Raw genomic sequence first — 72,089 nt, forward strand, 5'->3', positions numbered from 1 at the left:
GATTCATAACAGTAGCAACATTAGAGTTATGAAATAGCAACAAAAATAATTTTATGGTTGGGTCACAACATGAGGAACTGTATTTAAAGGGCCATAAGGTTGAGAACCACTCTAGGTAATCCATTTTTGCTATTAAAAATTTTCCCAGCACATTTTTTTGCTTCTTTTTAAAATTTTTTGATATTTTTAAACTTTCTTTATTGATTGAGGTATAACATATGCGTCCTTATCCCCTCATTATCCCCCCATCCCCCCCTACTCATGCCCTCAGACCCCTGTTGTCTGTGTCCATTGGTTAGGCTTATATGAATGCATACAAGTCCTTTGGTTGATCTCTCCCCTTACCCCCACCCTCCCCTACCTTCCCTCTGAGGTTTGATGGTCTGATCACTCATGTATGGAATATAATGAACAACATAAACTGATGAACAAAAACAGATCCAGAGACAGAGAAGCATAGATCAGCACATTTAAAATATATATATATTTCTTTATTGATTTCAGAGAGGAAGGGAGAAGGAGAGAGATAGAAACATCAATGATAAGACAGAATCATTGATTGGCTGCCTCCTACACACCCCACACTGGGAATGGAGCCCGAAACCCTGGCCTGCGCCCTTGGCCGGAATCAAACCGGGGACCCTCCAGTCCACAGACCAATGTTCTATCCACTGAGCCAAGCCGACTAGGGCAATCAGCACATTTTTTTAAAATCTTCACCCAAGGATATGTTTTTCATTGATTATAAAGAGAGAAGAAGGAAGAGGGGAAGGAAGAGAGAGAAACATCAATGTGAGAGTGAAACACAGATTGTTTGCCTTTCCTATACATCCCAATTGGAGATTGAACCCACAACCTGGGTATGTGATCTGACCGGAAATTGAAACCCAGAGTCTTCTGTTCTCAGATGATACTCTAACTAACTGAGCCACATCAGACGGGGCCCATTCCATTTAAGATGTAAATAAATTCTATGCAATCCCCATTCCAAATTTTTATTTTATTTGTGATAAACCTAAAAAATGCTCTAATGCTCTAAAATATTTAATAAATATAAGCATGTACACACAGAAAACCTGATCAACTTTTTAAAATAATATAACAGTAAGACGTAGTACAGTATAAGTCATATGTTTTTAATTTTGGCATGATAGAGAACACAGATAAACCAACTGGAAGAATGGAAAGCTTGAAACAGACCATGCATATGTCAGCATTTAATCTATGATAAAGTGTTACAATAAATCATTGAGGAAAGATGGAGAGATTAAGTAGATTACATCAGGAAATCTCACTTTCATATAGAGAACAAGGAACTTAATTGAACATGACATATAAAACAAACACTAGATGGACTGAATATTTAATCCTGAAGGTTAACCTGTAAAGTTAATAAAGGAAAATTAAAAAAAAAAACTTTATTGTGTCCTAGGGGCAAAAATAAACTTTTTGGGTAAATTTTTTATAGAGCAAATGACAAGGCAAGAATGTATAAATTTAGGTACATTAAAATTAAAGATTCCTTTTTATGAAGGATATTTTGTCATTTACAATTGTATTCACTATTGATACAGAATGCAAAATACATTTAAGAAAAGTAATACCACTTATACAAACAAAAACATGCAGTTGAATATGTACTAGAACTTTATGTAAGGATAAACCCAATATTTTAAAGATTTTTCCTTTCCAACTGATCTCTAGGTTCATTTCTATCATTCACAATTTTGTGAGGAGGGGTCAAAAAGCCCTTTCTGAAGAAATTGTACCCAAGCATACAAAAGTACTCTACTTAAGAAGAAAACTAAAGATGGAGAATTGTCCCAACATTTATTAATATTGTAATAAAGCTAAAGTTGTTAAGACAGTATATGTTGGGACAGATAGTAAAAGTGACTAATGCAATAGAGTGGAGGTCCTAGATATTTTCCAATATACATACAGAAATTTGATTAATGAGGACAATGAGAGGGATCAGAACTTGAATGGAAAGAATTATTATAATTTTTTAAATGTATGCTGTTTTTTATAGTACACATCAACTTATGAAACCATCTTATTTAGTAATTGGTAGATATAGCTGAGCAAAAATTCAATAACAAATGCAACTTGTTTGTGGCTCATCGTTACTGTCTAATTATTAAATTGCTCTTATATCTCTGTCAACTGAGATACAAAATCTGTTTAAAGCTTGTTCTTTTAAATAGCCTTGAAAAATTGAGGACAAGATTCAAGGTAGAGCTGATGAACTCTTGCACTATTTGGTTCTTCATTCAGATGAAAAACAAAGCTTTATCTACCATTTTTAATGTGGGTCATGGACACAAACATTTGCAGGCTACTCTTGTTTGTGTGTGGGCGTGTGTGTGTGTGTGCGTGCCTATCGCTAAATGAATCTTCTTTAGAAAATAAACCTTTTTGTAGTCAGACAAGTGACCCTTATACATAGTTGATAAATATGATGTATTAAGATTACATATTCCAGATCTCAAGAAGAGAACTGGAGGGCAAAGTACAGAGTCCATGAAGAATTTAATTGCAGCAGCAGCAGCCACCACCAAGAGTGAGAGGTGCCTTCTTAGAAAGATGCCATTGGAACAAAATTCATGTCCGGTAAGACATAAGCCAAGAATGTGAACATTAGGGTATTCTGCAATAAAAGGACCCTCAGAAATGGCATGTGTAACATTAACAAAATGTGGACCATTCACATGAGTGGCAACAGGAATCCTGGAAAATACACATTATTCAGTGTGGATACTTACTTAAAACAATGCACTGACTTGTCCAGTGTGCACACTTGGATTATGTGTGAAGCTTTGGATTATTAAGGAAACACATAAGGCTATGGAATCATAAAAAAAGACCTATGAAAGGAGAGTTAAGGATTCTGCTTCCAAGCAGATGTTATCTCCAGAGAAATATTTAAAATGCGTTGAAAGTAATTTTAATTTTAAAATAGTTGCAAAGTGAAGAGGCATGCATCCAAGTTGTCCGTAAAAGAACTATTAATAAAAAAGCAGCAAGGCTGTGGTTCTTCATAAGATCTCTTCTTGAAAAAGACCACTAACATGTTTAAAAACATTCAGGGGGATACTGACAACTGAGATGTAAGTGCAATGCAGTTATATTACTGAAAGGGGATGTATATGATTGGCAGCAACTATATTCACCTAGAAACCTGTGAGAAATGATTATAACTTTAAAATTGAAATCAAATACATTGTAATTGTCTCAGAAGGCACACCTGTTTTAGCAAATGTATTTTGGTGTGTGTGTGTGTGTGTGTGTGTATACAGACATGCATGTGGTTCTAGTCAAAATCATTTCTAACCAAGTGTGTTCATGGACTAATGGCATTGACATCATGGGGAGCTTATTATAAATGCAGAATTTCAGGCCCCAAGAACCACTGAATCTGAAGCTACATTTTATTAGAATCCACAGATGATTTATATGCTTAAAGTTTGAGAAGTACTATCTGTTATGCCCAGATTCCAAGATCCCCAAAGACCAGACTGGGAGCCAGTTCAATGCAAGAGCAGAAGGTCCTTTTATTGTGGGCTAGCCAACCCGACTCCACTTCAGGCCAGGCCAGGGACCCGGAGCAGAGTGCCCCCACGTGGGAAAAACCGGCTTTAATAGGGAGGTGGCGCGAGGGGATTGTGGGTCCTGCTGATTGGCCAGGCGTAAGCCGGGTCTTGTTACACAGGATGTGGTCATATCTATGGCGCGCACTTCCCTTGATTGTCATTGGTTAGTTTAAAATCTCGGGAGTGGCCAGCAGAGGCCTGGGCTTCCGGGAAGAAGGCCGCGCGTGGCCCCAACATGGAAGATACAGGCAAGATGGAGGGCATAGCCCTCGCCCTTTCACTATCTAAATATTTTTTTCAGGGACACACAGACATCACCTACTACATGCATGCCCATTAAATTAGCTCTGTATAAAAGCCCATTTATCTAGTATTAAGGGGAGAATCAAAGACAGTCCTATATAATAAAAGAGAAACATGTAAATTGACCATCCCTCATCTAAGCTCACCAGCCAATCAGGGGTGAGTATGCAAATTAACCCAACAAAGAGCAGAGCGGGAGAGCCGGCAGCTTGGGGGGACGTGGCTCCCTCAGTTGCTCCCCCAAGCCGCTGGAGCGGAGAGCAGAGCGAGAGAGCCAGCAGAGAGTGGAGTGGCTTGGGGAACTTGGCTCCCCAACCTGCCAGATGGAGAGCAGAGAGGGAGAGCTGGTGGCTTGGAGGACTTGGCAGAGTGGGAGGTCATGGGATGGAGACAGAGCAGGAAGGGAAAACCTAGAGCACAGGGAGCATCAGGAATTCTGGGAATAGTAGTTCTGGTGGCAGCCCCAGGACCTGAAGCAGAAGCCCAGAGCGCAGGGAGCACCAGGAATGCTGGGAATCATAGTTCTGGTGGCAGACAGATCTCTTAGACACTAGAGCAAAGTGAGCCTGGAGCAAGTTACTGTTGTGGTGGGGGATGGAGGCAAAGCAAAGGTGAGAGACATAAGTAAAGTCAGAGTGTCTAGGAAAAATTAAAGGGGAAGATATCCTAAAACTTCCAGGAAATCTCCACCAATGAAGCAAAGAAAAAAAAAATGACTCTATTATTCTGTGAGCAACAAACCAAACTGAGTTGGGGTTCAGACAATTCACTCATATGATTGCAAAGACAGTCAGAAACTCATGGATTGGAAAGGGCTCCCCTGAGGGCTCCCAGATTGGAAAGGGTGCAGGTCGGGCTGAGGGCCCCTCTCCCAGTGCATGAATCTTTGTGCACTGGGCCCCTAGTAGGTAAATATATATATATATATATATATATATATATATATATATATATATATAGATTTAGTAGTGGCCAGAGCCATTTTAGTAGTGTGTAAACCCTATTTGTTATTCAATACATATTAATTTATCACAAGGTTGCTGAAACAATAGAAAGCAGTATAAATAAAATTGTTTTGTAAATTGTGATTGAAACAGAAACTATAAGCAGATTCAGCATCCCAAGGACATACGTCCAAATCATTCTCTGTTCCTCACTCTCATATTATTTTATAATAAATTCACTGATTCTGAAAAAAGACATGAGGATTTTTATCCCTGAAATGTTTTGTCCATCTATTCCTTTTTATCTTTGATCATTACTATGACTGCTTAAAGTTAATCCCATTATATTTTATAGGATATTTCTAATGTTTCTCCTCTGATTCATGAGCAATGTTGTCTTTGGTTCCCTTCCTAGAAATGGAATAGTCATTTAACTCATTGAAATATAATGCCCTGCTGTCTTTTCCTTGCCCATAGGATGAAGTTCCTATGATTGGCCTTACAAGGTCCTTGAGGATATAATCAGTTTACCTTTTAATCCTTATTTGCTGCAGCCATCCTTTTCGTTCTCCACTCCAGCCACACCTATGCCCACTTCATCACTCTTTTTTTTTTTTTTTAACTTCAGTAAGTTAACAAGCCCATGTGTATTTGTTTGTTGGGTAGAGTGGTTGTTAGAAGTGAGTCAATAAGTACTGCTCACCCTTAAAGGACAGAAGATTCCACAAGGCCATGAGGATCATTGGGGGTCATTTTAGAGGCTGCTTCCTGCAGTAAGAAAAGAAATAGTGATAAGGCCTAAGTAATGCAGAGGAGATAAGTTTAAGTTGAAATTTTTAGGTAGGATGAGAAAGTTGAACTGACAATGACTTTGGGAAAATTAGGGGAGGAGGAGTGACAAATGTGAATATATAAGGCAAGACCATTCCAGCCTGAGAAAATGGCAAATAAAGTGATCATGACATGTAAAACAATTAGTAACAAGAAAATTAAAATTGGCACATGCTGAGAAAGTTAAAACTGGCCCTCCTATTCATTAGGCTAGGCTGCTAGGGTATCAGACAAGATCGGCTCAAACATAAAATGGTGTATCACTGAGGATATGCTGCTGCTTGAAAGCATCAAACAACCCCCTTCTTTAGTGACTACTGAACACCTAATCACTAAAATACTTTGTCACCTGAAAGTCATGCCATCAGAAACTTGGTGGTTTGCTAGCATATTACTAAGAATAAAACATGCCACAGCTACCTATGTACGTAAGTCATTTTGATACAGAACAGCAGCATCAAGTTTTGTAGTTTCCATGGAAACAGGGTTCTGGATCCACTTTCCAATTCAGACCTCATAGTGGAAACCCCTTTACACAAAGCCCCACATTGTTTTCAGCCTATCAAAACCTTGCTTCATTTAGATTTCTCCTAAATGCCACTTGTCCCAAATCCTATAATACTTTTCCTTTGTGGAGACTTCTCATAGTTCCTCCTGTGTACAGTCTTTCTCTCTGAGATAGGTCCATAAACCTGGCTTTTTTGGGACTACAGTCTTGTCCCTATTGACTTTACATGGATTGGGCTGGAAAATAAGGCGTGTCCAGAGAATGAATGGGAGGCAGTGGTAGTGTAGGACAGAGATATGCATTTTCCCTCCTTCAGAATAATAAAGGAGCTACTCAAATGGAGGGTACTGGTATATTGCTGACGTTACATAGCTAATGTCACTTAATATAATTGGAGTCAATGGTCAAGCTAACTGAAGAGTGTGGTTGGAGATATTTAGATGGGTAACAGGACAGGAAGTAAATTGTCTGCTTTGGATACAGGGTGGGATTGATAATAAATTAATGTGCTATTTTCTTTCTCAGGGAAGATTCTACACTGACCCTTTTGGGAACCTAAGAGTAGGATAACCGAGATAGACTTATGTTCTTTTTTTCCAAAGAGGATAACTAAACTTTGGATGACCCAAATTTGTAACCAGTAGGTAAAAGAATCCAGTGCTGAGTATAGATGAGGCATAAATATTCAATAGGAGTCATATTTTTGATAGCTCATCTTTGCTCTGGTTTCTGGATTGGGTGGATCTAATCTATTACTGACTAAGCAGATCACGAACCCCACATGCTCTCTATTGGAATCAAGCAACAGTTTGGATAAGGGTGTCTATAGAGGAAATAAGACTTTTCCTCAAGAGCTCTGTTGCAAAGTTTAATCTTTTTGTGGATGAAATGGGGCAGAGCATTTTAGCAAGTCCATTTGGAAGCATACTTTACCCACATCCTCCAACCAAAAATCAATAGTGCCATGTTTCATAATTATTATTCCATGTATTTGGCTCCTGTTTCTACCTCTAAATTATTTTGAATTTATGTGGGAAGCATATTATGGATTGACACTGTAAATCCCCAACAGTATGCTCTAGCTACTCTCTGATTTTTCTGTTACCCATCTTATCTAAACATCTGGAAAATGTTATCTAAGTTCACAACTTCCACTTTCCCATTTCACTAGCAATACATACCAATCTAGTTTTTATTACAAATCTCTACTGAATTTAAGTTTGCAATTATCTTCATGTTGCTAAACTTTCTCACCCAAACTGTCAGCATCTGAAAACATTGGCCATTGTCTTCATCTTCTGCTTTCTTTTCTTAGCTTCTATACACCTCACCAACATATCTGTTTCTTTTATTAATGTTTTACCTTTACCCAGCCTCTAAAATCTAAAAACCAGTAACCTACCCTGGCCAGATAGTTCAGTTGGTGGGAGTGTTTTCTGGTATACCAAAAGGTTGCAGGTTCAATTCCTGGTCAAGGTACCTACCTAAGCTGTGGGGTCGATCCCCTGTGGAGATGTATAAAGGAAACAACCTATCGATATTTCTCTCTCCCATTGATGTTTCTCTCTCTCTTCCAAATCAATAAAAACATATCCTCAGGTAAGGATAAAAAATATGAAGTAAAATTTGGTGACTTGAGGTTTGGTTCTCAGTCTTTGTTTTCTTCTGTACTCCCCAGATAGCCTCATCTAGTCTTATGATCTAAATCTTAAAAGTAATTTACACACACACACACACACACACACACACACACACACGCACACACACACACACATGCACACACACACACACTCCCTAAGATTGTTTATCCAGACATAATGTTTCATAAACTCCATCAGACCTAAAGTCAATTAAACATCTACTTGCTACTTTTGTCTAGACAACTAACAAGTAGCTCAGGTTTATGATTTTCAAAATTAACTATCTTCACCCTCCCCAAAGCTGTTCATATTTCAGTGTTCCCTTTCATATTACATGTTATCCACTCAGACCTTCCATTCCAACCTTAAGAGTCATTCTTTGTTTCTTGCCCTAATGACTCACCACCCTGACACACACCTAATCCATGTGCAGATATTCTATAAATTCCTTTCAAACTGCCATCATCTCTGCCTTGAAAAATGCAACAAACACCTGTCAGAGTTCTCTCCAATGATTCTTATTTCCTTCCAGACATTTCTACTCATTAAACTAAAATTTTCTGATCTAACATGATCATATTTATATTCAGATGCTAACTCTTTAAGGTTCCCCTTTTACCTTGTAATCAATTTTTTTCATAAATTAAAGTTATATTTTTAAAAAGGGAAGTAAGTCTTGCCATTCTCTTCCTAAAATCATCCCATAACTTCTAATTAATGGATATTTAATGATAATTTTATCATTGGATTTACAGTTCTTCAAAATAGGACCCAACTTACTCCATCCTCAGTTTTATCCAATACTCAGTTTCTAACCTATGCTTCAGCAACTACTTTCCATTGCTACCAATAAGCTGGGTCTTTTCTAATACTGTTTCTGAGAATCTCTGTTCCCCTACCTTAATAAGGAAAATACATAAGCCAAGAACCTCAAGACCTAACTCAAAAGAAAACTCTTTAGTAAAGCCTTTCTTTTCCTTGGTTTTTTTTTTTTTTTTTTTTTAGTGTAAAATTTTATATTTATTTATTTATTTCTGAAAAAAGTAAAGTTTAATTTTAAAAAAATCATACACACAAAAACAACTTGTGGTTCATTTTAAACTCTCCTGCTGGGTCTTTCACAGCTTCTCATTGAGTCCAGACCAGGTAGAGAAGCACCCCAGTGGACAGAGAGCCAGCCCCTCCTGAAGAGGACAACAGCAACTGCAACTCGGACTTGAACAACTCTCTATGACCTGAGTGGCTGAGCAGCAAGGTTGGCTTCCCAGGTGGTTCAGAAGGTCAGTTTCTTCATCAGCATATAAACTCTGGAATCCACTTCAAATCCATGCAGGTTGTTGGCATCGCCCTGCAGCCTCATGAGCAGGGCCTCATAGGACACGTGGGCAGAGACGTGTTGCTGCTTCAGTAGAAGCTTTGCCTCCCTCAGTCCTGTACACTTTCCCATATATTACATACTCAGATTGGTCAGCCCTGGAAGGTCTATCATCTGTGGGGTTATATTCACCATCATCCAAGGTACCATCTTCCTACAAGGTACTGGCTATGACCAGCTGGAACTTGTCACCCAAATCTACAGGGTAAATCTGAATGTTTACATCAAAGATAAGGTCCATCTTGAAATATTCGCTCTCACAATGCAGTGGGGACACTCGGTCAAACTTCTTGCCCTCTGGGTCAATGTCTTTCACATCAAAAATATCCTCAAACAGAATGCCGGCCATGCTAAAAGGGCAACGAGAGTAGCACAGGGGGACTGAGCACGCAACCACTACTAGGAGTGCGCACACCACTTCGGGTGGAGAAAACGAGGGAGCGGGGGAAAAGGTCGGAAAACTTTATATTTAGAAATAGCCATCTGGCATCTGGACTCAGTTTAGATGATCCCAATTCTGTTGATCATAGTCTGGAGCCAAACATATGCCCTCTTCTCTCCATCAGGCCTAATTAGGGTGTTGACCTTGGTCACATCAACATCATAGAGCTTCTTCACAGCTAGTTTGATCTGGTGCTTGTTGGCCTTGGCATCCACAGTGAACACGTGTGTGCTGTTGTCTTCTGTCCTCTTCATGGCTGACTTGGCAGTCAGAGAGAACTTAAGGATGGTATAGTGGTCATGCTTGCGTCTCCTGAGGATATTGAGGCTGCCTTCAGAGTCGCATTACCTTCTGTGTGGGAAGGTGAGTGATGTGTGGATATTCTTTATTTTTAATGGCTGAGGACACCTTTCTTCACTTTCCTTGCCTTCAAAACCTTTTCTGTAGCTTCGACTTGGGAAGGGGCAGGGGCTTCCTTCTTTGTTTTCATTGCCATCTTCATGGGCAAAATAACAAGTCTTCCTTTCTCCTTAGGTCTTTTATCATTTTTTGTTGTGGTTGATGTTGTTGTTGTTACCTTTCATAGCTCATACAATTTATAAACAGCTGAGTTTGTATGTGCCTTTGCTATTTATTTTGGACCCCTAACATTTTAATACTGATCAATCTACATATCCCCAGGTCCTAGCAAAGTGACTGGTCAAAGGTGAGTATTTTAGAATTATTGATTAAATCACATCGAGATAATACTGATTATCAACTAATACGTGGGTAATTTATTCTTGAGATTTTGTGCTCATTGAATGCTATTGTCAACTCTTTTTTTTCATTTTTACTTTTGGGGGTTTATATAGTAATACAAATATTTTATCCAACACAAGTTAGACAACAACTATGATATTATTTTTCACAATGATTTTAGAATATATCCAATAACATAGCTATCACTAGTATAAAGAACATTTGAAATAGTGCTTTTTATATCCTTTATAGGCCAAATATGCTGAAATTTTGGAATTAGTCTCTTCTGCTTAGTACCATGACAAACATTACCAGGGAAGCCAAGCTATCTATGAATATGGCACATATTACTCAGAATTCATGAAGCAAGCACATGCTATTGTTAATATTAATATCATTATTATTAGTACCAATACAATTTCCAAACATGTCACTTAGCCTGCAGCATATAGCTGGATAAACAGGCCTGGCATACTTTCCTTCCACTGACCACAAATGTTCCTAGTTCTGTATAGCATATACAGAAACTGCACATCTCTAACTCATTACCTAAATAAACTGGCTTTATTTAAGAAACTGAGAGGAATATCTCCATAACACATGGCTGGTTAGCATTCATAGGTTGCATAGTCATGACTATGGTAATGAAATGAAACAAAATAAGAAAAACAAATAAATTATGCATTTACACCTTTTAAAAGTTTAATCATGGATATTTGATGCTCTAGGGTGAGTCAAAAGAAAAGAGAAAATATGTACAGTTAGAAAGGTAAGATTTCCCCATGCATTTAAATGGCCTGAGGGCTGTACTTACAATACGTCCCTTAACTAGTCAGTCACCCCTAAAGTGCCTTACTGCTTAATCGTGTAATGGTCTCAGTCTGTGTGGCACACGGCCTATTGCCAAACAACTCAGGTTTTACTTTTACTTTCTAACTCTCATTGTTTCCTTTTTTTCTTATTCTCTCTTATTTTTAATACTAGAGGCCCGGTGCACAAAAATTTGTGCACTCGGGGGGAGGGGGGTCCCCCAGCCCAACCTGTGCCCTCTCACAGTCTGGGACCCCTCGGGAGATAACGACCTGCTGGCTTAGGCCTGCTCCTGGGTGGCAGAGGGCAGGCCCAATCCCTAGGTGCAGCCCCTGGTCAGGCTCAGAGCAGGGCCGATTGGGGAGTTGGGGCGCCGCCCCGTCATGCACAGAGCAGGGCGGATCGGGAGGTTGCGATGCCACCCTCAGTCACGCTCAGGGTAGACTGATTGGGGGGTTGGGGCACAGCCCCCTGTTACACTCAAAGCAGGGTCAATGGGGAGGTTGCGGCGCCACCCCCTGTCACGCACAGAGCAGGGCCAATCAGGGGGTTGGGGCGCTGCCCCCTGTCACTAACAGAGCAGGGTCCATCAGGGGGTTGAGGAGCTCCCTGCTGTCACTCACAGAGTAGGGCCGATAGGGGAGTTGGGGCACCGCCCCCTGTCACACACAGAGCAGGGCGGATCAGGGGGTTGGGGAGCTTCACCCTGTCACACTCAGGGCAGGGCCAATGGGGAGGTTATGGCTCTACCCTGTCACACACAGAGCAAGGCCCGTGGAGGGGGGTTGGGGCGCCACCCTCTATTACCCACAGAACAGGGCCGATCAGGGGGTTGGGGCGCCACCACTGTCACACTCGGGGCAGGGCCGATGGAGTGGTTATGGCTCTACCCTGTCACACACAGAGCAGGGCCGATCAGGGGGTTGGTGTGCTGCACCCTGTCACACACAGAGCCGCAGGGCGATCGGGGGATTGGGGAGCTCCCCCCTATCAGGCACAGAGCAGGGCTGATCAGGAGGTTTGGGCGCTGCCCCCTGTCATGCTGATCCCGGTGCCGGGAGCCTCGCTGCTCTGCTGATCCCGGTGCCGGGAGGCATATTACCCTTTTACTATATAGAATAGAGGCCTGGTGCACAGGTGGGGGCCAGCTGGTTTGCCCTGAAGGGTGTCCTGGATCAGGGTGGGGGTCCCCACTGGGGTGCCTGGCCAGTCTGGGTGAGGGGCTGAGGGCTGTTTTCCCGCTGGCAGTTGACTAAAAGCTCCCAACCGCTCCTTGCTTTCTTTCTTTTTTTTTAATTCTGGGCCAGCTTTAGCTCTGAGGCCTCGCTGCTGAAAACATGGATACAATGTTGCGGTCCGGGGCTGACTGAAAGCCCGTTTTGTTTAGCTTCTTATTTGCAACATAGTAATAGTTGCTTAGAGTTGCAGTTGAGAGGCCGGAAAGTGAGGCGGGGAACGTTGGAGTCTGCAGTCCCTGGAGGAAGCAAACCTCCCTGTTCGCTTCAGTGCATGGCTGCCGGCCGCCATCTTGGCTGACAGTTAATTTGCATAAGGATACGCTGATTAGCCAATGGGAAGGGTAGCAGTCGTACGCCAATTACCATGTTTCTCTTTTGTTAGTGTAGATGTGTGACTTTACCCCTCCCCCCTAAAATACACACATAATTCCCCCAAAGTGATTCTCTATAAGGCTTGGACAAATATAATTTGTGAGAGATATTTTGAATATATTTTATGACATTTAGCTGAATTCTGAGAAAGAAAGTTAGAAAACTCTCCTCCACAAGGATTTCATTCAGCCCACTTTTAAACTTGATCCATAATTTGATCGAATGCTCTTGGGCACTATTAAATAGTAATAATGAACTTCACCTAAAGCCCTTAGTAATTTTGTTCCACATTTCCTTCTCTAATTATCCACTATTCCCTATTTATTATTACTTCATTCTCTGCCTTGAGGCTGCCTAAAAATACTAAGAATGATAAATTAAACAATACATTTGGTACCAAGTTAACCTGTGGGGAGGGTTATAATTTAATAGATTGTCTTCTGAATTAATTATTTCTGAATTATTTAATTGCAGTTTCTAAACAAATTTCTTAGAATATGTGACAGAACTTTTAGGATATTTCTAATAAAATTATTATAACAATCACAGTTCCATCATTATTTTAGCTAAATTTTGCATTAATTTTATTATAAGTCTACAGATTTATTGATTATATTTTTACTAACAAGCATTGTCTTCTATAGCATTTAACAATATTTTCTTTAGCATCCCACCAGTGCAGACATTAAATCACTGTCATTTTGAAGCCAGTGCCTTTTCCCCCTTAAGTAACAATAGTCATTGACTTTTATATTAAAGTCTTAAGAGTCTCACTATAAATACAGTGTTTAGATCAATGACTACTTCAGAGAACATGATGGTTCTTCTTACACTAATTACTTACCCCATCAGTCTCATTAAAGTTCTGTGACAACCAATTTCTGTTTCTTTGAGCTAAAAATATCCTCATTTTATATGTCATTTAGAAGAATTCACATTGTAAGATGGCCTGCATGCTATTTGTGGAATGAAATTTAACCCATTTTGCACAATGATTTTTAGTTTTTCTGTTGGAGAGGCAGAAGTCTTATGGAAGTCTCTTACAATGCCGAAAAAAAAAACAAAAACTTGTCACCCATTTATCAGCAGCAGCAGGACCAGAAAACCTGGAACAGCTCATCTGGTCTTAACCTCTGGAATTTTCCCAAATTAATTACCTACTACATCCAGCCCACAAAAGCCTTCTCTGATTTCATGTATGAATGGCTTCGGTGGTGATCCAAAGCTCTTTACAACCTCCTTTAATACCTTGAACTGCTGGACAGCTGCTTTATAATGCTGTGAAAAGCTCAGTGGTAGAAAGGACATTTTCACTGAGTGTTAGGATATTATTCAGCTGCAAAGTCTTAATTTCAAAAGTATATTGAGTCTTCATATCTGATATTCTTTTGCATGTTGTTTAATCTTAACAACAGCAGTAGACTAAGTTTATTATGTGCAATTAGTCATGGACTAGTTTTACTATTACACCCAGAATAATGTATAGCTCCTATATAACTCAAAATGCTGACAATTGCTGCAGAAAAAAAAAAATATTTAGGAAGGTAAATACATTTCAAAAGGAAAGTGAAATTCTCATGTAGTACAGATAGGGAGTATAAACTGCTATAAGGACTTTAAAATACTATCTGAGATTATCTATCACATTTAATCAGGCACGCACCCAAGTGACCTAGCAATTCTATAAATGTGTATGGTGGTTACACAAATGTGTTTACCCTGCTTCTTCAGTTGTACATTTGTGATGTGTGCACTCTTCTTGATGCCCATATTGCTTCAATTAAAACAGCAAAACACTTTAAGTTGACATATTATAAACATATCCATGAAATGTTAATATCTATTTTTTTAATTCTTTATTGTTTGAAGTATTACATGAGTTTCCTTTTTCCTCCATTGACCTCTCCCAGGCAGCCCCTACCACCCAGCACATGTCCTCACCAGCCCCTACTGTCTGTGTCCATTGATTATACTCATATGCACGCATACAAGTCCTTTGGTTGATCTCTATCTATTTTAATTGACCATTAGCACCATCATTCCCTCAGTTATATACCTTACAGACTTCAATTTGATTCATCTCTTTCCTGATACAAAAATACAAAATGCCATAAGTTATTTAAATTTTGGTTTTGAAATATGTTTTACAATTTTCTTAATATGACTCAATTTGATCTTTGTGACCATTACTATTTTCCTAATGGAGAGTCTCCCCAACTCAAGCTTAAACAATTGAACTTCTTCAGATTGATCTTACTACATAAATTACTAGTGTCTGTCTTAGAGAGTTTTCCTAAGTCAGTATTTTAAGAATTTGACATTTATGATCAAGTAGTTCCTTTAGGTACTTTGATCACCTGTAAGAAAATTATTAAACTACTAGAGGCCCAGTACATGAGATTTGTGCACTTGGAGGAGGGGTCCCTCAGCCCAGCCTGCGGCCTCTCGCAGTCCAGGACCCCTCAGGGGATGTCCAGCTGCTGGCTTAGGCCCTATCCCGGAGTGTCTAAGCAGGCAGTTAGACATCCCTCTCGCAATCCAGGACTTTCCCAGTCCAGGATGCCTAGCTCCTTACCACCTGCCTGCAGTAGAGGTGGGAGAGGCTCTTGCCACTGCTGCTGCACTCGCCAGCCATGAGCCTGGCATCTGGCTGAGCAGTGCTCCCCCTGTGGGAGAGCACTGACCATCATGGGGCAGCTCCTGTGTTGAGCTTCTGCCCCCTGGTGGTAAGTGTGCATCATAATGATCGGTCATTCCGTAGTTTGGTTGATTTGCATATTAAGGTTTTATTATATAGATTTTGCCTTTATAGGCCATACATTTTCTGACCCTTATGATTTTGTTATTATTTATTCAGGTTTTCTTCAGAAAGACTTCCAACCTTCATACTTTATAGAAGATATATTCTCATGGCAGTTTCTTATTCTAAATGTTATTTTCTTTTCTCCCCTGTATTTATCTAAACTTCAACTATTCTACACTGGATCAACTGATCTCACCTTCTTTTATAGTACTTACTCCATTTTTACAGGACACAGAGAACATGATTAATTACATGCTCATTTATTTGTAGTCTAGCAATATTATGTGCCAGATTCTGAACACAATAGTAGATATGCAGAGATGTGTAGAAAAGTTCTATGCCCTGTTCTCCAGAATATAGGTAAAAGTGAGGATATAAATAAAAGTAAGAAAGCATACCTACAGCATACTAGAGTGCTAAACCTTGTAATATTTTTGAATATTACTGGATAATATTGAAAGTGAATATTATTATTTCATATTAGCTATATGAAATTTCCTAGAAAGAGCATTGTGGGGTTCACAGAAGGGGCTATAGACAGAGTTATTAAGTAAGCAAGGATAAGAAGTTTTCCATTTAGGGGGTGAGGGATGGACTTTGAAGTAACAGAAGTTAGTATGTGCTAATATTATTTTCACATGTATTTGGTAAGGTTTTTGTGATTATAGATTATTTTTACGTCATCATTTTTTTAAAAATATATTTTACTGATTTTTCACAGAGAGGAAGAGAGAGGGATAGAGAGTTAGAAACACTGATGAGAGAGAAACATCGATCAGCTGCCTCTTGCACACCTCCCACTGGGGATGTGCCCTCAACCAAGGTACATGCCCTTGGCTGGAATCGAACCTGGGACCTTTCAGTCTGCCGGCTGACGCTCTATCAACTGAGCCAAACCGGTCAGGGCACGTCATCATTTTTTAATCTCTCACAATGTCTGGGGACATTTTCAATCATAGTGGGTACTAGACAGTTTTTTTAAAAGGATTATATAGGTTGTAGTGGTAATGAATGCAAATTTAGGAGTCAGGCAACGTATATTGATGGTTTTCTAGCTCCATCCCCTGAAATTCCCTTAAATGGATTAATACGATTATATTCCAGAATATACACACAAATGCTGTTTTTTAGTAGTCATATTAATATATTATTTAACATTTCATTATATATGTAAATATAAATAAGTATGTGCAAAAATATAATTGTCCTTAATTTGATCCAACTAAATGAGAAATTCTATGTCAAGTAATTAACACTGAACCTAACAAGTAGCAAGTTCTCCCCAAATTATCATTGTTAATATTTTTATGATTGTTTTGGCAATACATTTATTCTATGTTCTGTCTAAATTAGTGGTAAACTCTAATTTTAGGATATAGTACAATACAGAAAGTGACATTAGGATTCAAAACTTTAACCATTTTCTCTTTCCATTGTTCTGCCTAAACATTTATTTTTTAAAACTGAAGGAAAGATTTGCTAGTCCTTAAGCCTTAGCACAATTAGTGGGGTTAATGGATGACAATGAGTGGTTGATACCAGTCAGAATAAACAGCATATGCTTTTAAATGGTATGTGAGCAAGGCAAGTGTATATGCCCCAAAAGTAGGTGAATTCTTTTTAAAGAATGTTTTACTTTTTGTAAATTAGTAATCCACACATGTAACTTATATGTTCATGTTGACTAATGTCACCCTAATAAAATTTTTTTAAAAATTCATATATTAAAAACCTCAGAATGTGACTAAAAAATAAATAAATAAATAATGTTTGAAGATGAGGTATAAACTGCCTTTAAAATGTAGGAAAAAAATTAGCAATGGAGAAAAGTAAGAGATAGATATCCTATTTTTATCTAAAATATGTAATATTTATTCCCCTGGGAGGAAAAGAGTAATTATTCAAATAAGTTTTTATATTTTGTTTATGTTTCATTGAAATATACACGGAGTAGCCAGATTATTGTGATCACCTGATGTTTGTAGGCAAATTAGTGTACACTGCATCGTATGGGATATGGAAGCTGAAGGCCTGTCCAAACACCTTTGTGTCTGCAGTTACCAAGATAAAACGTCTCCAATTCGCACAGGAACACAGGATTGGACAGCTGAGCACTGGAAAAAAATCATGTGGTCCGATGAATCACGTTTCCAGTTGCATCATGCAGATGGCAGAGTGAGAATTTGGCGGAAACAGCATGAAAGCATGCACCCCACACGCATGAGTACAGCCCTTCAAGCTGGTGGGGCAGTGTTATGGTTTGGGGCATGTTATCCTGGCATGATTTGGGCCCTTTAATTCGTGTGGAACAACGTCTGAATAGCACAACATACCTAAGTATCATTGCTGATCAAGTTCATTCTATCATATTGATGGCGTAGCCCAATGGAGATGGCTTCTTCCAACAAGACAATGCTCCATGACACGGTGCTCGTATTGTGCAGGAGTGGTTTCAAGAACATGAGGGAGATGTCACCTTGCTTAGGTGGCCCCCACAATCACCAGATCTCAATCCAATTGAGCATTTGTGGGATGAAGTGAAAAGAGCCATCAGGCAGCTGGTTCCACAACCATCAAATCTCACAGAACTGGACAGTGCTATTCATCAGGCATGGTGTCAGATTCCTCGCATCACCTTTCAACATCTTGTGGAGTCAATGCCAAGAAGAATTGCCACAGTATTGAAGGCAAAAGGTGGCCCAACAAAGTACTGATGGGGTGGTCATAATAATCTGGCCACTCAGTGTATATTGGAAATAGTAATGTCCTATTTTTTTCTTAATTAAATTTATTGGGGTGACATTGGTTAATAGGATAATATAGGTTTCATGTGTGGATGTCAATGCTACAAGATATGTATATTGCAATGTGTGACCACCATACAAAGTCAAATCTTCTTTTGTCACCTTATATTAGGCCCCTATGTTTTAAACATAACAATTTTTATTGTGCTTATTAAATTTACCAATGTACTGAACATATTTTATTTTTTGTGTGTGAAACCCAAATTTATTTCTATTTAAAAATGCTCAAGAAATACTGAACATATTTTAAATAGCCATAAAATATTTTATAAAACACATATATCACAAGAATATATTGAATTGATTTGAAAAATTGAAAAAAACTCACTTTCAACAGAACTTAACTAAGGGGTTTGAGTTTCTTTAAATGACTATGGTATTTGGGATTGCTAAGATAAATTTTTGAGTGAAAAATATAAAAAATGAGTCTCAGGGGGAAGGTGAGGGTGGGTGGGAAAAGATTAACCTCTGGCCATAGACAATAATGTGGTGAAAGCCTGGGGTTAGAAGGGGTCAGTGGAGGTCAGGGGGGACATTTGTAATACTTTCAACAATAAAAATACTTGTTTAAAATCTGTTTCAACTGTGTATTTATTTTTACCAAAATGTAACAAACTGATGACACTTCTATACAAAAATGAAAAAACTATCAAATTAAGTAAATGTATAAAAACAACCCCCAGGTGATAGAAATTTCAAAATGTCCATGCATTTTAGCATAGCACAATTTAAATTGGTTTTTTACTAACAAAATAGGAAAATAGCAGTGTGACATTTGCAGATAACTATGGCTGAGTTGCTGAATTAATTTTGAAAAGATATTGATAATTATTTTATGTTAATTGTGTTTTAAATAGCATCCGTAAATATGATAGTTTTGTATGTATTTATTATATAATAATCTAAAATTATTTTCATTCAAAGCCACCTAGCATGTAAATAGTGCCCTAAAATTTAAATCCATAGAAACAAATAATATTTCTACCTCTTTATTCATTTTTAAGTAGCATCAAGTCTACAAGAATAATAAAATTTGCAAGTTTTCCCTCAAAGTTAAGTCAATTAACTTAAGTCAATTTAGTTTTTTTAGCAGTTGTTCTGATATATTATTTTGCATTCTATTTAAGAAGAATATAAATATATATTTTTTCTTTAATTCATTTCCCTAAGTAGCAATAAAAATATTTTATTACCATCAAATCAACTGAAAAGAATATAGTTTATAAATGTGTTGTTAGGCACATAGAGAAATAATAAAACACAGCTTTCTTATACATTTAGTTCATTATATTAGAATTCTCTCTTTTTTTAAGCAAACAATGGGATTTCATTTCATTTAGAGGTCAGAAAATAAAACCTACTGCATTTTCTTACTCAAGTTCTGTGTTTTCACTCATGTGTCAATTACCTGATATACTAGTGTGCACATAAATAAAATGAATGACCCATTCAATTGATATTTTTCTGAACATGCATTGTACTATTTTATTTTTTTATTTTTTTATTTTATTATTTTTTTAAAATTAAATCTTTATTGTGCAGATTATTACATTTGTTCCTCTTTTTTCCCCCCATAACTCCCCTCCTCCCAGTTCTCACCCCACCCTCTGCCCTCACTCCCCACCCACTGTCCTCATCCATAGGTGCACGATTTTTGTCCAGTCTCTTCCCACATCCCCCACACTCCTCCCCTCCCCCCCAAGAATAGTCAGTCCATTCCCTTTCTATGTCCTTGATTCTATTATAATCACCAGGTGGGGCAGCGCAGCAGGATCTGCCTGCAGTATGCAAATTAGCCGCCATCTTTTTTGGCAGTTAATTTGCATATCTCGCTGATTAGCCTATGGGAGGCGTAGCGAAGGTACGGTCAATTACCATGTTTGTCTATTATTAGATAGGATATCTATATTAATAAAAGTGTAATATGCTAATTAGACCGGGTCAACCGGTCATCTTCTGGATGTCTGACTTCCTTCAGGACAAAGCCATCTTGGTGGGGGCTCAGTCAGAGGCCACTAGGGGGAATCAGGCCTTCAGGGGAGGGCAGTTGGGGGCGAGATCAGGCCAGCTGGGGAGGACAGTTAGGGGTGATGAGGCAGGCAGAGGTAGTTGGGGGCAATCGGGCTGGCAGGGGAGTGGTTAGGGGGTGATCAGGCTGGCAGGCAAAAGCAGTTAAGGTCAATAAAGCAGGCAGGCAAGTGAGTGGTTAGGATCCAGCAGTCCTAGGTTGCGAGAGGGATGTCCGACTGCCGGTTTAGGCCCAATTCATGAGGGGGTCCCAGATTGGAGAGGGTGCAGGCTGGGCTGAGGGACACCCCCCACCCCAGTTCACGAATTTTGTGCACCAGGCCACTAGTTTTGATAATAAAAGTGAATGATTCAAAATAAGTTTTTTTTTCATTATCTACCTAAAAATATTTCAAACATTTAAAAATTTATTCTAAACATTCATGTAAAACTGTGATATCATACACAAATTTTTTTTAGCCGTTACTCTTATTTTAAGATTAAGTTTAGTCATTTCTATTTCAATACATTAAAATAATCTTAAAATTTGTAGTTTTTTTATGGTTCAGTTTTTTTTTAAATCTTCTGAGTATGTTCTAATTACATATTTCCAGGAATCACACTTCTGTTCTTTATTGTATGTCCTCTATAAAATGTAGCTATATTTTCAAGAGACTTGGATTATTTTAGTGCATTACTGATTTAGGAATAGAGAATGGATATGATCAATTTCTACAAATGATAATATTTATGTTTATATTATTAATTTTCTCAGCTTAATGTGGTAATCAGTATATTTGCTTTAGCACCCATAGATTCTAAAGCATAGCATTGTAATACAATAAGTTACAACTTAAAGGAAAAAGAAAAGCAGAGGCCAGTCACTGGGTAGTGATATTACAGGGGATATGCCTCAGAGAAAAGAATATTGAATTTCATGTTACTTTAACTTTATTACTGCACACTCTATACAAAATACGCACATGAGGGAGTATGTCTATGGCTCAGTAAAGCTACATTAAAGTTGTGAAATGACTATAGATAGTTGGTCATACTAGACCATATGTGACTCTGATTGATTTTTCTTTTCTTTACCCACAGAATATGTGATTTTAAGTGTGTATTGTTTTTATATCTGAGTCTTACTACATTCTACAGTAATCAACATTTTAAAGGAATGTTATATTCACATGAATTTCATAATTACTCATCTGCAAATTCTTAAAATATAACATTCATCTTGTGAAAATATGTGAAATGAATTCCCTCTAAGTATAATGAGAGTGCAGGTAAAGATCATATAATGAAATATTTTACAGCCAAATTTAGAGCTGAATTATTTTTCAGGAAAACCTCACTGGCCCATCAGCTGATGCTAAGGCAGGTACTAAACCCCACAGTGAAATCCATTCCTCCCATTACTTCCCCTTCGCTCTTTTCTTGTTCCCCAGCTAGCAGAGCATGGTTTCATTTCCCAGAGAACAAGAATCTTTTTCTAGGGAGCATTCTAAACTCCAGCAAGCCTCATCAGAAAACTGACAATCAATGAAGTGTGCACACATAAAAATCTCTAAAGAATTCTGATAAACTAGTGCATTTTTACAGCTTGCCTGTCTTCAGAGAAAAGCTTTACAAATGAAGCCAACTGCTTTCTCCACTGGGAGTTCTAGATGGTAGAGATCAAGGAAGAGGCTAATATTTACCATTTCACAAATTAAAGACTACATGGTAAGTTTAGTGTCAGACAACTTTAATTATTTCCCCCCACTTTGTAGTTTGGATAGTTTAATCTGAATTTCCCTGCAGCTGACAACTTGGAGGGAAAAAATAAGCAGAATGACAGCACTTGGTGAAGCAGATAATGTAGCTCAAAAATGCAGAGACTGTTTTCTGGGATGCAAGACAATGTTTTGCATTCCTTTAGCCACTCAACTGAGTGAAAATTCCAATATTCATCTAATGCAGAGAACATGGGCAATGGTACAGTTTTCTGCACATTTGATTTAGATAGATGTGAAAATATCTTGACATAAAATATTCTGCATTTGTTAAAAATTATATGATTTACTGAAATTACAGTATACACAAAGAATCAATGTGTATTTTGAATGCAAATTTCAGAAAACATTATAGTTTGTATGTTGTACATAATTTATGGACAGCTTTTTATGTCTTTCTGTTATTTTTATCTTTATCTTTTACAGCTATTATTGTAGACAATTTAGGAAAGGGTATAAACAAAATCAGGATGTATTCTTCTGATGTTAAAAACGGATTTTAAAAGTTTGCGAGTCGGATTGGATGATGTACCTTTCTCAGTTTAAAGGCCTAATTGTTCAGAAACCTGAGAGCTGCCTCATTAGGGACATGCCATTTCTACAGCAGAGGAAATTGCAAGAAGGAGCTTGGTTTGGGTTTTTTTTCCTATTCTTTTCTAACAGACCCATCAATAGCCATGGGCTAAATTAGTGCTTTGATTTCATCTTTGTAATTTTTCAGCATATATTTTTCCTAACTCACAATATTTTTCTTGAACCTCTTATGACCCTTTGAGGGTACTCAGATCCCTTTGAATCTTTAGTACCTAATACAATGTAATCAGTTCCGGATATACCATTTATTTAATCGTTCATTCATTCGTTCAGTTAGTCATTCCTTCATTCATCAATCCACCAGGGAGTGGATAATTACTTATTAGCGATTATGTGTCATGCTGTATATTAGACTTTGAAAATTCAAATTTAAGTTAAATTTAGACATTGCCTTTGAGAAGCTTATTGTAAAGCAATTGCTACTCATCTGAAAGGCCTTATTGATTTACTTTCAGAACCTGTGATAGAGTCTTTAACAAAACTTACTACATTAGTCGGCTTTGCTGTAAATATCAGTGGCTTATGAAAACAATAAAGTTAGAAACTCTGTTCCTCCTTCACATTTTGTTCTCATTTCAGGATTCAGACTGAAAAAGAAGACTTCAGTACCATGACATTAATGTGGTAGAGGGTAAATTGCAACAGATTTGACAGAAACATATATGGCTTTTGAAACTTCCTCTTGGAATTGGCCTATGCCATTTCCTCTCCTGTTTTACTAGCCGGAGAAAGCCATATGGAAAAGCCTGACCATAGGGGGACGATAAAGTCTGTGGGTCATTAAGGAATATGCGGTAAGGAGGGAAGAACCAATCCGCCAGAAATGAGATCCAAGGACTGGGAGTAACCATGCAGTCTATCAGTTTACAATTAGACAGTGATCGACAATTATTTTAAATATTTTAATTCATGGCATTTTATTCCTCCAGTAACTTTTAAACCAAATTATTCAAACCAAACCCTCATAGTTTACATCATAACCATTACATTATTAGAAGATGAAAGAACTGCATTATAGCTTGTATTATGAAACAGCACATAAAAATTAGCAGAGAATAAGTTTTGATATTTTGTCTGGGAATCAAATCTGCTACTACTACACATATTATCTCTATATTAAAAAGGCTCATTACACATACCAAAATATGTATAGCATTCTGCTATGTAAAATATTGCTAAGTAATATGTCTAATTTTTAAAGCAAAACATTTAGTTAGATATACCTACATATATGAGTAACTTTATTCAGTGAAAATTAGAGTTTGTGTCTCAGAGAAGCTTATCTTCCATATCCCTCTCAGCTAGTTAGAAGCCTGAGGTTGAGAAAAATCATATGAACAGAGTGTTTTAGGTGAAATACAGATGCAGGGCTGAAAATTCCTTATGATTATATTCTATTTCCATCGCCCTACAGGAACACATACACTTAATTCATCAGAGCCCCCTTATTATCTCTGCAATACCCCCAATAGCCACATCCATCTCAAACCCATTAATATGGCCACTTATAGCATTTACAAAGTGAATCAGGCTTTGAAAGAGAACAGTGCTGGCAGCATACCCCATATGCTTCTAAAACATGTACAGAAAAATTGCACAGCAAGACTTTTCCCAAAGAGTAACAATAGTCTCTTTATACACCTAAAATAAGGAACCTACGTCCATGCTGATACAGTTAGGTGGATTCAATTCCCATTTATAAGGTGGTGTATTGATTTAAAGATGAAATATATAATAAGTTCTCATTTGAAAGAAGTTATCTCCACTTTTTGCTATTTTAAAATAGTATACATTGTGTAGTCACTCAAAAACAATTCCAAATTAGTTTAGGAAAAATATCGCAATGTAGATAAAATGTTGTGTATGCTTCATTGTATACTCTCTTGACACTAACCTATTTATATATATTTTTATCTCTCCTTCTTTTTTGTCTTTTTTCTTTTCTATTTTCAAACATTAACAAAGTAACATGTTCAACCCTTTAGTGAATCACTGTTAGAAAATAATACTTTCATTTTATTTTTTAATTTTTTAAAATATATTTTATTGATTTTTTACAGAGAGGAAGGGAGAGGGATAGAGAGTTAGAAACATCGATGAGAGAAAAACATCGATCAGCTGCCTCCTGCACTACCCCCACCCCCCACTGGGATTGTGCCTGCAACTAAGGTACATGCCCTTGACCGAAGTCGAACCTGGGACACCCCCCCCCCCCCCCCCCAGTCCGCAGGCCAACGCTCTATCCACTGAGCCAAACTGGCTAGGGCAATACTTTCATTTTACAAGCCCATCTATGACTTCAGGTTTTTCTTATGTTATTCGCTCAGTCTTGAATCACCTTCATTTTTTTCTTATATGGTACATGTTATTAAATTCATTTATTTATTTAATTTTTTGTCTCTCCTCCCTGGATGTCCCCCTTGCTATTCATCTCCTTTGTCTTTTCCTATGCTGGTGCTTAAATTGTATTGTATAACAAAGTATTACTTTTATAATTTTATCCATAATAGTAACACTAATAGCAATAGTAAGAACTAATGTTCATGGAACACTTGGCTTCGAACGTGGAGACTTACAATGCCCTTTACGTGTAGTGATTTACTAACTACCCACAATAACTGCAAAAGGTAGACACAATTACTAAATGCCATTTACACAGCAGTGAGACAAAACAATGTTAAATGACTTGCCCCAGAACATTCATCTAGGATGAAGTGGGTCAGGGTTCAAACCAGGAAGCCTAACTACAAAGATAAGTTGTTAAGCTCTATCGGCATCTCACACCACACATGCCCTGTCTGAACACATCTTAAGGCAGCTGGCTCCCAAATTTCGATTTCCAAATCAGTTAGCTCCATATTCACACACTTAGCTCCTTACAAATGATGTCTACTCACAAAACAGCTAAAATTTAGCAGGTTTAATACTAAATTAACTTATGTCCTTCTACAATAGGTCTTCTGGGGCGTTCCCCACCTCAAAGATACACCACTCACATCTCAAAGCATTTATAGCATTTGATAAAAATGTGTATGTTTCTCTATAGGTATTTTTCTTTAATTTTCTGTAGTACAATATGTCCAGGCATAGTATTTTGGGCATTTATTCTGCTGCATTTCACTCGGGACTTTTTTTCACTCATTTCCAATTCAAAACAAAAACAAGTTCTATCAATGTACTTCCCAAGTATGTCTCAAATTATCCACATCTTTATATCTCTATGATTACTACTACTCTCCTGCAGGGATATAAAATATCACCATTTATCTATGTTAAAATTATTTCATTTTCCATAATTCAACACAGAGTAATGTTTCAAAAATTTAAAACTGACTGTGTCATTCTTGTGCTTAAAGACGTTCAATGGTTCCTCACTGTCTATATAAGATCCAAAGGTGTTAGTGTGGTGTACAGCTTCTCTGAAATTTCTCCTGGCACATCCCAGTTCCTCAATGTCACACCACACTGAACAGCAGTCGTGGGTTTCCTACTCTGCACATCTTGTTTCTTTCACCTGCCTTGCTTCCCTGTCATCATCTGGATTGATATTAACATTAAAATAAAGTTTGAAAAGATAGAGCAAGCATTATATCCAGAGTCAGATATTGCAGGGGTGTTGGAATTATCAGACGGAGCATGTAAAACAAGTATAACTCATATGATAAATGCTCTAATGCAAAAGTAGACAGCATACAAAAACAGACGGGCAATGTTGCAGAGAGATGGGAACCAAAAGAAAATGCTAGAGATAAAAATATATATTGTAACAGAAATAAAGAATGCCTTTGATGGGTTTAGTAGTAGACAAGTCGTAGTTTGGGAAATAATATCTGAGCTTGAATACATCAATGGGAACTGCCAAAACTGGAAATCAAACAGAAAAAAAGCCTGAAAAAATACAACAGAATATCTAAGAACTGTGGGGCAACTACAAATGGAGTAACATGCATATTATGGGGTTGTCAGAAAGGTAATCAAGAGAGAAAGGAAAAGAAATTTAAAAAAAATAACAATAATGCTGAAAACTTCCTCAAATAATGTCAGACAACAAAACCATAGATACAAAATGATCAGAGAAAATGCAGCAGAATAAATGCCCAAAATATTATGCCTAGGCATATTGTACTACAGAGAATTAAAGAAAAAGAAAAAAATTCTGACATAAGTCATATGAAAAAAACACATTACCTATAGAGAAACATACACATTTTTATCAAGCTCACAAGGAGCAATCACCTAGATAAGATCACATTCTAGGTCACAAAACATATACTAACAAATATAATAGAATAGAAATTATACAATGTCTAGTCTCAGACAACAATACAATTGAGCTAGAATCAATAACAGAAAGATAGGTGGAAAATCCCCAAATACTTGGATATTAAACAACACATTTCTAAATAACACATGAGTCAAGAAAGAAATATCAAGGGGAATTTAAAATTAATTAAAATGAAGACAATTTATCCAAACTTGTGGGATGCATTAAAAACAGTGCTTTTTAGTATTGAATGTGTATATTAGAAAAGAGGAGAGATCTAAAAATTAATAATCTAAACTTCCAATTTAATTAGAAAAAAGAAGAGCAAACTAAATTCCAGTAAAGCAGAAGGAAACATAAAAATTGGAGCAAAAGTTAATGAAATGAAAAATAAAAAATCAGTAGAGAAAATAAAAAAATCTGTTTCTTTGAAAATATAAATAAAATTGTTAAGCCACTAGCCAGGCTACATAAGAAACAGAGAGCAGACATAAATTACATATATAAAAGAGGAGAAATATTACATGTCCAATGGAAATTAAAAGAAATTAGTTAAATACTGTGTACAATTTTATGCCAATGGATTTGATAACCTAGATAAAATGGACCGATTTTTGAAAGATACAATATCTAACTCACACAAGAAGAAATAGAAAACCTGAATAGGTCTTATATCAATTAAATAAATTGAATCAATAATTAATAACCATCCAAAACAGAAGACACCAGGCCTAAAAGGATTCATTGATGATTTCTACCAAATACTTAGTAAATAATTTATACCAATTCTGTATAATTTTTTAGAAGATAGAAATAGAGGAATTATTTCCTAACTTATTCTAAGCCAGCTTTAGAAGAACAACAATGAAAAAGACATTATACCACAATAACAGGCAAAGACATTATAGAGAAAGAAAATATCTCTCATGAAAAAATAAATAATATCCTCAACAAAATACTAGCAAACTATATCCAGAAAGTATAAAAGCAACTATATAGCATGTTCAAGTGTAATTTATCCCAGGTATGCAAGGCTGGTTCAGCATTCTAAATCAACTTGAGGCCCGGGAACAGATTAATTCACCAGTGTGGTCCCTCAGCTTGGTCTGTGGGGGCCGAAATTTACTCCCCGACATCCTCTGAGGGAGCCCACCATGTATAATCAGGGTTTCAGAGGGGCCACGGGAGGGCTCTAGGGTGTGTCTGGCTCATTTTGTCTAGTCCTGATTGGCCGGACCCCAGCAGCAAGCTAACCTACCAGTTGGAGCATTTGCCCCCTCGTGGCCAGTGCACATCATAGCAACTGTCGAACAGTTGAACAGTTGGACACTTAGCATATTAGGTTTTTGTTATACAAGATTAGTGTTACCCATTACATCAACAGGCCAAAGAAGAAAAAAAAGCACATGACCATATCAATAGATACAGAAAAAAACTTTTGACAAAAGTCTAAATCCCATTCATGAGAAACTTGCAGCAAATAAGAAATAGAGAGAAACTTCCTCAACTTAATGAAGAATATCTAAGAATCCTACAGCTAAGATTTCATTTAATGGTGTGAAACTAGTAGCTCTCCCACCAAGATCAGGAGTAAGACAAGGATGTGCCTCTCACCCCTCCTTTTCAATATACAAGATGTCCTAGCTAATGTATTAAGACAAAAAAGGAAATATAAGTATACACTGACTGGGAAGGAAGAAGTAACACATTTAATTTTTTTTTCAGATGACATGATTGTCTATGCAGAACATTTAAAAAAATGATTAAAAAAATCTTGGAAGTAGTATGGAATTTTAACAAGGTTGAAATATATAATATTAATATATAAAAGCCAATCTTAACATACTAGCAATGAACAAGTGCAATTTTAAATTAAAATACAATCCAATTACAATAGGACCCCCCAAAATGAAATAGTTAGGTATAAGTCAAATAAAATATGTATAAGACCTTTATGAGGAAAACCACACAACTCTTACGACCTTAATGAAAAACAAAATAAGTAAACGGGGAAATATTCCACATTCATAGATAGGAAGACTCAATATTATCAACATTTCAGTTCTTCCAAACTGATACATAGATTCAATGCAATCCCAATCAAAATCCCAAATTATTTTATGGATATTGACAAACTGATTTTAGAGTTTATATGGAGAAGAAGAAATTAAACACACACACACACACACACACACACACACACACACACCACAAAATAGTCAACACAATATTAATGAAGAACATAGTTGGAGGACTGACATACTAAAAGCATTGGCCTGCAGCTTTCCCACAAAGCTATTCAGGTGGCTTTGCAGAAAGTGTCAGTGGTGAGAAATGTGCCAATGAATGACTTCTTCTTGTGTTTCTTGAGTTTTCTCAAAAACTACAGCAATGTTTGGAATTTCATAAGGCACTTATTGAACAAACATGCAAATGAATATTTTGATAATTATTTAATATTTGAATTTACCTATCAAGTTATATATATGTGTGTGTATATATACAAGCTTAAGAGACCATTATGACCGAACAACCAGATGATCAGCCAGTAGCTATGATGTGCACTGACCACCAGGGGCCAGATGCTCAACACAGGAGCTGCCCCCTGGTGGTCTGTGCGCTCCCACAGCCGGCCAACCTCCTGCAGCCGGCCAACCTTTCGCGGTCCATCCCTCACAGCCGGCCAGCCCTGATTGGCCCAGATCAGGACTAGGCAAGAGGGCCCCGATAGGCCGAGATTGCCGGGCAGGCTGAGGGACCCTACCTGTACACAAATTTGTGCACTGGGCCTCTAGTTTCAGAATAAAATGGTAGCTTTATAGCATAAATTGTTCACAGTAATTTTCTGTTTATAATAGACATAATCAACTCTATTATCATAGAGAAATTTTAATAATTGAAATGTATTCTAATTTTCAATTGATTTCTCTATATATTAAGTACAATGTATTTGACTTTCTGATTAAAGTGACAATTAGCTATATTGATTGAATTTTCATCTAGTGTCAAAATACCAGTTTTAATCCAGAGCATATATTTGTACATGCTTCCTGTTTGCAAATACAATGTTGCTCATGTAAAATAAGAAATACTACAAACTTAGATAAATAAACTAAGCTGCTTTTGTAGCATGTATTGTATACTGTAGGATCCACATACTGTCATCAGGCTAGAATAAGGACTAGAAAAGTGAATGGAGCATAGATGTCTTCCCTCAATATGCTCATCATCTACTTCTGTCAAGCTATTGTATACTTTAGAATTTAGAGGTTGAATTAAGTTAATGAACTGATTATTAGCCTACAATAAACCAAACAAATTATTCTATTTCATTTAGTACTTTCCCATGCTATTTTATAGAAATATATCTGTATGTATATGTATGTGTGTGTGTGTAAAATCAAAACTAACCTACTTTGAGACAAATAATTTAACTACAGAAATTTTATTCTATAAATATTTGTGTATACTAGTAAATTAAGTGACAGGTACTATAATAAAGGTAGTGCAGTGAAAAAGTCAAGAAAGTATCTTTTATGTATAATGGTGGGGTAGGATACAATACATAAAATAAGAGCAAGCAAAATGGTTTTAGTGGATTGTATTTTGAAGAACTGGACAATATGTTGTGCCTCCACATCCTTCCCTACATGGCTCCTCTAGCCCAGGTTACTAGGTTTACCACTCTTAGAGTCTCAGAGAAGGATAGTCACAAAAGAAATGTCAAGAGAAAATGCAGATTCTGTCCTTAATTTCAGTTTCAAAATGAGAATTTTGAGACTTGTGACAAAATAAGAGCTTGATAAAATATATTTGTGTTTCCAAAGGCTAAATTCTCAAAAGCCAAGTTATGAAGGTCCAGGGCCTAATACTGATAAAATAAACATTATGAAGGGGAAAACTATGAGATGATGTAAATCAGTTTTTCTATAATAGGCAAAATACAATTAATTCAACTGGGAGCATGAAGAAGAAATCCAGAAAAGTGTAGGAGACCAGACAAATTTAGAGAGTTAGGGTATTCAAACCAATTTCCTAGTATCCAGATCAGCATAAATGAACATTAAAGTTCTCCTGTGTGCTACCTAACAAGGACATTCCCTCCCCCTTCAAAAAAGAACATGATATTGATTGCTTCTCCCTTAGGTCCAACAATGGGAGAAAGAAGATGGGAAGCTTGCACACAGACTGAGAAAAATTATGAAATGACTTGTTTTCCCTTTGACTACCCTGAAATTTTCCTCAGCACAAGGGAACTTGAGACAGAAACTAAGTAGCAGTTACCGGACAATATTACCTTTAAAAAACAACTGAGATTATAGTCTGTGAAATTTATATTCAGTTAAGTGTTAAAGAAAAGTGATAATTGCTGGTGAAGAAATATACTGGGCAATGGAATGGAGAGTACTGGGGAGGCCTGTGTTAGCTATGGGGGTTAGGTGGAGTATTGCCTGGGGATTCTTAGTGTAAGCAATCTAAGCTGACTTTGACTGAATAAGTAGAAAAAGGATATTGGCTAGCTAAGAATTATTGGAATATTGAAGAACTAGATTGAGGCTAAGCTTTCAGAAACAAAACAAAACATTGCAACAAAACATGGCAAAAGAGTTATAAGAAGGAAATTGAGAATGTCAACGAGTTCTAAGCTAGGAAGTACACTTGACTCCTTCAGCTGTAAGCACCATAGCTCTTCTGTGCAATGAACAATACAAGAGCAACCTGCTGTCTTTAGAAATGGATACCTCTAATAAAACTTTTGCAAAACAAACAGAGAGAAAAACAAAAGGAGCAAACAAAAGGCCAATAAATGAAAATAAAACTATTTTTAGCAGCAGCTCTTACATTCTCATTTTGCCCAGATCTAAACTGAAGAATATGAATTATGATACAAATACCAGCTATAGCAACAAATATGAAAATATAAAAATGGCTCAAAGAAGAATTAAGTTTCTCCCAGAAACAGAATTCTTATTGCAGATAAGTTAGGCTAACTGCTCCCCTGCCAGCCTGATCGCCCCCAACTGCCCTCCCCTTCGTGGTTTCAGGAGACCAAATTCCTTTAGTCTTGTACTCTGTCCTTCTCAGTGTAGAACTGCATCATTATGTCTACCAGTTAAAGAGGCATAAGAGGAAAGAAAGGGGGGGGGGGGGGGCGGGCATCTTTCTTTCCTTTCAAGGGCACTTCTGTTACATGTTTTTTTTGCCAGAACAGAAATCATGTGGCTCCAACTTATTACAAAGGAGTTTGGACAATGTAATCTTCAGATATGCTGTGTCATGTGCCCAGGTAATTTCTGCTACTAAAGAAAAAGGGAAAATTAGATTTTGGGGTAAAAACATTAGGAATCTCAGACATAAGACATATTCTGTGGGCATGGTTACCTGGTGGGATTGAGTCACATGACTGTGACCCCTCCTAGAGGGAACAGAGAGAGAAAAGCATGTTTTCTGGATTCTATATTGAAACAGAAATCACAAGTAGGAAATTCTCAAGGCAGAAAATGTTTTCAAAAGGTGTTGAGCAGCCTGACAGAATGGCAAATAATCGCTATATAGAAAACTCTGAGAAAGGTAACATTTGCAGTAAGACCTAGAACAAAATGAAGCGGCTTTGAAAATTTGTAGAAAGATCATTCTAAGAAAAAAAGAACCAGAGCAAAGAATGTAAGAAAAAGTCTTGATGTTTTTATCACACAAATTAGTCTGATTTCTAGAGTAATAGAAAATTAGGTATGAGAGATAAAACAGTAGCCTTTAGGCTAGGTCGCCGTGGTCGGCAAACTGCGGCTCGTGAGCCACATGCGGCTCTTTGGCTCCTTGAGTGTGGCTCTTCCTAAGCCTTAGGAGTACCCTAATTAAGTTAATAACGTGTACCTACCTATATAGTTTAAGTTTAAAAAATTTGGCTCTCAAAAGAAATTTCAATCGTTGTACTGTTGATATTTGGCTCTATTGACTAATGAGTTTGCCGACCACTGGGCTAGGGTAAGGGGTACAAATTCTAAGGTAAAGTGCAAGCAACTAAGGTTTTTATACGGAGTTAAATGATCTCATTTGTTCTTTAAAATAATCACTTTGATTCTGCGCTGAAATATAGATTATTGAGAGACAAGAGACGAATAGAGTTTGGCAGGTATAGTCCACATAACTATAAAGATCAAAGAAGGGATTTTTTAAATGAAATACAAATCCCCTTGTGTTTGTATATATTATCTCCATGTTAATTCAAAATATTCATTTCAAATGATTTTATTCTGAGGTTCTAATTGGTTAATAGCTACGGATTAAAAAAAATAAAATACACCACGTACTCAGTGTTTATATTGTGTCAGATGCTAGCACTCAGATATTATTTAATCTCAGAATATAGTGTGAGATTTATATGTTCAGTATAGAGAGAAAAAAGAAAAAAGGAAATACTCATTTTTTTTACTGTTAGCCACTATTTGACTGTTATGCATCAAGTAATTCAATATTAAACTACCTTTTTAAGTTTGATATTTTTTCAGGGAAACAAATATATCTTGATAAAAGTAATTTGCTTTTTATCTATGCTTATAGTATTTTTATATTTTTATTTTTATTGAATTTACTAGGGTGACACTGATTAACACAATTATACAGGTTTCAAGTGCACAATTGCATAACTATCATCTCTACAATGTATTGGATGTTCACCATCCATCCATTTATATCCCCCATACCAGTGGTTGGCAAACCGCAGCTCGCAAGACACATGCGGCTCTTTTGGCCCCTTGAGTGTGGCTCTTCCACAAAATACCATGTGCGGGCACGCACATAGAGTGCGAGTGAAACTTCGTGGCCCATGTGCAGAAGTCGGTTTTTGGCCTGGGCGAGGCTATTTTGAAGAAATGGCGTTAGAAGAAGTGGGGGGTGTCGGTTGGTTGGGTGACAGGAGACGCGGTGCAGGTGGGCCGGGGGATACGAAGTGCAGGGGAGGTGCATGCAATTCATGCACAAGTTAAGTGAGCCAGTCAGTCAGCAGTCTCATGTGCAGTGGTTAGTGCTAGTTGCATCTGCAAGTCGCGCGCTGGTGACAAAAGTACCTTCTCGAAGCATAAACTTATCTGTATTTTTCCAACCAGCTGCAAATCCTACAGGTATTTTTCTCATCAATTTAAGAATTGTAATTATTTTGTGTTGGTGGCTTTATTATTATAAAATGAAACTTATCTGCTTAGAGGGGTTTAAATGCCTAACTTTGCTATATAACTTCTCTCGCTTACTGCTTATTTCCTTCCTTAACACTCATGACAACTGCAATCATTTGATGTGACTATTTATTTATTTAAAGTTGATCTTCCTCACTAGAATGTAAGTTCCAGAAGGATGTCATGTTATCTACAGCCTTAGACACATAATAGGCATTCCATAAATGTATTAGTGTATTGAACTCATGTTGTTAATACTATGTACTCAATCCAAAATTATTAATTAAGTTAATAACAATGTACCTACCTATATAGTTTAAGTTTAAAAAATTTGGCTCTCCAAAGAAATTTCAATCGTTGTACTGTTGATATTGGGCTCTGTTGACTAATGAGTTTGCTGACCACTGCCCTATATCCTCCTCAACCTCCCCCTCACCCCTGACAATATCACACTGTTGTCCATGTCCATGAGTTTCTTTCTTTTTTTTTCAATCTCTCCACTCACTCCTACTCAGCCTCCTCTCTACCACTCTTTATCTATAAGTCCTTCTCTATTTTGCTTATTAGTTCATTTTGTTCATTACATTCAACATATAAAGTGAAATTATATAGTAATTGTCTTTCTCTGATTGGCTTATTTCACTTAGCATAATGCTCTCCAGGTCAATCCCTGCTTTTGCAAAGGGTAAGATTTCCTCCTTTTTTACAGCCAACTGCTATTCCATTATATATATATATATATATCACAGCTTTCATATCCAGTCATCTGCTAATGGGCACTTGGGCTGCTTCAAAATCTTGGCTATTGTAAGGCTGAAATGAACATGGAGGTACATATATTCTTTCGAATTAGTGTTTTGAATTTTTTTGGATAAATTCCCAGAAGTAGAATTGCTGCATCATAAGGCAGCTCTATTTTTTATTTATTTATTAGGTAACTCCATATTGCTTTCCACGGTGACTGCATCAATTTGCATTCCTACCAACAGTGCACAAGGGTTCCCCCTTTTTTTTTTTTTAAAAAAATATATTTTATTGATTTTTTCACAGAGAGGAAGGGAGAGAAATAGAGATTTAGAAACATCGATGAGAGAGAAACACCGACCAGCTGCCTCCTGCACATCTCCCACTGGGGATGTGCCCGCAACCCAGGCACATGCCCTTGACCGGAATCGACCCTGGGACCTTTCAGTCCGCAGGCCGACGCTCTATCCACTGAGCCAAACCGGTTTCGGCCAAGGGTTCCCTTTTCTCCACATCCTTGCCAACACTCTTGTTTGTTGATTTACTGATGATAGCCATTCTAACAGGTGTGAGGTAATATTTCATTGTGGTTCTAATTTGCATTTCTCTGATGATTAATTACATTGAGCATATTTTCATATGTCTAATAGCCATCCGTATGTCTTCTTTGGATAGGTATCTATTCAGGTCCTTTGCCCATTGTATAATTGGATTGTTTGTGTTTTTTGGTGTTGAGTTTTAGAAGTTATTTATAAATTTTGGTTATTAAGTACTTATCAGATGTATCATTGGCAAATGTTCTCCCATTTAGTGGGTTGTCTTTTCATTTTGTTGACAGTTTCCTTTGCTATTCAAAAACTTTTTAGTTTTACATAGTTCCATTTGTTTATTTTGTTTGTTTCTCTTGCCTGGGAAGATTTATCACCAAAAATATTGTTAAGATAAATGTCTGAAATCCAACATTTTACTGCCTATCTTTACTTCTAGAATTTTTATAATTTTGAGTCTAAGATTTAAGGCTTTAATCCATTTTGAGTTTATACTTGAGTATGGTGCAAGAAGGTAGCCTGTTTTTTTTGTTTGTTTGTTTGCTTGGTTGTTTTTTTTTTGGGGGGGGTGGCATTTATCTGTTCGATATTTCCAACACCATTTACTGAATAGACTGTTTTTACCCCATTATATGTTTTTGCCTCCTTTGTCAAATATTAATTGACTATAAAGGTGTGGGTTTATTTCTGGGATTTCTATTTTGTTCCATTAATCTACAGGTCAGCTTTTAGGCCAGTACAATGCTGTATTGATTATTTTGGCTTTGGTATAGCTTGATATCAGGTAGCATGATTCCTCCAACTCCATTCTTCTTTCTCTTAATTGCTGTTGCTATTCCGGGTCCTTTGTGGTTCCATCTCCCCCTTTGCCAACTCCTGCCCAGGCCCTTCTTTCCCTGGCCTTCACTACACTGTTATCTGTGTATATGGGCTATTCGTATATGTCCTTCAGCTAATCTCTTCACCTTTGGTCTTGAGTGATTTATGTTTTTGGAAGTAGAGCAACAATTTAAGAGGCTACTGAATTGTCCCAGATAAAGGATGATATACAGAGTCTGGGTCAATGATGATAACTTTAAATGATATGGGAAAGTCTCAGCAAGAATCAGGTTTGGTCCCAGAGTGGGTGGTGAGGGAAAGTGGGGATTTGGTTAAAATGATCTATTCTGAAGATAATTAGATTAAATTTTTACGATTAATTTATGCAATTTACTATCATAAATGACTAGAATAAGTATTGCCATTTAAACACAAATTTGGCATTTGTGAATTAACCAATTATATTAGATTTGAATCACAGTTTCAGTATAAGCTATTCAGAATATATGAGCAGTCACATCTTCCTCTTTTCACACATTACTTGGACTAAATGGACAAAATAACAAATAAATAATCTCCAATAGGACTCTCATCCTTTGCCATACTGTCATGTGAAGTATTATCCTATTATATCTTTAACTAGAATTCTCATTTAGCCAAAAGGCTGGCAGGTATACTCAGCATATCAATTCTACACAACTAAATAGAGGTCAGAGAAAGTATTTTAAAAATATAATACAAATCCCCTTGTGTTTGTACTTATATTCTTCATGTTAAGGTAAAATATCTCTTAACACACGATGTTCAGCTAAAATGATTTTATTCTGAGCTTTTAAATTTAGAGTTGAGATTAAACCCACAAGGAGTGGTTCTTTGCTGAAAATTACATATCTACACTAATAAAAGAGAAACATGGTAATTAGCATACGACCCCTACCCTTTTCATTGGCTAATCAGTGAGTATATGCAAATTAACTGTCAGCCAAGATGGCGGCCGGCAGCCAGGCAGCTGGAAGCAAACATGAGGCTTGCTTGCTGCAGTGAAGGAGGACTCCAACGTTCCCTGCCTCACTTGCCGGCCTCTGAGCTACAACTCTAAGCAACTATGTACTATGTTGCAAATAAGAAGATAAACAAATCTCCAGAAACCGGCTTTCATTCAGCCGGGCTTTAGCAACATTGTATCGATGTTTTCAGCAGCTGAGGCCTCAGAGCTAAAGCTGGCCCAGAATAAAAAAAAAAAAAGAAAAGAAAACAAGGAGCGGTTGGAAGCTTCAGTCACTCGCTTCTGGAAAACAGCCCTCAGGCACTCACCCAGACTGGACAGGAACCCCAGTGGTGACGCCCACCCTGATCAGGACACCCTTCAGAGCAAACCAGCCAGCTCCCACCCATGCACCAGGCCTCTATTCTATATAGTAAAAGGGTAATATGCCTCCCAGCAACAGGATCAGTGGAGCAGTGAGGCTCCCGGCACTGGGATCAGCATGACAGGGGGCAGGGCCCAAACCCCCTGATCGCCCTGCGGCTCTGTGTGTGACAGGGGGCATGGCCACAACCTCCCTATCTGCCCTGCTCTGTGCCTGATAGGGGGGAGCTCCCAAACCCCCTGATCAGCCCTGCTCTGTGTGTGATAGAGTGTGGCACCCCAACCCCCCTCCACGGGCCTTGCTCTGTGTGTGACAGGGTAGAGCCATAACCTCTCCATTGGCCCTGCCCTGAGTGTGACAGGGTGCAGCGCCGCAACCCCTTAATCCGCCCTGCTCTGTGTGTGACATGGGGCGGTGCCCCAACTCCCCTATCGGCCCTACTCTGTGAGTGACAGCAGGGAGCTCCTCAACCCCCTGATCGGCCCTGCTCTGTGCGTGACAGGGTATGAAGCCCCAACACCCCTGATCGGCCCTGCTCTGTGGGTGATAGAGGGTGGTGCCCCAACCCCCCTCCACAGGCCTTGCTCTGTGTGTGACAGGGTAGAGCCATAACCTCCCCATTGGCCCTGCCCTGAGTGTGACAGGGTACAGCACCCCAAGCCCCTGATCCGCCCTGCTCTGTGTGTGACATGAGACAGCGCCCCAAACCCCCAATCGGCCCTACCCTGAGCGTGACTGAGGGTGGCATCGCAACCTCCCGATCCGCCCTGCTCTGTGCATGACGGGGCGGCGCCCCAACTCCCCAATCGGCCCTACACTGAGCCTGACCAGGTGCTACACCTAGGGATTGGGCGTGCCCTCTGCCACCTGGAAGCATGCCTAAGCCAGCAGGTCATTATCTCCCGAGGGGTCCCAGACTGCGAGAGGGCACAGGCCGGGCTGAGGGAGCCCCCTGGTCCCCCCCCCCCAGTGAACAAATTTTTGTGCACGGGGCCTCTAGTCTACACTAATAAATGAGAAACATGGTAATTAGCGTACGACCGCTACCCTTCCCATTGGCTAATCAGCATGTCCTTATGCAAATTAACTGTCAGCCAAGATGGGGGCCGGCAGCCATGCATTGAAGTGAACGGGAGGCTTGCTTGCTCCATTGACTGCGGACTCCAACGTTCCCCGCCTGACTTGCTGGCCTCTGAGTTGCAACTCTAAGAAACATTGTAAAAAATATAGATGCTAAACAAAACCCCAGAAACCAGCTTTCAGCTGGCTGGGATCTCAGTGCTGGAGTTATACATTGTTTCGATTATAGAACGCAAACAACCCAGATACCTGCTTTCAGCAGCGGAAGCTTCAGAGCTAGAGCCAGAGCGAAAGCTGGCCCAGAATAAAAAAAGAAGAAAAAAGGATCGGTTGAGAGCTTCAGTCAACTGCCAGACTGAAAGCAGCCCTCAGTCCTCACCCAGACTGGCCAGGCACCCCAGTGGGGACCCTCACCCTGATCCAGGACACCCTTCAGGGCAAACCAGCTGGCCCCCAGGCCTCTATCCTATATAGTAAAAGTGTAATATGCCTCCCAGCACCGGGATCAGTGGAACAGTGAGGCCTCCTGGCACCAGATCAGCGTGACGGGGCAGCGTCCAAACCCCCTGATCGCCCTGCGGCTCTGTGTGTGAAAGGGTGAGGTGCTCCAACACCACCCCCCCCCCCACAGGCCCTGCTCTGTGTTTGAGAGTGGAGGCGCCCAAACCCCCTGATCGGCCCTGCTCTGTGGGTGATAGAGGGTGGTGCCTCCCCCACAGGGGCCCTGCTCTGTGTGTGACAGGGTAGAGCCATAACCTCCCCATTGGCCCTGCCCTGAGTGTGACAGTGGCGGTGCCCCAACCCCCTAATCTGCTCTGCTGTGTGTGTGACAGGGGGCGGTGCCCTAACTCCCTTATCGGCCCTACTCTGTGAGTGACAGGGGGGAGCTCCTCAACCCCCTGATCTGCCCTGCTCTGTGCGTGACACGGGGGACCTCCCCAACCCCCTGATTAGCCCTGCTCTGTGCGTGACAGGGTACAGAGCCCCAACCCCCCTGATTGACACTGCTCTTTGGGTCACAGGGGGTAGAGCTGCAACCTCCCCATCCACCCTGCCTTGAGTGTGATAGGGGGCGGTACCCCAACCCCCCAATCAGCCCTACCCTGAGTGTGTCTGAGGGTGGCATCGCAACCTCCCAATCCACCCTGCTCTGTGCATGACAGGGGGTGGCGCCCCAACTCCCCAATCAGCCCTGCTCTGAGCCTGACCAGGGGCTGCACCTAGGGATTGGGCCTGCCCTCTGCCACCCAGGAGCAGGCCTAAGCCAGCAGGTTCTTATCTCCCGAGGGGTCCCTGACTGCGAGAGGGCACAGGCCGGGCTGTGGGACCCCCCCTTCCCCCACCCCCCCCCCCCCCGAGTGCACAAATTTTTGTGCACCGGGCCTCTAGTTTAATATAAAATACAAAGAAAATTTACTTGCCCATACTGATTTTAAGGGCTTTTGGCTGCATAAATCATGTTTTCTCCCATTTGAGATTAGTATAAAATAGAATAGCATGTAAAAATACTAAGATCATTTTATTTTTGTAATATAAAAACCTATACTGTTCCACAAATTCAATAGCAAGTCTAAATCTACCAATATTTTTTAACTCTCTGCTATCTCTTGAATATTTTTAAACTCAGATTATCTTAATAATTCTATATTTTGTTATATTTCTTGATTTCATTACTTCACAAATATTTCTGCTTTTACTGTTTTAAAAAAGTAAAGCTTTATATGACTTCTCATTTGAATTATTACAACATTGATTATTACAATGGTGGTTATTTTTTACCTAGAAATGTAAACCGTTATCCTGGCCTGCTAGGCTCAGTGGTTGAGCATTGACCTATGAACCAGGAGTTCATGGTTCAATTCTTATCAGAGCACATGCCCAGGTTGCGGGCTCAATCCCCAGTAGGAGCCATGCAGGAGACAGCCTATCTATTCTCTCTCATCTTTGATGTTTCTATTTCTCTCTCCCTCTCCCTTCCCCTCTTAAATCAATAAAAATATATTTAAAAAAAAGAAATGTATACCTTTATCAGTAAAATTTTACCAGACTCTCTGTTTTTTTTGTGTACCAATTTTATTTATAATGTTTGTTTTGCTTTCTAGTCATCAATTCTTTCAGGAATTACTGTTTCTTTCATGAATAACCTTACTCATCTATCACTTTATTAATAATTTTTTTCATTAATTCCTTAAAGTAGAATTGTCCACTTTTATACTTGTACATCTATAGTAACATATAAAATTTTTATTTTAAAACAACATATAATATTTAGCTATATTTGAATAATCATATGGTTTTCTTCCCAACCTGCCTGTAAGCTACTTGAGAGCAAGGCATATCATTTGTTTTTCTCTCTACCTCCAGAAATAAATACTATTTCTGGTAGTTGATCTTTGAATGGACAAAATCTTATGGTTATGTATCTTGGTTATCCTATATAATAAAGAGATGATATGCAAATTGACCATCACTCCAACACACAAATGGCTGCCCCCATGTGGTCAAAGACGGCCACCACAAGATGGCCTGAAAGGGAGGGCAGTTGGGAGGGACCCAGGCCTGCAGGGGAGGACAGTTGGGGGTGACCAAGCCTGCAGAGGAGGGCAGTTGGGGGCAATCAGGCTGGTAGGGGAGCATTTAGGTGTCAATCAGGCTGGCAAGGGAGTGGTTAGGGGTTGATCAGGCTGGCAGGCAGAAGCAGTTAGGTGCAATCAGGCAGTCAGGCAGGCGAGCAGTTGGGAGCCAGTAGTCCCAGATTGTGAGAAGGATGTCTGACTGCCTGTTTAGGCTCGATCCTATGGGATCGAGCCTAAACAGGCAGTCAGACATCCCTCAAGGGATCCCATATTGGAGAGGGTGCAGGCTGGGCTGAGGGACACACACTCCCTCCCTCCCCCCGCTAATCCCCCGTGCACAAATTTCATGCACTGGGCTTCTAGTTGTTAATAAATGCAGAATATATATTAAAATGTTGGAAATGTTTACAGTTTTATAAGGTAAGTGCCAGGAAATGACACACAAAGAACCTTGAAACATTTTTTTTTGCATACATTTTATTTTATCTTTTTATTTTTTCTATTTATATCTCCAACTATACATTAAATGATACATTTTTTTTTCAGAATTCAGGAAAAAAATCCTCTCTACTTGTTTCCTATGATCATATATTCCCACTTGCTCTGATTCCATGAAAGAATTTTGACCATCACCATTAACATCTAACACTACTGCATTTATTAAGCACTGGTGTATTTAAGGACCACATGTAATTTATGTTTGCATTTGCTGATTTAACTGTTTTCTTTTTCTTTTTTGCTTGCTTTGGGAACTATAATCATCATCTCATTGATCAGTTAAAATGAATAAACTAAGTGTGATATATAGTGGCATAAAACATATTAGGCATAAAACAAGCTTTGAAAATATTATTTATAATACACTGACCTTCATTCTGAAAAATGAAAATTATTTTAATGTTATTGTGTGAGTTTCACTAGAAATAATTGTCATGTCCTTAAGAATCATAGGCATACTGTAGCTCAGGGCATCTTATTTACTAAATTAAACCTCATAAGTGTCATGAAAACTCAATAGCATTATAGTTATAATGATCATAATGAAACAGCTGTGGGAGGTATTGGGACTTTCAGAGAAGATGGCCATTTGTAGTATAAGTTCCTCTGTTACATTGTTCAAAGCTTTGAAATTTGCTCTCTTTTTTATCTTCCTAATAACAGAATGTTTAGCATTATGATTAATTCAAATATATACATTTCAAAAGTTAATTTAAAAAACTGCATTATAACAATGTGTTATTAAAATCATTTTGAAACATTTTCAATTACCACTATAAAACAATTTCACCAAATAGTTATGGTCTTTATTTATATATAAATTTATATTTTTTTCAAGAGAAAAATCTTTGAATTAGTTTCATAAATAGCTTGCTGTAGATCTGACTCTCATTAATGAAAAGCTTCATTAGTTTTATTATAATTCACATTTCTCAAAAAATTATCTAATGCCAGTATCTCCTCTAAGTGCTTTTGCATATATTATTTCATTTAGGCCCATTAAACAAACAAAATAAAAAACCTGTGGGCTGAGTTCTATTTTTATTCCAATTTCACATACAAAGAAATTGAGGTCTAGATAGGTTAAGTTCTCCAATATTACAGAGATACCATATGGAACAGCGAGGATTTAGGCAGTTTGACTTCATAGAGTACACTCTTAGTGATTATATTGGAATGTGTCATGCATAGCACATTGCTTTTCAATGGACTTATATATGAATTTGAGCAATGGCATCATATTTTTATTATTTATTATTTTTTTATTTTTAATATTTTTTTGCTTTTTTACAGAGAGGAAGGGAGAGGGATAGAAAGTTAGAAACATTGTTGAGAGAGAAACATTAATCAGCTGCCTCCTGCACACCTCCTACTGGGGATGTGTCCACAACCAAGGTACATGCCCTTGACCGGAATTGAACCTGGGACCCTTCAGTCCGCAGGCCGACGCTCTAGCCACTGAGCCAAACTGGTTGTTGCTATCATATTTTTAAATTATAAAAGGGATTATGGATCATTACTTTTTGACTAGAATATATTTTTTTATGATTATATAATAAACTAGAGGCCCGGTGCACAAAAATTTGTGCACTCTGGGGGGAGGGAGAGTCCCTCAGCCCTGCCTGTGCCCTCTCGCAGTCAGGGACCCCTCGGGAGATAACAACCTGCTGGCTTAGGCCTGCTCCCGGGTGGCAGAGGGCAGGCCCAATCCCTAGGTGCAGCCCCTGGTCAGGCTCAGAGCAGGGCTGATTGGGGAGTTGGGGTGCCGCCCCTGTCATGCACAGAGCAGGGTGGATTGGGAGGTTGCGATGCCACCCTCAGTCACTCTCAGGGTTGGGCCAATTGGGGAGTTCGGGCACCGTCCCCTGTCACACTCAAGGCAGGGTTGATGGGGAGGTTGCGGTGCCACCCCCTGTCACGCACAGAGCAGGGCCAATCAGGGAGGTTGGGGCTCCATACCCTGACAAGCACAGAGCAGGGTCGATCAGGGGGTTGGAGAGTTCCGCCCTGTCACGCACAGAGTAGGGCCCATAGGGGGGTTGGGGCACCGCCCCCTGTCACACACAGAGCAGGGCGGATCAGGGGGTTGGGGCGCCGCACCCTGTCACACTCAGGGCAGGGCCGATGGGGAGGTTATGGCTCTACCCGTCACACACAGAGCAGGGCCCATGGGGGGGTGGAGGGTTGGGGCATCGCCCTCTATCACCCACAGAGCAGGGTCAATCAGGGGGTTGGGACGCCACCACTGTCACACTCAGGGCAGGGCCAATGGGGAGGTTATGGCTCTACCTCATCACACACAGAGCCGGTCCCGTGGGGGGGGATGGGGTGCCTCACCCTGTTACACACAGAACCGCAGGGCGATCAGGGGGTTGGGGAGCTCCCCCCTATCAGGCACAGAGCAGAGCTGATCAGGGTGTTGGGGCACCTTCCCCTGTCACGAACAGAGCAGGGCAGATAGGGAGGTTGTGGCCCCACCCCCTGTCACACATAGAGCCACAGGGTGATCAGGGGTTTGGTCGCTGCCCCCTGTCACGCTGAAACCGGTGCTGGGAGGCATGTTACCCTTTTACTATATAGGATAGTACCCCTAAAACCTATATACTTTTATTAACCAACTACAGGCCCAGTGCACGAATTCATGCACAGGTGAGTCTAGCTGGCCCACCCCAATTGGGGGTGATCAGGGCCAATCAGGGCCATCCAGCTGGGGGAGGGGACGTGGGAGGTTGGCCGGCTGGCCCTGCCCCTAATTGGGCTGGTTGGCCGGCCGCAGTGCATGTCATAGCGACTGGTCATTCCAGTCGTTCTGGTCCCTTGGTTTTTATATATATAGATGTTACCCTGATAAATTCAATTTTAAAAAAGGAAGAAAGAAATCCCACAGTGGTCTCACACACTCCTCCTCACAGCCGAGTGACTGTAGTGGATTTATGTCTCCAGATAAAGTACTATCAGTACTCTATTTGATTTTTCCATATCAGCATATAGAGCACAATGAAAAAATTTGGAAAATTAGTTTTTCAGTGGAGTTTCTCACTAAAATATTTAGCTTCCCTGAGAAGACCTTAGGCAATAACAGCAGTTGGAATATAAAATAATTGCTTCAGTTCCAGTGTCATCTGTTAAGAATCATCTGTCCCTAATTAAAATCCACAAATAATCTATGCTTAAGTGGTTTTGTTCCTTCATTTCTCGAGTAACCTTCTTTAATTAACATTGTGCTGCTAAACTGGGCCCTTTTCTAGCACACTGTAATGTGTAAAGTCCACCCATAATTACTGATTAAATAATAAGATTTGAAGTCAGTAAAGTGTTATATCAAAACATTTGATTTGTTGCTCTTTGCCAATAAGTGCCTTGAATTCAATTTTTTTAATTTGAATTTTCTGTACATACATAAAACATGCATTTGTGTCATCTTAATATGTTATTTCTACTAATTTACATAGCATATTAAAGGCAGCTATTATGTAGAGACAGTATCCACTGACTGACTAGAATGTAACATCTTTGTTCCCCAATACTTCTCTATAAATCAAAATTTAATAAAATAGCAACATGTATAAGACATGCCTTAGGTTTTTTATTGATGAAAGTCTTTTTTGTTTGGTGTGTGTTTGTTTGTTAAGATTTTATATGTTAGATAAGCATATGGTATGCTATTTTATGTCATAGAGGAGCATTTTGCTAAATGATATTAATGCCACATAATTGTTTTAAATATTCTTACAGTAAGATCTCCTTAGGTACACCATACTGGAACATTTCTACTTACACACCAGATTCACTAAAGGGGGAAGGGTGGTAGTGGTCAGACAAGGTTATGCTGGAGTTAGGAGTATCATGTTAATTGCAGTGTATACTGGACATAGAAACATAAATATTTAGCTGAACATCTTCTCGTATCATTTCTGTGTGTATGTGTGGAGCATTTCTGGGTGTATGTATGAACTAGTCTCATTTCCTTGTTTCTAAGTTCAAGAACAAATAGTGTGCTTTAAATCTATCTAGCTCAAGTCAAGCAAAATGAGAAGCTCTAGGTCACAAAGCATTCATCCAGGTGATGTGAAGCTTCTCCAGAAACCTTGTTCCTTGAACTTCTCATTCAGTTTGAGAGACAGAAACTCAATAGAAGTGGTTTGAATGAGTATTTATACATGTTAAGTACAATAAATATGATGATGGTTCAGTTGCAAATGATCTAAAAACAAGGTTCACACATAAAATCAAACAACACAAAACAAAAACTCACAATGTTTTTAGAGCATGTAAGTAAGAAGTCCTTGAGTAGAGTTTTCCTCAGGTATAGTGGGATTTCAGAACTTCTGTAGTCCTTAAAACTATGCAGCCTTCTCATGCATGAAAAAATAATAAATTTTCCCAGCAGCCCGAAAAGTTCTCATTCTGTCTCTTTAGAACTAATTGGGTCTCCCTACCTGCCCTCAACAAATCACTGTGGTAAGATAAATTTTGTTTATTGTGTTTTTTTTGTTTGTTTGTTTTGTGTGTGTGTGTGTGTGTTTTCATTAAATTAATTGGGGTGACATTGGTCAATATGAACATGTAGGTTTCAGGTGTGGATTCCTATGTTATAAGATCTATATATTGATTACAATGTGTACCTACCACCCAAATTTAAATCTCCTCCTGTAACTATATATTAGGACACCCTTATTCCCTACCCGCTTCCTTCTAGCAACTGCCACACTGCTGTTTGTGTTCACAGTTTCAGTTTTATATCTTTGACTTATCAAGACTGATGCATAGATTCAGTTCTGAACCAAAAGGAACAAAGCAATAATGCCATTTTGTTTATAAGGAACAATTTTTTAAAATGTAAAAGCCATATCTATTAACCAGTCAAGCTCAACTAAACAAATATTAATTGAGAATAAACAATATGCCTACCACTGTGTTTGGATATAAGAATGAATACAAAATAATTCATAAGTTTCTTCTTTAGTTTAAGAGACAAACACTCACAGATCAGTAGACTGTATTACAGAAGTGGCACAAACTATTTGTGGAGTTAAGAGAGAGATAATTTATCCTATTTTCATTTGCTATCAAATATTGTATATTGATTAAACATAAGTACGTACTTAAGTATTTTAATTACTATACTGAGATTCTTTATTCCTCATACACATGAGGTCAAATCTTAAAATGTGACATTGTTTACTGCAGTTTCCACAATGGTTCTGAATAAACATGAGTATTTAAATGCTATTTGGTAAAACAATATTTTTTTCAGAATAATAAGCTAGGCATCAATTTCAAATGTACTATTGAGCAGTAATTTTTTAAATTAGAGAAGTGAATTTAATTATTTCAACTGTACCTATGTACTGTATATTTAAAGTATTGCTTTAAATATAGTATTCTCTAAAAGCCTAAGTTCAAACAAACAATTTTAATAGCATAAAAAAATAAATTCTCATGACTGAAAATATAAATGTAATGGAAAATATAAGTGCCAGTCTTAGACAATGTCAATTAAAGGATCCATTCCAGAGAATGAAAAAAAAAATGAAATAAATGGAAAAATATAGTAATCACTGAAATGAAGGAGAGTTGCTATGAAATGCACAATGATCTAATTCATCTTTCCAAGGGTTATAGGTTACAGGAATTTATAATTAGAAGTATATGTCTCAGTCCTGGCTCTACCACTATATAGCTACTAGAGGCCCAGTGCATGAAAATTTGTGCACTTGGGGGGGGGGTGTCCCTCAGCCCATCCTGCACCCTCTCACAATCTGGGACCCCTTGGGTAGGGTCCCTAGGCCTGGCCTGAGATCAGGGCCTATCGGGGATTTCCTTTCCCCGGCTGCAGGCAGCTAGCCCCACCCCCGCCACTGCCACTACTTGCCATCTGTGCAGTGCTGCCCCCCCTCCCCTGCCACTGGTGGACTCCCTCTGCAGGTGATTGGCTGGGGTGTGATGGCTTGGCTGGCATGGGTCTCCCTCTTCCTTTGGTGGGGGGTGGTGCCAGCCCTGCAAGGGGCCGTCTGTCTACTTGATCTCCCTTAACTGCTGGTCTGCCTACCTGACTGCTCCTAACCACTTGCCTGCCTACCTGATCACCCTCAACCACTGGTCTACTTACCTGATCACCCCTAACCACTCTGACTGCCTGCCTGATTGCCCCTACCTGCTTGCTTGGGGGCGGGGCCAGCCCATGAGGGGCCATGATGGTCTGGTCTCTGGTCGTTTTGGTCATGATACCTCTGGCCTTTTATTATATAGGATGGGACTTTAGCTAATTTACATTGTCTTCCTGGTCTGCTAAGGATATTATAAAATAGGTACTTGGTCAAAGAAACCCATCAAAACCTTGTGATCATTACATTGATTATTAAAAAATTAGGGGTGATGACAGAGTAAATCTACTTAGTATTGACAGAGATATAAATAAACTAGAGGCCCAGTGCATGAATTCATGCACAGGTGTGGTCCCTCAGCCTGGCCGATGATCAGGGCCAATTGTGGCCCTCTCACCCAGTCCCAATTGGGGCTGGTCAGAGGGGAGGGATGGTGGAAGGTTGGCTGGCAGTGAAAGATTGGCTATGGGAGTGCACTGACCATCAGGAGGCAGCTCCAGGGTTGAGCACCTGCCCCCTGGTGGTCAGTGCGTATCATAGTGACTGGTTGTAATGGTTGCTTAGGCTTTTATATATATATAGATTTGAGGAGAATGGTCACCTAGAGGCAAATATTTTCTAATAAATCAAGTTAAATCCAAGAGAAACAACCAAATGAAGCTTGTATAAATGTATATATGCTTGTTTGTATTGCTTTGTTAAAAATGGCATCACATGTGTATTGATTTGTATGTGATATCTCAGAACTTCTGTAATAGTTCTGATACCATTGTAATAACCTGATTACTATTAATAACTGGAAAGGAGAAAAGAAAATATTCAACACAGACAGCTGTAAGGTCTGGGTGACATGGAAAGGTGCTTGATTATCAATCATACCTGGAAGCCAGTCATGGGCCAGAATAGGCATGGCCAGTGCAAGGTCCAGAATCTGAGATACTTGATTCCTAAACAAAGGACATTCTCTCTCTTGGTGCTCTGGGCCTCTGGTGCCCCTTGCTTGCAGGGCTCACATGTTCTGCACTCACCCACAAGGCCCACAGCCATCCATGTGGACTCCACATAATGGGCTAATGGACTTCAGCCTGATGCTGCACCAGACCCAGCTCCACCATGGAATAGAAACTCTGGACACTGGCCCTGCTTTTAGCTCTGCTGAGGCCCCAGCTATATATTTGCAGGACTGGTTTAAGGACAGTGGGATTTTGGAAACCGAGAAATAGAATTCCACTCAAGTAAAAATCATTCATTCTCCTGTGTGAGTCTTAGAAAATTGTTTTTCTCAAGCTATCTCAAGAATATTGCATTTCACCCATGCAATCCTCCAGTAACAGTTCCATTTCTATAAATATTTAAAAGAGTAACTGGGAAAGCAACTTGTAAATCTAGACTAACTACAATGTGCAATCTGAAGCATTCTAAAAAGAAATGTAATTAGACTTTTGCTGCCCTCCCATAGAGGACTGTGTATGAGGACAATTCCAGAATTTCTACAGGTGAATTTTTATTCAGAAGGGATACATATATATAAACTACACATTCTAAATTTAATTACTGATTAACAATAATCCTTTTTGTGTTTGTTTTGCTTTGGGAAAAATCGATGCATTTATCAGAAGAATGTTTGAATCCATTCATTTACACAGATCTTTAAAGGGCATGTATACTAAGCACAATATGCCTAAGAAGGTCAGAGATAGACTGTCAAAATAAGTTCAAATCATTGACCTTACTGAGAATAATTTGAAAAATAATTTCCTGCATTTATTTTTCTAAGAAAATACTGATAAAATTCAGAAGAGGTTGGCCAGTCTTCTATGATTCTTATGGCATCCAGATCAATATGAGCAATTTAAATTTCATCATAGTTATTATTTTAAAAATTATTTAATTATACAGGATCTCTGAGAGCCTGCACTTCAGTTTATTTTTGACATATAGGAATTAGTTTCAGTTGTATAACATAAGGAGTCCGTCAGCACAGGTATATATAGTGAGATAATCAGCACAATAAGTCTAGTTAACATCTATTACCACACTTCTAAGATCTACTCTCTTAGCAATCTTCAAATATATAATATACAATATTATTTACCATAGCCACCATGCAGAACAATATATCCCCATGACTTATTTTACAGCCAGAAGTTTGTACCTCTTTATTTTCTTCACACATTTTACCCATCCCGTCTTTGGCAACAATCAATCTGTTCTCTGCATCTGAGAGCCTGAGTTTTACATGTGTTACTAAAATATTATTTTACAAGTTTCATTATTTTAATATATTTTGATTATGCCATCTGTAATGATGTAGGATAATTCTGGCTATCCCAGAGGCAAAAAACAGTCTTTTCCTGATTCAGGAGACATATACCATTTCCATGTTTACAGAGCACGGGCTTATACCCTGAATTTCAATGTAGTTGATTGGAATTTGAAGTAAGCCATCGGAATGTGTCTAATGGCTGACATTTTTATGTTGTTTTGATGCAGAATTTCATTGTTTCTCAGAGAGCATCATTTTGACACACCAGGAATCTAGCCTCTATTTCCTGAAGAAAACAATTTGACGGCAATCTTTAAAACATACAGCTCATAGTTTCTGTGTTGACACAAAATCATATTAGCTGTAGCTAGCACCTGCTAAAATATAATTTCTATTTTTCTACCTGTGTTGTTTAGCATTAGAATTTTTTTTTTACTTAGACTGAATAAGAAAGTACTTTTTTCCCATTCAATTTAACAAAAGCCAACACAATTAAATAATAGAAATACACATTCTTAAGATATTGAAGCTGATTTTACATTCAAACATGCCACATTTTGAAAAAGAAATATACTCCCAAATAAAAAGCAAATTGTCTAATAGCATTAACTATTTAAAATGTACTGTAAACTAAATGTCACACATAACTAAACATATTTTATACATTGGTTAATCTACTGTATAAAGTTTTGAGTCAATGGAATTATTGTATACTAGAGGCCCGATGCCTGAAATTTGTGTATGGGAAGTGGGGGTCCCTCAGCCCGGCCTGCACCCTTTCCAATCTGGGACCCCTCAGGGGATGTTCAACTGCCTCTCACAATCTGGTACTGCTGGCTCCTAACCGCTTGCCTGCCTGCCTGCCTGATCGCCCCTAACCACCTCTGCCTGCCAGCCTGGTTGCCCCCTAACTGGCCCCCTGTTGGCCTGGCCACACCCTAACGTCTCCCCTGCCTGATCACCCCTAACCACTCTACTTGCCTGCCTTATTGCCCCTAACTGCCTCTGCTTGGCAGCCTGATCTCCCCCCTAACTTTTTCCCTGCCAGCCTGGTCACCCCCTAACTGGTCCCCTGATGGCATAGTTGCCCCCTAACTGCCCCACTGCTGTCCTGGCCACCCCCTAACTGCTCCCCTGCTGGCCTGATTGCCCCTAACTGTCTCTGCCTTGGCCCCTGTCACCGTGGTTTTGTCCAGAAGGAAGTTGGATGTCTGGAAGATGTCCAGTCGAACCAGTCTAATTAACATATTACTCTTTTATTAGTATAGATTAGAATAGTTTTATTTTTATAAGCCAATTAAATCTTCAAGCAGAAGATAGAAAAATCAAAAGGATGAAAAAAATGATGGATAAAAATAGCATTAAAACTTTAAAATATTGTTGAATATTTTGGAGTGGTTTTAAGCTTTATAAGATTTTAAGAGTTTTACAATGCTTCCATGTTTTTCCCCCATAAAGATACATCTTAGGCAATATATGCAGCATGCTATATTCCTCTTATTCTCAATTACTAATGAACATAGAAACTTATGAGTATCTCAAAATGGATGCTATACCTGCTTATTTTAAAACTGTTAGAACTCACTAATTCTATTCACTAACACTAGAGGCCCGATGCATGAAGGTTCGTGCAAGAATAGGCCTTCCTTCCCCTGGCTCCCAGCACTGGCTTCCCTCCAGCACCCCGGACCCAGGTTGCTTTGCTCTGGCTGCTGCCAGGAACCCGGGACCTGGGTTGCTTTACTCCTGCTGCTACTGCCACCCACCAGGACCTGGGCTGCTTTGTTCCAGTCGCTGCCAGGCATCTGGGGCCAGGGCTGCTTCGCTCCGGCCGCTGCCATCACCCACCGGGGGCGTACTCTGAGCCACGCCGCAGCCCCTCGAAGCACACCCCCACCCCAAGTGTGTGTTCACTGGGGTGGGGGCGTGTTCCAAGCCGTGTGTGGCCACTCAGAGCATGTTCCCACCCTTCGTGTGTGTCTGCTGTGGCTGGGGGTGGCACGCAGTCCCCTCCCGCCCATCTACGTGTGCAGGTCCTCCTTTGTGGTCATGATGCAACCTCCTCCTGAGCTGGTTGTGACGCCCAGCTAATTTGCATATTATCACTTTGTATGTATATAATTTCCTATGAGAGATAACCTCAAAGGAGTTTAAATAATATGTAGATTTTTTAAATCAGTTACCAACATGTGAGGACTAAAATGATCCCTCTTATTCTTCAGTAGGGAAAAACTACCCTAAAAGAACCTACAATAGACCTACAGTCTACCCCTTTTTAGCTCTTCTCACATCAAGTATTTTCAGGCTGTAAGTACAGAAGACAAGAGACCTACATACTTAGGTACAATGAAACTGTAGACATTGGGAACTACATGGGGTTTCCTGAATCACAGCCCCATTTAAAGGGCTATGTACATAGCCTTATTTCAAAGTTTAAAAAATTTTTTTGAAATCACAGAATTTATTTATTTATTATTTATATATATATTTTTCCTTTTTTATTGTTTAAAGTATTACAAATAGTAGTACATATGTCTCCTTTTTTTTCCCCCCCAATTGACTTTCCCCCAGCCTCCCCTACCCCCCGGAACATGCCCCCACTCCCCTCCCGGTGTCTTGCATCCATTGGTTATGCTTATATGCATGCATACAAGTCCTTTGGTTGATCTCTTACCTCCTCCCGCCCCCCCAACCCTCCCCAGCCTTCCTGCTGTCGTTTGACAGTCTGTTCGCTGCTTCTCTGCCTCTGTATCTATTTTTGCTCATCAGTAAATCACAGAATTTAAACTCTTTCTCTAGGCAGAATGCTTCATTAAATAAATAAAAATTATTTATTGTGCAGCCTGTTCCTAAAAATTGAGTAAAAAAAACACACAAAAATCCAGCCTTACAAAATACGTTATTATGACTATTTGCAACATCTGAATATGGATTGAATATTAAATAATAGTATTGTCTCAGAGCTGAAATTCTTCATGAATCCTATGAGATACAGAGTTGCAAAACTGTGGTATCTGCAGCTTACTTGAAATTCTTGAGGAAATAATAATACCATGTGTGTGTTCTTGCATCTGTCTTTGAGGGCAAAAGCAAATATTCATATAAGTGACATATATATTTCAATAATTTTTTTTAAAAAGTGGAAAGATAAAAATAGTTATTTCATCTTTATTAAAACCTTTTTTTATTAGGTTTTTGAATAGGATAGTGAAAGCCAATTTATGCTAGTGAGAATAAACATTTAAAAATTTCCTCCAATGATTGTGAACAAGAAAATTAAATGATAATTTTATAGAAATCTAGTTTTATTTTAAATGGAATATTTTAGTTGATGGAGTTGAAATAGTGGTATTAATTCACTTGTTTTTTGAATGTATTGTGGTGACATTGTTTAATAAAATATATTATAAAGGTTTCAGGTATACAGTTTTATAATATACTAGAGGCCCAGTGCACAGATTCATGCACTGGTGGGGTCCCTCGGTGTGGCCTGCAGGGATCTGGCCGAAACCAGCAGTCCAAAACCGTCTGCCACTCCTGCCTGCTGCTCCTGCTCATCCCAGCCCTGCTGCGCCTTCCACTCAATAGGCTCACTGCCATTCTGCTGCAGTCTCCCGGCTGCAGTGGCCAGCCATGAGCCCTGCACCAGTCAGGTAGCTGAGCGGTGTTCCCACTGTGGGAGCACACTGACCACCAGAGGGTAGCTCCTGCATTAAACATCTTCCCCCTGGTGGTCAGTGCGCATCATAGCAACCAGTCGACTGGTTGAACAGTCGAACAGTTGAATGGTCAACCAGTCGCTTAGGCTTTTATATTTATAGATCATCTGTATATGGTATTGTGTCTTTACAACCCCAAGTCAGGTCTCCTACCATCACTGCTTATCACTCCTTTAGCCTCTTCTACCTCCTCTCACCTCCCCTTCCCTCTCTCAATCATGGTACTATTGTCTGTTTCTATGAGTCTTTCTTTTCTTAATCTCTTCACCCTTCTCATGCAGCCCCCAAATCTCTTCCCTCTGACAGTGTCAGTCTATTCTCTGTATCCATGAGTTATCCTCACTTTGTTAGTTTATTTTGTTTATTAGATTCCACATATAAATGATGTTAAATGGTACTTGTCTTTCTCTGACTGGCTTAATTCACTTCTTAGATTTTTCTTTTAATCTTCCTAGTAGCAAGAAAAACCCCACTTGTATCTTTTAAAGGTTTGGGTAATTGGACTTTTGCCAGCCTAGCTAACATCTATTGACTGCAAACATGGCATGTTATCTATTTTGTCATATAAAAATAATGACATCACTCTGAAATAAGTGATTTGACTTATATTCAACTAAATTGAAAGACAGTTACTCTCATTTACAATGTGAAAGACAGTAACCTCTCAGTAAATTAAAACCAACATTTCCTGATTAATACCATTGTAAACATTATTACATTTTTAAATCTAATACTAGTGCAATGGTAAATGAATTCAATAAACACTTAAGATGATTAAGTTTTCTTCCCTAATCCACTTTACTTCAAATTCTAATTTTATTGAAAGAAAAAAAAATGTTAATAGCATGGAGATTAAGGTTCACTACCTGTTCCTTTATCCTTTAAAATAAATATGAAATGCCTGCAATTTGTAAAATCTATGCTGGTCTCTGGGGACCTGAACATGAATTAGACTTACTTATTGATCTTAAGTGTCTCACAAACAGAAATTAAATAAGATTATAAATATGACTTTATTGTGCCAGGGGTATATGTCCTTTCTGATTGGTGTTTCTGACTTCTTGAGATATATTCCTAGGTGTGGGATTACTGGGTCAAATGGGAGTTCCATTTTTAATTTTTTGAGGAAACTCTATAGTGGTTTCCACAGTGGCTGCACCAGTCTGCATTCCCACCAGCAGTGCACGAAGGTTCCTTTTTCTCCACATCCTTGCCAGCACTTGTCATTTATTGATTTGTTGATCATAACAATTCTGAAAGATGTGAGATGGTATCTCATTGTCATTTTGATTTGCATCTCTTGGATGATTAGTGAGTTTGAGCATGTTTTCATATGTCTCTTGGCTTTCTGTATGTCCACTTTCGAAAAGTGACTATGTAAGTCCTTTGCCCATTTTTGATTGGATTATCTTCCTTTTTTTTTTAAAGATGTATGAGTTCCCTGCAAATGTTGGAGATTAACCCCTTATTAGAGATAACATTGGCAAATATGTTCTCCGTGCAGTGGGATCTCTTGTTGTTTCGTTGATGGTTTCTTTTGCTGTGCAGAAGCTTTTTATTTTGTTGTAGTCCCATTTGTTTATCTCCTCCTTAGTTTCCATTGCCCTAGGAGCTGTATTGGTGAAGATATTGCTACAACATATGTCTGCTATTTTGGTGCCTATGGATTCTTCTAAGATGTTTATGATTTCCTGTCTTATGTTTAAGTCCTTTACCTATTTTTAGTTTATTTCTGTGTATGGTGTAAGTTGGTGGTCTAGTTTCATTTTTTTTCATGTATCTGCCCAATTTTCCCAACACCATTTATTGAAGAGACCGTCTTGACTCCATTGGATGCTCTTGCCTCCATTGTCAAATATTAATGAAGCATAGTGGCTTGGGTCAATTTCTGGCTTCTCTGTTCTGTTCCATTGGTCTATATGTCTGTTCTTGTGACAGTACCACGCAGTTTTGAAAATAGTGGCTTTGTAATATAGCTTGATATCTGGTATTGTGATCCTTCTAACTTTATTCTTCTTTCTCAAGATTGCTGTGGCTATTCGGGGTCTTTTTGGAAACAACTTAAGTGCCCATCAGCAGATGAGTGGATTAAAAAACTGTGGTACATCTATACAGTGAAATACTACACTGCTGTAAAAAAGAAAGAACTCTTACCATTTGAAACAGCATGAATGGACATGAAGATCATTATGCCAAGCAAAATAAGCCAGTTGGAGTTGGATAACTATTACATGATCTCACTCATTTGTGGAATATAATGAAAAACATAAACTGATGAACAGAAATAAATCCAAAGACAGAGAAACACTAAACAGACCATCAAACCTCAGAGGGAAGGCAGGGGAGACGGGAGGGTAAGAGATCAACCAAAGGACTTGTATGCATGCATATAAGCATAACCAATGGACACAGACACTAGGGGGGTGGGTGGGGGTATATGTGTGTGTGTGGGGGAGAGGGTGGCAGGGAGGTGGCTGGCATAGGTCAATGGGGGAAAAAGGAGACATATGTAATAATATCTGTAATACTTTAAACAATAAAGAATTAAAAAAGGGCTTTATTTTGTTAATTACTAGTTTGTTTAAATGTCCATTCATTTATTTATTTGCACTGTTCACTGTAAAGTATACGTGATGAATGTTGGCAGCCTCAAGAATAGTGTATATGGAGTGGGAAGAGAAAAGTATGCTTATAAAAACCCATAAAATAAGGTATTAACTTTATGAAAAGTATATATCTTTGTAGTTTATGTAAATAAAATAAACAGAAATATAACAATGCATTATTTATCTTCCATAAAGTGCTTAACACTTTTTTAAAACTTAAATAAATTGTGCTTGATATTTTTAGGTTATTAGAAAGATTCACTGATATAATTTTCTGTGAGAAGAAGGTACAAAATTATCCCAAAGGAGATTAAAAAATTACTTTCTCTATCAATCAAAGAGGTATTAACAAAATGCATTCTATTTTCTCTGTAGTTAAAATATCCATCCATATCCCCACTGAATAGGTGAGTGTCTGTCCAGATCATGTATCACATTGTACTTTGTTTGCTTTTGGATTCCGTATTCTTTTAAAAAAATGCTTTTCTCAAACATTATTTTTTGAACATCTAGTTAGCATTGTAACATGGAGAAATTTCTGAAGTTAATATCAATAAGGTTTAACTCAAAATTGCATTCTTTCTGGTTTGTCATGGTTTAAATGACATTTTTTAAAATAATAGCATTTCAGTTGTTTGGTTGAAATAAAACTTCTGACACTGTCTTTTTATTAAAAATACAGATTATGTAAAATAATAAAGATTTTCATTTTCTGAATTTTGCTGTGCATAATTGCTTTTTATTTTTAAAAATCAGCTCATTTTTATTTTATATAATTCCACCAAAGTGTTTTTTTGTGTGTAATTGGCTAATACATAATGTAATTCTATTAACAAATTAATTTGCTCCCTTTGATACCCATAAAATTATCAGACTCTGTAAATACAACAAAGATCAGAAATCCAAAATAGTTCTATAAAACAGTAAAGAATTAGGTTAATAGCCGAAACTGGTTTGGCTCAGTGGATAGAGCGTCAGCCTGAGGACTGAAAGGTCCCAGGTTTGATTCCGGTCAAGGGCATGTACCTGGGTTGTGGGCACATCCCCGGTGGGAGATGTGCAGGAGGCAGCTGATGGATGTTTCTCTCTCATCGATGTTTCTGGATCTCTATCTCTCTCCCTTCCTTTCTGTAAAAAATCCATAAAATATATTTTAAAAAATTAAAAAAAGGAATTAGGTTAATAGAATGGAGTTTTAGACATGTTTTACAATGAATAAATAAGTTGGCAAATTTTAATCTTTTAACATTTTTCTCTTTTATATTTCAGTTTTGCAATTGGCATATACTTTGGTTTAAGTAAGTATTTATCTTAGAGTTAAATGGTACACATTCACTAGAGAAATAAAAATTAACCCCATTAAAAATTACCCCAGCACAAAGCTCTCAGGAATTTTCAGGCACCATCTAAATCAACAATGCTGTTACTAATAGATTTCTAGAGTATGTTGACATTTCTGCAGAAGCACCTGGAATCTCACCAAAGGTGTATGAAGTTATCTATCCCATAGCAACGTCCATAAAAATGAACAATATTTTTCAAATTTAAGAAACACTCCCTCTAAAATAGATATCAGGAAGCTCCAAAGTGTATTTCAGCTACATTGCCCTTTGTAATTATATCTGCTGGATGAAACTTCTGCTGTTTACATACAATAGCATAGTTTTGCCCAACTAATCACCATTTTACCCACTACAGAGAAAAGACAGGCATCTGATCCAAAGGAAACTTGTTGGCTGGAGCAGAGGTTTACAAGGTGTTCAGTTGCCAGTCAAATTAATGAAGATTCTCAAATAACAAAAATATCTGATCCATTTTTTCACATTTGAAGAATTTCAATGTGAGACACACAAACAACAAAGCCAATAAATAGGAGGAGCTTAAACCAAGATGCAAACTGAGAAGGACACTCTAGCTAAGTCTGGAAAAATAAGAAATACACAAAGAGGCAGATAAAAGAGAGGCTGAATCCAAAGACTAGCTGACAATAAGAACTATTATTGGATATTTAGAATTTTCACTGAAGCCTAAACAAAAGTGATTTTACTCTATCCTAATTTTGCAACTGATTGAGCCAAATTCCTGTTCTTTCTTGCTTTTGCCTTTCTGAATGTATTTACAAGTCAGTAGTAGTCTCCTTCCCCCTGTGGCATGGTTCAGTGGTTGAGCACTGACCTATGAACAGGAGGTGATAGCTCTATCAGGGCACATGCCCAGGTTACAGGCTCGATCCCCAGTGTGGGGCATGCAAGAGGCAGTCAATCAATGATTCTCTCTCATCACTCATGTTTCTATTCCTCTCCCTTCTCTGAAATCCATAAAAAAATATATTTTTTTGTAAAGGTACAGCAGTTCGCCATTACTCCCAGGCAATATATCTCAAAACCCCCTATGAATGCCTAAAACCATAGATAATACTGAACCATGTAGACAGTATGTATACACACACTATTTTTTCATATATATACATATATATATATATAATAAAATATAATTTATAAATTACACATAGTAAGAGATTAACATCTAATAACAAAATAGAACAATGTTAACTATATTGTAATCAAAGTTATATGAAATGTCTCTCAAAATATCTTCTTGTTCTGTACTCATCTTTTCACTTAAGGAAAGCACTTTACAGCTTTTCTTTGGCATATCCAAATCGCCAGCATCACTACTCTTAGACTTTGGTGTCATTATGAAGTAAAATAAGGGTTAGTTGAATACAAGCATTGTGATGCCACACAGTGGATTTGATCCCTGAGATGAGTAATAAGTGACTAATGGGTGGGGAGTGTCTACTCTACAGCATTGAGAGGCTGTACCAAGGGATGAGTCATGTCTTGGGTGGGTTGGAGCAGGTTTTGGCATGCTACTCAGAATGACAATTTAAAACTCAGTAATTGTTTATTCCTGGAAGTTGTCATTTAATATGTTCATTTAACATTTACCTACAGTTCACCGCAGGTAACTGAAATGGTGGAAAGTGAAACTGGAAAAAGGGAGACTACTATAATACCTGTCACCTGAAAAAAATTTGTTGTCTATTTTTTTCAAACTGAGAGTCAAATAACAAGTTCACCTCAAAAGTTGTTTGAGGAAAGCAATCTGTGCTAAATAAAATACGTAGTCAATTCAAGCTAACCAGTATGGTAACAGATAAAGGCATGCATGTTGGATGTTTTTGAAAATATGATCATGCTAGAGATTGAAAAAACAAACCAACGAAGAAAAAAGCACTACATAATAATACAAAATTCTAAAATATAGCTACCATAGAGGTCTAAAGAGGTTTTTTAAAAAGTTTATTATTACTGTATATCTTCTATGGCTAGAATGTGAATAGGTCATAGTGGTTTCTAGAGGCAGTTGTATTGAAAAATCAATATAAACTGGTTTTCAAGCCAGTGAGATATCTATCTATCTATCTATCTATCTATCTATCTATCTATCTATCTATATATATATAAAGTTTAGTACATTTTTGATGCAAGACAGTTACAGTGAAGAACATAGGATATCACTTATTTATAAAGATGGGAAGATGGGTCTCTCTTCTATAAAATAAACCGTTTCAACTTTCTAGTCCAGAATTTGAATTTGGAGATGTGGGGCTAAACAAATCTTTTATGGATAGCTACTTTTAGTTATTTTAAAAAATCCAATCATTTGAAAAATGTGATCATATTAAAAATGAGAGGAACAAAAAGATAATTAAATGCTTAGTTCTAATTAGGGTTTCTCTCAGTGTTTCTACATCAGTGATCTGACTCTGACATTTGATTTCCACTTGGATTTGACCAGTTCAGGGTTATATCTTAAAGGAATAGAAACATGGAGCTCTAGAGAGCAGAGTGATTGGAACATTTTATAACTTTATGAAAAGATGTGCCTATTCTTATAGAATATGCTGTCTTTGTTTTTACTTTTTAATATTTTACTCAATTATTTAGGGTTAGAAATAATAGCTAATTTGTACATATAAAATAGTTTTTTTTAAGGAGAGAGAAAGAGAGAGAGAGAGAGAGAGAGTATGTGTGTATGTATTATTATTTTTAAGAGCATATCTGGCATTTCTAATGTCTACTTTAGATGAAATTACCTTGAAATTCTTCTAGAAAAAAACCCCTCTCCATATTTTCAGCCCATGTGCTTTGAGTGAAGCTCTTATCTCTGATTATTGGATGCACTGAGGTATTGCGTTTCCAGATCATGAGGAAGCATGTCTGCAGAATTATTATTATTATTAACATTATATATTTTATTATACTTTAAACACTTTTCCATGAGGGCTTTATACCTCAAACAAGTAATCCCTGTGCATAATTAGGATCCTCAAATATATTTTTCTTTGAAAAAGTTCAAAATAATTCTACTTACATTTTATTGTAGCAATAATTCTCATGTGAATGCTGAAATTGCATTTTGATGACCTGTTTATTTCACTTTGTCTGTCACATAGTTATGTGTAGACCTTGAAACATTTCAACCTTTACTATCTGTGGCTTATTTAATTGAACAAATTTAAAATTTTTTCTACTTATAATAACATAAACATTAATACATATTTCTCCCTATAATACTGAGAATCATTATTACTCCTTACAAAGAGGAGATTTGCTTGATTTATAATAAGAGGAAGTTAATTGAGAAGGTAATAAAAAACATTTTTTTTCTCCACTTCTGCCTCTATTACTCTCTAAGATTTCTAAATAAAAAGAATCATTCTTGATCTTCCTTATATCCCTAGGACACTGGACAGTTACTGTCCCTTTAAAGGCCATTTGTGGCATAAATAAAAGTTTTCTACCTAAGAAAAGCTATTTTGCATGAGAGAAAAGAGTATTTATATATTAGAAAAATTCTTAGGGTCTAGAGTTAGATTTACCTTTTAGGTTCCAAAATAATCTAAGAGGAAATAAATATAAAGCTGCTACAACTCAATTTTTTCAAGAGGGCTTTGATGTGTTGTGTGTGATATCCTTCAGGGGAAATAAAAAATACACAGTTTCTTGCTTTCACAGGACTTGCTAAAAATGACTCTAGAATCCTGAAGTCAGGATCCACCATTAGTAATTAATTCATAAGCCCATTACTCTTCCTTACCCTAATGTCAACACACTGCTCAACAAGTTGGGTACTCAATTCAGTTTTTACTTACTGATTGTTATTGTCCAAGGTACAATTGGGAGGATTTTAGTCACTTATTTAGATATTAACAGAGCCAGTACTTCATTAAAATTTAAAATGGAATTAAACTTTTTGACTATAAGTGTTAGGAATCACAAGTAGAGTTGTTGGGTCAAGTAGATATTTCTTTTTCCCCGCAAAATATGAACCCCAGAGCAGGTAGTCTCAGGTTAATATAGTGGTTCCATGACAACAAAAGAGATGCAATTTCTTATTTACTTTTCACTCTGCCATCTTCAGACTGTGGGTTTTTTTTCTGAAAGCTCACAGTATGTATGTTGTACCACATGGAACATATGCATGTTCCAAGCAGATAATGAATGAAGATCAAATAGGCAATGACTATTAGGAATTTATATTTTTATTAGGCAAACATATTTCCTCTAATCTTTATCTAGGATATTTTTAAAATAAATTTCATTGTTTAGAACACAATTAGGTTATCACTAATTGCATAAGATCCTGACAACTTGAATCTTTAGCAGGGCACATTGTCATTTGAAACAGAATAGGTATATTTTTCTGATATAATATTGGTAGAGCTTTTGGAACCTAAATGATTATGTAAAACCTATGTGGACAGGGCATTAAATAGTTACAGCATAAGACCATCTGTTAAATCTTTGGTGCAAGTAGAATCCCCAAAGTAAATAGCATCACATAAGAAGCAAACATTTTAAACATTGCTCCTGGAGATCAGAAATGCCCATATAATGGTATTTAAAATTGAAGTTTTAAAAGCATGGCATCCAAAGTTGTGAATGAGGAGTAAATCAGATTTTGTCAGAAGTAAGAGCATTGGTCAATGCAGGCAGGGGACAAAGGAGTGAGAGATATAAATTGGAACAAGGATGTAAACTGGTTTTACATCCAGTGTGAGGTGGCCAATGTGTACAATGAGAAATATTATCTTATCTAATAAAGAGGGAATATGCAAATTGGCCATCACACTGTAACAGTCAAGATGGCTGCGCCCACAGGAGGCAGGGATTCTGTAACACAAGATGGCTGCACCCACAGTGGAGGCTGAGTTTCTGTAACTAGCCTTAATGAGCAATTAGCAGGGACCTTAGGCTGCGTGGCACTGGGCCAGGGCAGGGGACCTGAGGCTGTGCACCTTGCCTGGTGGAGCTTGACAGGAGACCTCAGGACGTGCCCCCCATTCCGGCGCCAGGCTGGGGGACCTCAGGCCATGCCCCAAGCCATGCAGGGCTTGATGGTGGACCTCAGGCCGTGCCTCCTGCCCACGGAGCTAGACAAGGGACCTCAAGCTGTGCCCCCTGCTCCAACGCCGGGCTAGGGGATCTGAGGCTGTGCCCGCTGCCCAGCAGAGCTTGATAGGGACCTCAAGGTGTGCCCCTTGCCCTAGCCTGGGCTGAGGGACCTCAAGCCATGCACCCCATCCCAGGCCAGGGGAACCTCAAGGCGCACCCCTTGGCCAGGGCTGAGGGACCTCAGGCCATGCCCCCTACCTGGTAGGGCTTGATGGGGGTGGGGCTGGCCAGGTGTGGATATAGCCCAATGTGGGTGGGACCAGCCGGGTCTGGGTCTCGCGTGATTTCAAGGCTCACATAGGTGGGCAGGGACTTGACTTTGGTTCCCATTGCATACCCCAGACTCTGACAGGAGGAAGATTTTCATATACATTGTACTAATTTTCTTTCATCTCTGACACTTCTATTATAGAGAAAGGGCAAATAGCAATATTAAAATATTTCCTCTAATTAATTCCCTTTTAATGTGCATGAATTTCATGCACCAGGGCACTAGTACTAACCTTAATTTGGTGACTATTAAGGTAGCATATGTTTCTCCTTCTGAGTTTTCATTATTAGTGTATAGGAACATAACGGATTTCTGTAAATTAATTTTGTACTCTGCCATTTTACTGAATTCTTTTATTAATTCAATTAATTTTTGGTTGATTCTTTAGGGTTTTCTATATATAGTATCATCTCATCTGCAAATAGTGACATTTGTACTTTTCCTTTCTTATTGGATACCTTTATTTATTTTTCTTGTCTGATTGCTATGGCTAGGACTTCCATACAATGGCAAATAATGGTGGTAAAAGTGGTCATCCTTGTTTTGTTTCTGATATTAAAGAAAAAATGTTGAGCTTTTAACCACTGAGTATGCTGTTAGCTGTGGTGGTTTCATTTGTATGTGAAATCTGAAAGCAAAACAAACAAGCAAACAAAAGAAAAAGTCTCAAAGAAACGGAGACCAAAGGGATGGTTACCAGAATGGAAGGGGTGTGAAGTGGGTGAAAAGGGAAAGGGGGATATAGTCAATAATATTGCAATAAGTTTACACAGTGACAGATGACTATTGGGATTTGTAAGGTCATCAGACTGCAAAGTATAAAAATTTCTAATGACTATATTTATATTGTAGACCTGAAACTAATAAAACCAATACAAAATTTCTTATCAACACTACTTATTTTTTTTAATTGCCCTGACTAGTGTGGCTTAGTTGTTTTGGGTTATGTTCAGGCTGTGGGCTGGATCCATGGTAGGGTGTGTGCAAGAAGCAGCCAATGGATGTTTTGCTCTCATATTGATGTTTCTCTCTTTCCTTCTCACTTCCTCTTTCTCTAAAAAAAATGAAAAAAAAATATTTTAAATAACTAAATAAATACATTTAATAAAAAAACATACATCAAATTTTCTGGAATTTATTGAAAGTAAATATTTAATTTTATTTTTGAAAATGGAAATACATTTTAAAATATTTAAAAAACCAAAACATAGACAAATCTATACATATAGTAGAACTCGAGTAGGTTGGAGTTTTTTTTTCTTTTTTCTCATGAACTTGCACCTGACGAAAATTCTGAGAGGAATGCCTGGGAACATAATAAAACATTTAATCCATATCTAATATTTTTTTAATGTCCAAGCAACTACAATTTTCAATGGCATCATGAAATAATCCAATTTAAAGACTTGAATGGTTTCCAATTTGGTAGCTGCCCTCACTAATAAAATGGTTTATCATTAAGCATACATTCTTTCTTTTTTTAACTATCTTATCTATTTCCTGGAAAGAGTTGCCATCTCCACCCATTGAAATTTGGACTCTGAATGTAATATATGACATATAACTATACAAACTGCCATTTTTGACACTGTTAAGAAAAATTCTAAACAAATAAGAATATTTTTACTGGTAGAACTGAAGAGAAAGTTATATATCTAACCACCTCTTGCCTAAAACTCCAAATAAACAGCTTGTGTTTAAAACCAATGATGGCAAAGGGAAAAAAAAAAATACTTCACAAAATGCATTTATTTCAATAATGTGTTGGAACTCCTCGTTGAAATCCTTAATTGATCATTTAAATGGATCGTGGTCCTGTCTTAATTAAAAACTCAGGGAGGGGAATCCAGCTGGTGTAGCTCAGTGGTTGAGTATTGAACCATGAACCAGGAGGTCATGGTTCCATTCCCAGTCAGGACACATGCCTCGATTATGGGTTCAATCTACAGTAGGCAGCCAATCAGTGATTCTCTCTCACCATTTTTTCCATCTCTCTCTCCCTCACCCTTCTCCTATTTTTAAAATCAATAAAAACATATATTGAAAAATTCAGGAAGGGGGAATTAGGCATCTTATACCAGATGTGACTAATTCTATTACCACTAGCAACCTTATCTTGCAATGACAAAGCAATTTATATCTTTCTCCATTTTTTCCCCTTTCTTGGGAATTTCAATTTGTTCAGATGATAGTACACACAATTAGTAAATTCACATAATTGTAAGAGTGGAAAGTAACCTGCCACATCTCATCTAGCTCAGCCCAATTATATACTCAGTGAATAACTGCATATGTTTATCCAGTATCAAGAGTTTTCAGAAACTTAGGATGAAAGTTGGTGGTAAAATAAGATGTAGATTTTTAAAAATATATTTGATTGATTTTTTACAGAGAGGAAGGGGGAGGGATAGAGAGTTAGAAACATCGATCAGCTGCCTCTTGCACACCTCCTACTGGGGATGTGCCCACAACCAAGGTACATTCCCTTGACCAGAATCGAACCTGGGACCTTTCAGTCCACAGGCCGATGCTCTATCCACTGAGCCAAACCGGTTAGGGCGATGTAGATTTTTAATAATGTTGCATCAGTGACTTTACACATTTGGCAGTGGCCAAAGAGAACACACTATTGTAAGTTTCATAAAACAAATCAGTTCAGAAAGTAAAATATATGTGTAGCAAAGAATATGAATATGACATATTTCAGTGAACAAATTATATAATTTTTTTGAAAATATGGTAGGTTTTATGCTCTAAGCTCATAAAGTTCTTATAACCTCAGGAAACTATAGAGCCTAAATCCTCAAGGTACTTCAGACTTTGACAATGAGCTCAGGAAATGGCATCCACCGTGAAAAAAGTGGATACACTTTATAATACAATAGGATTTCCTGGCCATCAATAACTTAGCCTTTCTGGAAGGATGAATGGCATTGCATATGCTGCTGAAGTCAAGCTAAGATATGCTGCCATTAGATTTGATAAACTTTGTAAATGAGGCAATGCAACTTACAAAAATTACATTATACTCCGCTGCACTATTCAATGATCAACTGACACTTTTTTTGGTAACTCATTAATAAGAATCTTAGATGTAAGACTTTAATCAACCCAGAAGAGGAAATATGCACATATTAAATGTTCCTTAATAATAAACTGAAATTTCTTTTATTTGAGAAATTCATGCAATAAAACTAAGGTAGACCCTAAATAATGCAGAGTTTAGGAACAACAGCTCCCCCACCCTCCTGACACACACACACACACACACACACACACACACACAACAGTTGAAAATCCACATATAACTAACTTTTTGATCCACCAAAAACTTAACTACTAATAGCTATTGTTGACTGGAAGCTTTCCAATAACATTGACAATTGATTTATACATATTCTGTATGTTATAAGTATGATATAATGTATTCTTAAAGTAAGCTAGAGAAAATATAATTTTATTTAAAAAATCTCAAGAAAGAAAAACATATGTACAGTATGTATTGAAATCCCCTTGTCAGTGGACTGCAGGTTCAAATCCATGTTGTTTAAGGGCCAACTGTAGACTCATTTCAGTCACTTCATCCCTGTTCAACTACACTTACAAAGAAATCAGCTAGTCTTCAAGTGTGCTTATTTAGTTATTTACCAAGATATAGTTATTTATTAGAATAATGCTTCAGTCAAATATGTTTGCATTTTGTTAATATACCAATCTCTATAAGCTTGGGTGTTTCATTTCAGTTTGGTCATGGTGATTCAGTTCTAAGATGTTTAGTTACTTAGGGAAATTATATAATAGCACTGATAGCACTAGAAGCCCAATGCACAAAATTCTTGCATGGGGGGTGGGGAGCCCTCAACCTGGCCTGCACCCTCTCACAAGCCAGAACACCTCGGACATCCCTCTCACAATCTGGGACCACTGGCCTGCCTGCCTGATCACCCCTAACTACTTCTTCTTTTCCCTCCCTCCCCCACTGCAGCTTCATCTGGAAGGATGTCCGGAATGATGCCCAGTAGGTTGTTTGGCTATCCAGTCTAATTAGCATATTATGCTTTTATTATTATAGGTTTTAGTATCTCAAAAGCTATATCCAGAATGTGGAATCTGAACTAATGATGACCACTTCCAGTTGCTTCAAATGCCCTCTTCATCTCCCATTATTACATATGTTTTAGATCAGTGGTTCTCAACCTTCTGGCCCTTTAAATACAGTTCCTCATGTTGTGACCCAACCATAAAATTATTTTCGTTGCTACTTCATAACTGTAATGTTGCTACTGTTATAAATCATAATGTAAATATTTGATATGCAGGATGATCTTAGGCGACCCCTGTGAAAGAGTTGTTCGACTGCCAAAGGGTTAGCGACCCACAGGTTGAGAACCGCTATTTTAGATACAACATTTATGTCCTTATTTTTGCTCAATATTCTATAATCTTTGCCTCAGAACCATATGAGAATATGCTTATTTTTTGTGAAAATAGAAAGTTATAGGATTATTGTAATTTGTATGTATTTCAAAGTATTTCTATATAAATTATATTTTTACTAAAAATAATTCAATGAGGTACAGAGAATATTTATAATCCCTTATTATAAACTTTCCAGTCACATAATTAGCTGTTAAGAAAGCTGAGGAAAACACAAAACTAAACAAAACAACAACATAGCCAATAAACCTCTGGTCTTTACTTTTCCATTGCATAGTCCCAAAACAACAAACAACAATTTAGCTTACAAAAGCTAAATTGGGAACTAATATTCATACAGAAAAAAAAGTTTAAGTTAAATAAGAAATTTTTCAAATATTTCTTAGGTGATACTAACATGGGCATATACAATGTAAGTAAATAAAAATTACTCCTTGGGATTGGGCCAACAATGCCCTCTTCCTCACATCCTCATATGCTAATTAGCACTTTATCATTGCAGAGTTGCCTGAGTTGCTCTAAATGTTATCTGTGTCATTGCCACTTCATTCATTGCTGACTTGCTGGCTGTAGGTTTCAGTTGAAAGGTAGAACCTTTACCATCAGTACTGTTGTTGACTTTCCACAAGAGAAACATTTTAATTGGAAAAATGTATGCTGCTGGCTTGGTTTTGTCTGCCTCATGCCACCTTGGCTAGACATTCCTCTTATTTCCCTTTCACACTTTTATTTTAAAACTAGAGGCCCGTTGCCCAAAATTCGTGCACTGGTGGTGGGCGGGGGGGTCCCTCAGCCAGCCTGTGCCCTCTCTCAGTCTGGGAGACTTCGGGAGATGTCTGGCAGTCAGACATCCTTAGCGCTGCCACAGAGGCATGAGAGGCTCCCACCACAGCCACTGTGCTCGCCAGCTGTGAGCCCGGCTTCTGGATGAGCAGTGCTGCCTCTATGGGAGCATACTGACCACCAGGGGGCAGCTCCTGTGTTGAGCGTCTATCCCCTGGTGGTCAGTGCTCATCACAGAGACTGGTCGTTCTGCCATTTGGCAGATTTGCATATTAGCCATTTGTGCCTGCAGGATCGGGCCAAAACTGGCTCTCTGACATCCCCGAGGGGTCCTGGACTGTGAGAGGATGCAGGCCTGGTGAAGGGACCCCACTGGTGCATGATCGGGGCCAGGGAGGGACCTGGGAGATTGGCCAGCTGGGGAGGAACTGTGGGAGGGCTCCAGGGCATGTCTGGCCCATCTTGCTCAGTCGTGATCGGCCAGACCCCAGCAGCAAGCTAATCTACTGGTCAGAGTGTCTGCCTCCTGGTGGTCAGTGCACATCATAGCGAGTGGTTAAGTGGCCTTAGCATATCATTAGTATATTACATTTTGATTGGTTGAACGGACGTATGACCAGACACTTAGCATATAAAGCTTTTATTATATAGGATACTCACATGAAGTTAAACTACATAAAAAGTCTTATTGATTCTTCTACTGCCAAGCTTTTCTCCACACAGCCTTGGCACCCTCCACCCAAAGCCCAAATTCCCTCTTCATCCTTTTTAACACTACTGCTGGTTTGCCTATTGAGTCTTCACATAAGGAACCAATGTCCTTCTCTTACAGATTTCCCACTAGCCATCTGCCCCTAAATTAATTCAGCATGCTTGAACAAAATTTATTACACATTTTCAGATTTACAGTATGTAATTTAATTATACCTTGTGTGCGTGAACACACACACACATCAAAACATGCACTATCAAGACCAACACCATGACAAAACAAAATATAAAGTATGCTAAAAGTAAGACCTGTTTCCAATGAATAATATAAATAATAAACAAAAAGGACTGTGAGGTCAAAAGAAAAATATTTTTTCTGACTTGAAATAGGAAGAGTTCATGGAGAAGGTGAAACTCCCCTAAAGCACTGAAAAGCATCAGTGGCATATAAAATGGTGGGAAATGAGTGAAAAGGTAGTCTTGGAGAAAAGAGTATAAACAGTTTGATTACTTGATTATTTTGAACTGTGCTCAAGTGTTCAGATACTCCTTGCATAGTTAATGGGTTAATCTGAATGAATCAGGGTCTGCATGACAGTTAATTGAACGGTAAGGTTGGAAATGTATAATAGTGACAGTGTATAAAGTAATTAAACACCATTGTGAGAATTTGCTGACTATTTCATGTCAGGTATTGGGAAGCAAGATGAAAAAGGCATGCCCTTGAATATTTTCACTCTAATGGAAAAGAAAGTGAGAGTAAACTGCAGTAGGGGAATGAGGGAGGTAGGGAGAGGCCTAAGGATCAGTGCATAAGGAAGAATAGAAACTCACTAGGTAGAGGAAACTTGGAAGGGCATTCTAGGCAAAAAAAAAAAGAAGCTCCTCTGGATGGGAATGAGAATAGTAGCAGGCAAAGCCCAGTAGGCCTGGCTCAGTGGTCGAGCTTTAATCTAAGAAGGAGGTCACGGTTTGATTTCCAGTCAGGGCACATGCCTGGATTTCGGGCTCGAACCCCAGTGTGGGTCATGCAGGAGGCAGTTATCAGTGATTCTCTCCCATTATTGATAGTTCTGTCTCTCTCTGCCTATTCCTTCTTCTCTGAAATCAACAAAAATATATTTAAAAAAAGAATAGTAGCAGGCAAATTAAGTGGGCAAGAATTAGTAAAATTGTGAAAAAGATTAGTGTAGAAAAGTGGTATGAGAACTAATCGAAGGAAATTTCCTCTTTCCCATTTTTTATTAAAAGTTTTCTCTCATATAACCCAATTGTTCTCTAACATTTGTTTAAATTCATTTGGCAATCCTCTCCTACTTTATTTAGGAAATGGTGGTCTTTCATTTTGAGTAGACTCTTATTTGAACACATCTTATGCAAATAAAATTTAAACTGTGTAACTTCATGTCAAAAAGAAAAAGAAAGGTAAAACAATCTGTTCCCACAGCTTCTAAGTTAGCGAACACTTTGGTAGTAGAAAAAGTACAAAGTAATTGTTTCATGGCAAGGTCTTTCCACACACTTATGGATATGAGTGTTCCAGCTATTTTCTCAGCGTTTCATGTTTCCATGTTCATAGGAAAGATAAGAATATGGAAGACGAACATGGTGACCTGTCAAGATGACTTACTCCTTGTATTTTAGTATCTGCTCTAACTTTCCGTTGAATAAAATAAGTCTGATGACAAAAGTAATTGAAAAGACAGTTCAATATTTATGTACTCACAAGCTCCAGACTGTGTAGGGCTGTGTTCTTACTCCTGTGGCTTAGCTCTTTCTTAAATAAACCCAGTGTTGTGTCTGGCTCCTCTGTTTGCTTTTGCCCACATCCACTCTTGCTTCAGTAATCATGTGTTGTTATTCGGAGAAGGATGGAAAATAATACATATAACTTAATATTTTTTCCTTTTCATTTAAAAAATGAAGAAACTTTGTATTGACTAGAGTGTATTAAAATTATCCAAAATATATAATGGCATGCAATGACCAAGGGTATGGAATATGTAGTCACATATTCTTTATATTCCAAACATAGACAATTATTCATACATCTCATAGCATAAAATATTTTCATCTGTATAATAGAGATAGCTACATCATGTAACCTTATAAAAGCTTACAAGAAAGTGTGTAGAAAATATAGATGTATATTTATATACATGTGCGTTTGTGTGTATGTGTTTTCTAACATGAATGCTACCTTATATTTGTAGATAGTCTACTCTATATATTTGAGTCTTGTAGGAAGCAAATGTCAACACTGAATTGGGAGTGGAAATATTTTTTCAGTGAAAGATACAGGAGTACAGCATAGGAAATATAGTCAATAATATTGTAATAACTGTATGGTGACAGGAAATATTGGGGGGGGGCTTTGTAAAGTATATAATTGTCTAACCACTATGCTGTACACCTGGAACAAATATAAAATAATATTGAATGTAAACTGTAATTGAAAAAAATGTTTTTCAAAGATAGAGGAGCAGAAGCAGGCATTAGGAATAGAAAGTCTAATGGAAAGTCAATGGATGTAAAAGGGAGGCAGAAGAACAATGGATTGGGTAGAAAGGTCCTCAGCCTGTAGCTCAGTACTGACAATGTCTCAGAAAGGGCAGCTCTAGTGCAGATTCCCCCATAAAAGATCCTGCATTAGAAAGAAATAGTCTGACCACAGTAGAACATCATGCTCAGTCTTGCCATAAAATAGCAAGACCTCAGCTAAAAACATTGTAATGGATCATGAAGATGTACAGACAATAGTGTGCCAAAGGCCTGGGGTGGGTGTGGGAGCCGGTACAGGAGGTCAATGGAGGGAAAAAGGTACATCAGTAATACTTTCAGCAATAAAGATAAATTTAAAAAAATATGTTT

At 38.2% G+C, this 72,089-nt stretch overlaps 1 pseudogene; it reads right to left on the reverse strand.

Moving 5' to 3' along the window:
• Positions 1 to 9,092: 9,092 nt before the first annotated feature.
• On the reverse strand, positions 9,093 to 9,543 carry LOC139005040 (DNA-directed RNA polymerases I, II, and III subunit RPABC3-like; annotated as a pseudogene).
• Between the last annotated feature and the right edge of the window lie 62,546 nt (positions 9,544 to 72,089).

Source organism: Myotis yumanensis, unplaced genomic scaffold (assembly GCF_028538775.1).
Source record: "Myotis yumanensis isolate MYYU_CA2020_CCGP unplaced genomic scaffold, mMyoYum1.0.hap1 SCAF_3, whole genome shotgun sequence".
NCBI classification, from domain to species: Eukaryota; Metazoa; Chordata; class Mammalia; order Chiroptera; family Vespertilionidae; genus Myotis; species Myotis yumanensis.